Genomic DNA, 66023 nt, shown 5'->3' on the forward strand with positions numbered 1-66023 from the left:
AGATTATGACTATCATGACATAGAGTACAACAAGCACTAAAGGACAAGAGCAAGATAACTGAGAGACAAGACTAGTTAAAGTATGGATCGCAAGTCATTAGCTAAGCAGGATGCCACTGTTTGAGGAATGTTTGTAGACAGAAAGTGAAAAACGGACGCAAAAAAGGGCAGCGTGCAGATCGCAGATAGCTAGATCAAACCAAAAGTGGAAATGTTGATGCAAGATCTCGCGCGAGAAACTTTTATGGGTCGCGCGAAGAAGTTTTACAAGCCACGCGAAGAAGTTTTTGTCTCATGCGAAGTTCAGTGACAGTTTTTAATTTCGCATGAGAAAGATCTCAAGTCACGCGAAGACTCATGACAGAATTTTAATTTCGCGCGAGGACAAAATGATTTCACGCGAGGAAAAAATGATTTTGCGCGAGACTAAAAAAGTTTTCGCACGAGAAAGCAGGTTAGTTTCAGAACAGCGACTGATTTTGGCAAGATTTCTGGACTTTTCAGACATATTGGGCAAATTTTCGAGACAAGTTCAATTTAACAAACAACAAATTTGATCGTTTTAGTAAGCAAGCAGATAAACAGGCATGTGGAACAGCAAGCAGGTGATATCAAGCATGTTTGAAAACAATGAGCAAGGGCAAAAGCAACCTTGCACATGAACAATCAAGTGATTTAGTACGTGCTGATTCTTAAGAGAGCTAATTGTGTATGTTTTCAAAGAGTTTTGCAATCACACATATATCCCTAGAAAATAAAAGTTGGCCTCTCTAAGGTTTTTAGTAATGGTTTGACTCTGCAACTTTTATGACTCACAAGGGTGACCTCCAATCCCAGCGCACCGAGGTTTTGACACAGTCTGAGAACTTAATCTTCAAGAGCTGCTAGGGAGATCTAACAACCCACAATGAACCACACCCATGGAGATTTCTTCCACAAGGACATTTATATAGTGGTTGTCACTACCATGGCGAAAATGGCTATTACCGCTTGAGGTTCTGTCATCATAGTTTTCCCTGTAGAGGGATTGTCTACTACGGTTAACCCTCTCTAAAGGTGACCGACTCACAATAGTATACCACAAGGGGACTTAGCTTCCAGATTCAAGGTTTTGACACCTTTTCACCTTTAGCCCAATCAAAACAAACAGATTAATCCGACACGCTAGACTAAGATTATCTCTTAAAGATCTATGATATCATCTTCCTGTGATCTATCAACCTCTCCGGAGAAAGGATGCCTTAATCAACAAGTCGAAGATTCATCTATCTACGAGATGCTCAAAGTATCCTGCCCACCCATAAGGAATCCGTCTTAGAGAGGAGTTTCACTAGGAACCCACTCCCTCAAGATCCACAAATAGTGTTCATGGGGGCTTAATTACTATGTGTGTACAGATGTTAATTCCTGAAAACAAATCTATCTAAAAGTAATCAAAAAGCACAAGGTGGTACACTTAACGTTTTAACTAATGTGAGGTGAGTCCAAAGATGTGGAACATTTAACCCCTCACACAAGCCAAAACAAGTCCACAACTCAGAATTTAGTGAGTTCTAAAAAGCACAAAAGGGTTGCCTTGTGGAGCCTTTAACGCTTATGTCCTGTAGACCCCTCCCCTATTTAATGTGGTGCTGAGCTTGCAACCACAGGGTGGAACGAGGGGCTGGTGGATTAGCGAGTCCAATAACCCAAGATAGCTAATCAGATCTATCACTAAAGACTAAGCTTGCTAAATGAATACTAACAGAGATCACACCCTAGTATCAATTTATGCATGTGTTGTAAAATGAAAATACAGAAGGAAACACACAAGCTCAACACAAAAGATGTTTGTTTTAGATCCAAATGAAGTGTTATCAGATGAAGAAGATTACCTGGTGATCCTTGCAACGCGCTTAGTAGATTTTTACCTGTTTTTGGTAACTTTAGCACGCTTTTCCCATTGTCCCACAAACCGCTGCTATGTTGTTCAAAAAAAAAATTAGAAAACACAGAAACACTAGAAATCGCGAACAGTCAGCAGAAAAATCAGAAAATACACAAATTAATACAAAAAATTTGCCTATGTCAGCAGAGTTTCGCGCAAAATTTCTGACAGTTCGCGCGAAGAAGTTTTACGGCCTGCATGAAATCAAATTCGGCTCGCGCGAAATCAAATTCGGCTTGCGCAGAATCAAATTCGGCTCGCTCGAAATTAAATTTGGCTTGCGCAAAATTAAATTTGGCTCGCGCGAAGAAACAAGTCTCGCGCGCCAAAGAACTTTCTCGCACGATGCAGAAAGAATCTTTGTGCGAAGATTCTAGATCCTCGCACAAAAAATGAACAGTTTCGCGTGAAGATTCCTGAATCTGTACGGAATAGTACGGACAGAGAACAAAAAAATGATTTAAAAAATATAGAAAGAGGCCAAAAAAATTGATTTTTGAGCTCCACGGTGGGCGCCAGAAATGTATATGTGAAAATGCGGCCTATGCTAACACACACACTTCAACACGGTCATTGCATGCAGAGTCATCTCGAAATGAACATTGGATTGTTCATCCAAAATTTGCCCTGCAAAGCGACCTGTTGCCTTCTATCTAAAGGGATTTTGCTTGTTAATATCCTCAGAATTAAGGTGCAGGCAACCAGACCCTCTAAGAACGAAGGATTTGACAATGAAATTAAGCTAAGAATGAGTATGTAGATTAATCTAAAATGAAAGACGCAATGTAATCTAAGAAAAAATAAAGCAAACTAGATTAAGCATATGCATGATTAAACTAAAATGAGATTAAACTAAGAATGAGAATGTATGTAAGAAATGTAAGTAAATATGAGCATGAATTTCAGCAGCGATTCGATGCGAATTCTCCAAATTCATCCTCCAAAATGAAGAGATGAGGGTTTCTTAAATAGACTCTCCTGGAATCCATCAACGGTTGAGATCGATTCAGATCAACGGTCAGGATTGAAGATGAGGTTCAGTCATAAAGGGAGATTCCTAAATTAAAGGGATTTAATAGACTTAATTTGAGTAAAATAAGGAGTTAACTATTTTAATTTGAGTAGAAAAAGGAGTCAATTGATTTAACTCATTTTTGATCAACAGTGAACTGGAAATTTCCCTTTTTGAACTGAAGAGAGATTTTGTTGAGATATTTAATTCAATAAAATGAGATATGCTCTCATAATTACTTTTTCTATTTAATTAAATAATCTTTAATTAATTAGAGACACTTTTGTTTAATTAAATAACTTCATTTAATTAATTAGGAATGGCTTCCCATTTAATTAAATAACTTTGTTTAATTATTTAGAAGTAAGTACTCCATTTAATTAAATAATTTCTTTTAATTAATTAGAAATACCTTTCTCATTTAATTAAATAATTACATTTAATTAATTAAGATATGCGTATTTATTAAATTAAATAAATTTAATTCCATAGTACATTAGCCTTAGGATATAATTTAATTTAATTAAAGTATAGATACTTAATAATTAAATTAAATATTAATCAAGTAGGTTTAATGCGACTAATATGAGTACGTACTATAGGAATTAAATAAGAAATATGATGAATGCAGATTAGGGTTTTTCTGCATCTGACAATTAAGTCAAGTAGCGAATAGCAGAATGAGAATTGCCTATTAGAATAGGGCTTTGGGATTGATCAGAAATATACCAGAATTGGTATCATGGCAATGAGCCAATTTTGGGGTATTACATTTTGCCCCTCTTTGAATGAATGTGCGAGCAGCATGTTCAATTCAGAGAAAATCGAAAAGCATGATGCAAAGATAAGATTGGTTCCGAAGTTGATGACACGGAGACCAATCGATAAGTTTTTAAGGACCATCTCTAGAATAGAGCTTAATCCTAAGGGATCCAAGTAGAACACTTAGATACCTAATAGTGATAACATTTAAAAGAATACCTCCAGAACGAAGCATAATCTTTAAGGATCCCAACAGAACGTCTAGATACCTGAAACTGATAACATTTAGAAAATTATCTCTAGAATAGAGTGTAATCTTCAAGGATCCAGATAGAACACCTAGATACACGAGAATAATAGCATTTAGAAGACTATCTCCAGAATAGAGCGTAATCTTCAAGGATCTAGATAGAACACCTAGATACCTGAGATTGAAAGCATTTAGAAGACTATCTCCAGAATAGAGCTTAACCTTCAAGGATCCAGATAGAACACTTAGATACCCAAAATTTATAAAAGAAAGATAACAAGGTTCAATCATGAGTCGTAGAATCATCCTTAGAATGAGGCTTGATCCTCAGTAGAAGGGGTTTAGACTGTCCCAATACCTGTCTATCGAACTCTGAGAAGAGTTGTTATAAGATTGATCAGTTGATGAAAAGATAGGATAGATAGCAAAGATGCCAAATAGAAAGGAACAAGATGCCTCGAGTGATTAGATGCCCCAAGTAACTAGGACATAAGATGGGAACTAGATGTCCCGAGCAATAAGTATTTAATGATGTAATCATTCTGCCCCTCGGTGGGCGCTAGAAATGTATATGTGAAAATGCGGCCTATGCTAACACACACACTTCAACACGGTCATTGCATGTGGATTCATCTCGGAATGAACATTAGATTGTTCATCCGAAATTTGCCCTGCAAAGCGACCTGTTGCCTTCTATCTAAAGGGATTTTACCTGTTAATATCCTCAGAATCAAGGTGCAGGCAACCAGACCCTCTAAGAATGAAGGATTTGACAATGAAATTAAGCTAAGAACGAGTATGCAGATTAATCTAAAATGAAAGATGCAATGTAATCTAAGAACAAATAAAGAAAACTAGATTAAGCATATGCATGATTAAACTTAAATGAGATTAAACTAAGAATGAGAATGTATGCAAGAAATGTAAGTAAATATGAGCATGAATTTCAGAAGTGATTCGATGCGAATTCTCCAAATTCATCCTCCAAAGTGAAGAGATGAGGGTCTCTTAAATAGACTTTCCTGGAATCCATCAACGGTTGAGATCGATTTAGATCAACGGTCAGGATTGAAGATGAGGTTCAGTCATAAAGGGAGATTCCTAAATTAAAGGGAGTTAACAGACTTAATTTGAGTAAAATAAGGAGTTAACTGTTTTAATTTGAGTAGAAAAAGGAGTTAACTGATTTAACTCATTTTTGATCAACAGTGAACTGGAAATTTCCCTTTTTGAACTGAAGAGAGATTTTGTTGAGATATTTAATTTAATAAAATGAGATATGCTCTCATAATTACTTTTTCTATTTAATTAAATAATCTTTAATTAATTAGAGACACTTTTGTTTAATTAAATAACTTCATTTAATTAATTAGGAATGGCTTCCCATTTAATTAAATAACTTTGTTTAATTATTTAGAAGTAAGTACTCCATTTAATTAAATAATTTCTTTTAATTAATTAGAAATACCTTTCTCATTTAATTAATTAAGATAGGCGTATTTATTAAATTAAATAAATTTAATTCCATAGTACATTAGCCTTAGGATATAATTTAATTTAATTAAAGTATAGATACTTAATAATTAAATTAAATATTAATCAAGTAGGTTTAATGCGACTAATATCAGTACGTACTATAGGAATTAAATAAGAAATATGATGAATGTAGATTAGGGTTTTTTTGCATCTGACAATTAAGTCAAGTAGCAAATAGCAGAATGAGAATTGCCTATTAGAATAGGGTTTAGGGATTGATCAGAAATATACCAGAATTGGTATCATGGCAATGAGCCAATTTTGGGGTATTACACTTATTAGTTAATGTGGGAAATAGTAGGTGATTTTTCTCGAACAAAGATTATAGAGAATTTGAAACTTACACCATTTGACATTGATATTATAAAATAGGATGCTCAAGTTAGCAAAAAATTTCAAAGAAACATCTAGCTTGCACTAGTGTTTCCTCTAACTTGATCATCTGTCTCAGAGTTGTCATGCAACAGAGCACTCATGCTACAATAAATGTTAATCCTCAATCAGTTGCTACATCCATGTTTCCTCTCATTGGAACATTTGTTGAAGATTCCCTTTTGAGTCGGTACTAGACTATTCTTATGGTGTCTCCTCTTTATGTCTAGTGTGTTTTCTTGGAACCCAGTTCCTATTTTATTGCATTATGTTTTGATTATTGGGGATCCTACATTATTAGCATTCATAGAGTGCATTTTTCTAAACTAAACAATGACCCAATTTAGCTTTGTATAGCAACCATGTGGAGTTTTTCAGGAAGTTTGCGAGCTATAACTAGTGATTGAGAGTTTCCAAGGATATTGAAATTAGTATCTTCAAGATAGCAACGATAATTATTTAAAATATCCTTTATTCCTAAAAGGGGCTACAATGAATAATGGTTTTCCATAATTGCTTCAACAATCAAAGAAAAATCTTAGCTTTAGTACGTACCAATATTGTTATGGAGTTCACTACAACATTGAGAGGTCAACTACTGGCATTGCTTACTATATGTGGCTCAAATAGTCTCCCTAAAATAAAGCCAATTGACAATGCCTAAGCCTATTGTTCAAATTTCCCACAACATAATATAGCCCATCCATAGTGGATAGGCCTGCAAAGACTAAAAATTGTACCTTATATGACCTCAAAAGGCTAAGATTAATAAAAAATTACATTTTCTAAGTCCATGATAGAACATGTGAAGGAAAAACCTTATTTAATGAATCCATATATGACCATAATGTTGTCCCATTATTGCTACGTGCAGATTACACAACATCCTCTAGAGAGACAACTGAGAATGATGGTGTTATCGCTCTTATAATTGAGAACAAATCATAAAGTTCAATGTGTGACAACTCATGTATACTAAATTTTTTTGAAAAAGGCCTTTTAGCATTGCAAACTTTGGAGGACAAGTTAATGGTCACAAACGAGAAGGTTGTGCGAGTATTAACAAGGATAGATGAGTCTCACAAATGCATTGCAAAACATCTTTGGAAATCTCAAATTAGGGAGAAACATATGGGAGCTGCAAGTGGAATCACTATTACTCAATTGCACGTAATCAAAGAAGCATTTGAAGAGATGACATAAGATTCCTCACAACTATTAAGGGATGAGGATCATGGCATCAAATTTGTGGAAGACAAGGAAAATGAGGTTGATGATCTTTATTGTTAGCTAAGTATAGCTCATTTGTTTTTATACAATGAGAAAATCAAATGTATGTTACAACTACAACCAAAGAACAAGAATTTGATACGGGGGAAATGTAAATCAAGAAAATAGCACAATGGATTGATAGATTCCTTAAGGATGAAATGAGACATAATGATTCTAGAAAGTAGCATGCTAAGGAGATCTAAATTGTTTGAAACAATTAAAGATAACTCTGATGGTCATTGCCTTGACCCAATTATAGATCATTCATGTCCCATTAGGAGTTAGTCCTTAGATATTGTTTTTACTAGAATTGTAAAAGAGGCTCTTATTTTTAACTCTCGGGAGAAGATTGTGGTGCTTTGGAAAGTATTGCAAGCTCCATGGATTGGGATAATCTAAATAATTCTAATCTAGTAATAGGCGTATTTCATTCCCAAAGGTACATTGATAAGTAACTTATGTGTTTCGATGTTAAAAATGGTGGCATGAACATGATTTCCCATACATATCACTCAATAGTCACATTGAGGCATGTAATACAAGCCTTTGAAATGTAAGGTCATTAGAACGTAGTGCCAAAGATAGTGTGAGATCTATAAAAAAGACAAGGACACGTCCTTTTAGTACATGGTAATACCTTGACAACTCCAATAGGGAAAGTACAAATAAATCAAGTACTTAAGAAATACAATAATTATTCCAAATTTAGAACTAGACTTCTAGTGTAGGGTTGAGTGACACAACATTAATTTGATTTCAACAATATATCTCTATTTTATACTTCACTTCGGGAAAAATCATTCCTTGAGAATCAATAAACTGTAAACTTTGTGGATGGTTCATTGAAAGCCCAATATAAAGACAAATTTCTTTACAAACCACAGGAATTAGTGCTAATAAGATAATGAATGTGTGAGACTACTTCCAACAAAAAAGTCTTATGAGAAATAAGAACTATGTCTCTTCAAGAAATTATAATGTATAGTCCTCAAGTACAACTTAATTTTCATCTATTTGTACTATAAATTGTTGGAAAACTTAAAATAAAATATAACACAAACAACTGAAAAATGTATCAAATTGGAGTAGATCAATACAAGTGAACTACCCTACTTAAGTTTAATGTGGAAGAAAATTCTAGCAAGAATCCACTAGAAAAATTAGTTGTGCAAGTTTGGTCCCTTCATGAGGGCCTATAGTACACCCTTTTATATGATTACTTTCACCTAGCAAGATGTCTAAAACTTAAGTAGTTATCCAACGAATCCATGGAAAAGAACATTGAGCTAATTTGAGGTATCTCATCCTCTGCGAATCTCAAAATATTCTTTTTGTTTTCTATCTTTTAGAATGGTTGCAAAACACTAATATGAAAGATGGTGCCCTGCACATCGTAATTCAATATGTGGCATTTTCCCAATCCTAGTTACCAGTATTATAGTACTATTATAGTTGTTTTCCTATTGGTATTCTTTTTTTTGATAGTGTTATTGGGAAAAATTGAACCCTGTTTAAAAATAGAAGACCACTTATTGTAAATGTCGGTGCTCTTTTCTGGTATGACATAAGCTAGGCTTTAGAAGCAAAGATGAGATATATCAAATAAAAATTTAAAAGGGGCTAAAACTATAAGTGTATTTAGCCATAGTGGAACATGTCAATGATATATGGTCCTGCAATTTCCAGAAGTCATAATTCTTACCTATGAACTCCAAATGAAATAACTTTCATTGTGATTGTAGTTATTTCAACTACAAACATGGCAGCTGACTCCCCTTGAATGTTTATCATCATGAAGAATTGGAAAGTGCACTTGCATGAAATCTTTGATGCCATTTTTAAAGGAGAATGGAAGATGTAGAAGCAAAAATAAGATGTGTACAACTAAATAAATGCCATATGTTCTACTTGTGAAGCCACATGGTATGACTTGGAAGTCATTCGTTCTAAACCCATAACTTCAATACATTGTAGATTTAGTGAATTGAATCACCTTAACCATACTAGTGCATGAGAGTGTACATAGACAACACGATAGAAAATACTCTATATATTTGACAATATTATTTAAAAAAAAATCCAAACTAGATTTAATGCTTGCAAAAGTTGATGCAATAGAAAGAAAAAATAATACTAAACTTATTTTTAATTTTAAAACATATTCTTTAATTAATTAATTTATTAGTTTTATTTTATTTTTAAGGTTATAAACTTTATATTTTTCATAATCAATGTGACCAAACTTACTAAATATATATAATCTATCAATTATTTTTTAAATAATTCTTATTTATATTTATAATTATTATATTATGGCTTTAAGAAATATATTATATGAAAATTTTAACAATTTATTATATATTGATTATGAATTTTTTTTTTTAAATTAAATAAATAAATAAACAAATAAATAAATAAATAAATAAATAAATAAATATATATATATATATATATATATATATATATATATATATATATATATATATATATATATATATATATATATATATATATATATATATATATATATATATATATATATATATATATATATATACACTAAAAAAATTATCATTCAACACATATACACACATCTATATATTAAAAAAATAATGATAAATTGGGGATCACCTTGTGGTGTAGTGGTGACTTGGTTGCATTGTTACTAGTGCAACAAAGGTTCAAATCCCCGCTTGGCCCAAAACTGTGTTAATGTTGGTGTTAGAATCTTTTAGAATAACTGAGAGGGGGGTGAATCAGTTATTCAAGGTCCCAAATGCCCTAATAAAACTTTTTTTTTTTTTTTTTTTCACCAAATGTAGTGAACTCATAAACCTTTTAACCATCCAAGCTTAAATCAACCATATTAGCAAGTTACAGTAAATCAACATGCAAAGATAAAACATGCAAGATCAACACATGACACAATGATTTACGTGGAAACCCAATTTGGGAAAAACCACCAGTAACATGCTACTTGATTCTCACTCTTCTGAAGTGATGCCCTGTTAAAGGCCTGCCCTATTAAAGGCTTACAACACACTGTTAAATGTGACCTTGTTAGAGGATTTCACCAAATTGTTAGGAATGGGCCTGGTTAAAGGACTTTAGAACATTCACTGGGAATGTCACCTTTGCAAATTTCAGATCACACTTTCAGTTTAGTCCTTATGCTTGGCTTTTATCTCTTCAGCTCTGACTGCTTGTCATCTATTCAAGCTCCGTCTCCTTGAGTCTTCTAACTCACTGTACTAATGCATCCATATCAGGGGTCTTCTTACTGAAACAGAGTAACTATGCTCTCTTTCCTCTTTTCCACCTTCTTCAGCACTTTACACTTTCATGCTTGACCACCCCTCTCTCATTCATTTTTTTCATTAACTAATGACTCCTTATATAGAGATCTGATATGCCTTTGCCGCTCAATTCTCCCTCTTCACTTTTAGGGTTTCAATATGGATTAGGTAAAATACAATGTATCTACCCCATATCTTGTTCTCTTCTAGAAACTTCGCCATCTGTATCCTCAAAAACGTTTTACATGGTGTTCTGTGCCACCAGCTCATCATTCTTATCTTCTATTTAATTTACAAACTTCTAAGTAATAACCTTGTCGGCTTAGTTCTGGCGAATCTTCGATCTTCGTAATAATGCAGCAACTCGGCATTATTTGTTTTATTGATGCTCGACATCTCAGTGTTACTCGACATCTACACAAAACTGTGTTACTCGGCACTTACAGAAAACTGTGTTACTCGGCACTTACAGAAAACTGTGTTACTCGGCACCTACAGAAAAATGTGTTACTCGGCACCTACAGAAAACTGTGTTACTCGGCACCTACTCTTTACTCGGCACCTGAAGATCACTCGGCTTATATGATATACTCGGCACCTTCTCTTAGTTGAGCTTTGTAAAAGACTTAGCTAACACCTAACCTCTTTAATATGTTTCAGTGTGCCCTTTTTTCTGTATCTTATAGTATGTTATCAAATACACTTTTTCATCAATGGCTTAGATGATCCTAGTACTTCATTACAACATCATAACTTCAACCTTTCTCTAGGTGTTCTAGTTACATCTTATTGATTGCCACCACCTTGTCAACCAACTAATTGATAGTATTTGGATCACTAAAGCAATTGTCATTCCTGCAAGTAGCAAGTTTGACATCAATGACAAAACAATGATTGAGAACATTCTTTATCATTCCAACAACTCTTATTATCAATTCAATCATTTCTAACAGTTGGTTGGGCCCATCTCAATTGTCATGTGTGGTGGTGGATACATGTGTTAGAGTAAAGCGTCAGTTTCATTTCATTTATTAAATTACCTTTACTCCCTTCTTAAGATTTCACTTTATGCACTTATGCATTCACATTTAATAATTAATTAGTAATTATTAAATGACATTTACCTTTTAGGTTACCCCTTTTTTCAAGTTTTGATCTCCTTCTATAAGGATTGATCTTTTATAATTATCTCTCATCTTTTTCATTTATGATAATACAATTTGCATATTTTCAGAGTGAACTCTTGCTTCTTCTTGTCTTTTTCTTCTTTGTGATAGGTTTTTACATGCAGGTATTCTTTGGGCTTTGTGGATTTGTATTGCTCAAATCCTTCATGGTATCAGAGCCAGATCTGTTGTAGCTTGTTTGGTATTTGGAGAAAAAGAAGAACGAGGGTTTGTTAGAACAAATATGGTGTTTTTTGGGTATTTTTGTGAAAATAGGGGGTCTCTAATTTTTGGAGCACATTGAGGTCAAACAGACCTCACGGTTGGATTCAGAAGTCATCAAAATCCTCATTTTTATATATAGTTTGTCAATTTTGGACAACGTTGACCTAGGAGGCAAAAACATTTGCCTACCAGGGTCACACGACCTCTTGCACACATATCGAGAGACTTTATATATATATAAAGCGCTTGATTGCACTGTGGTTATAAAAACTACTGCAGTTTATACAAAACTGCACAATATTTTTTCTCAAACCGTAGCATTGGAAAGTCTTCAGTTGTCTTTTTTCATTAGTGACCCCGCCACCGTCTTCCGGCCTTGCCACCATTTTTCAGCATGATGCCACTTTTTATGCACTTATGCATTCACATTTAATAATTAATTAGTAATTATTAAATGACATTTACCTGTTAGGTTACCCCTTTTTTCGAGTTTCGATCTCCTTCTATAAGGATTGATCTTTTATAATTATCTCTCATCTTTTTCATTTCTAATAATACAATTTGCATATTTTTAGAGCGAACCCTTGCCTCTTCTTGTCTTTTTCTTCTTTTATGATAGGTTTTTACATGCAGGTATTCTTCGGGCTTTGTGGATTTTTATTACTCAAATCCTTCATGGTATCAGAGCTAGATTTGTTGTAGCTTGTTTGGTATTTGGAGACAAAGAAGAACAAGGGTTTGTCAGAACAAATATGGTGTTTTCTAGGTATTTTTGTGAAAATAGGGGGTCTCTAATTTTTGGAGTACATTGAGGTCAAACAGTCCTCATGGTTGGATTCAAAAGTCATCAAAATCCTCATTTTCATATATAGTTTGTCGATTTTGGACAACGTTGACCTGGGAGGCAAAAAAAAATTGCCTACCAAGGTCATACGACCTCTTGCACACATATCGAGAGACTTTATTGTTGGAATGTTCAAAATGGGAAGATTACTTCTGAGAGGGGGGGGGGGGGGGTGAATCAGAAGTATCACACTTTTAATCCTTTTTCAATCCTTTAAATCACTTAACTAAAAAATAATTGCATGTATGTAAACATATAAATGAACATGAAGTAAATCACATGCAATAACACATAACTCCAGATTTGGTAACCCAGAAACCCTCCAAGAATAGGAAGGTAAAATTGGGGTTGGGATGATACCCACAAAAATCACTGTAGCAATAAATGTTTGACCACTTCTGATGGTCTGCCCTATGAAAGGCCTGCCTTGTTAAAGGCTTTACACTGTGTCAATAGTGACCTGATTAGAGGATTTACAAACACTTTACATGAAGTTTCACCCTGTTAAAGGATTTACAATAGGCTGTTAAACCCACCTAATACATAGGATTTTCAATCACCTTCTCGAAAGGTTCTTCTAGCTGTTAAGCTAACTTATCAATATAGGATTTACAACTTCTAATACAATGGCAACAAAGTATTAGAACAATAAACCTGACAGTATGCAATCTATAATTGTTGAATTTAGGTACTTGATTTGCTCTCTTTGATCTTTTATCCTCTTAGATATGATATTTGATTGTGTTCCTTGTCCCTTGAGCTATTTTGATCAACTGAATATGAAATTGCTGCTCTGTTCCTCTAAATCTTTCCTTCTTCAAACTGAATTTTGCTATAGTCTCCCCATACACTGTTCTTTCTCCTATATGCAATGGGTTTTTGACCTCCTTTTAAAGATTGTGAAGACTTAGGGTTAGGTATGGATCTATGATCCATATTGAATCTCAAATTCTCGCTCATACCTTGCATTTTTCTCATTGGTTGCATGCCTTCTCCATTTTTCTAATTGGTTGCATGATGATCGCATAGGGAATGTAAAAGATTCATCCATATCATTTTTCTCCTTCAAAATCCTTCTATGTTGTCTCCAAAAATGGTTTACATATAAGTTTGTGAGGGCACAAACTTGTATGCTAATTTTGTGTTACTTGGCACATATTGGACTACTGGTGCTCGGCACATACTATCCTAGATTTCTTGGCACCTATTACATTTTGTCTTGCTTGGCACATACATGATTCTGACTCACTTGGCATCAACTGTGACTCGACACCTCTATATCACTTCGCACCTATATACTGCTCGGCACCTGAAGTCACTCGACACCTGTTGAAATACTAGCTTGGCACACATTGTGGCTTGACATACATAGTGTACTTAGCTTCAATACAAAAAGTGATTAAGTGTGCTAACACTCAAATGTCAAAACTATCTAAGAACCAACAATCTCCCCCTTTGACATGAGTGTCCAAAACACTTAACTAGACATTTAGTCATTTGTCCTTATGAGTATCTTATCCACAAAGTTTCAAAATTGTTCAAAATTATATCAAAATACCTTAACTCCCCTTGAGCTAATTGTGCCTTGTCATTCTTGAAATTAAAATTTTGTGCTGACTGTGCTTGATACTCTTTGTTTTTTGTCATGTACCTATATTCTGTACTTGTGCCTATGTATCTATTTTATTAGAGATTATGGAATTTCTCCATTAGCATCAGAGCTATTTTCCATATGATTGCCAAAATTTCAAAATTTTGTATCTCCCCCTGTTAGCTATCAAAATTTATAGGTATTCTCCCCCTTACTAGTATCTCCCTTAAAACATATAACTCCCCCTTTATTATTTCTCCCCCTTTTTGATAGTAATGTCAAAGGGTTCTAAGAAGTAATACCATACTTAGCCAAAAAAATACTATTTACCTCCATTATTGTTTTCAGAGTTGCATCCCAATTCTCCAAAGCTATGTCAAGTGACTTGTGCTAGGTGGCAGTCTCTGTAGCAAGGTGTACAAGTCCATAAAGTGTATAAAGATTTGGATCTTTCTTTAAAACTATTTCAACATAAACTTTTTCCTTGTGGAGGATTGAATTTGCATCAGTTTTGCCTTAATATTAGCTTCTTCTATTGTTAGTACAACTAACTCCCTTTGTGTGTGAAGAGATTGTGCAAAATGCTTCTCACTCTAAGCTAGATCTCTAGGTAATTGCATGCTAGAGATTTTCAAGTTCCTTTCCAAGCTCATTATTCTTTGATTAGTTTCTTGTGTGAAATTTGAAAAGTCACACAACTTGCTATACAATGAAAAAATGTTTTCAAGGACAATTTTGGTCTTATCTATTGTCTTGGCCAACTCTACCTGTTCAAGTGCAATTCCACTTGATATCTTCTCATTCACCTTTCCTTGAAATTTTCTTTCTGACCATTCCATGAGTTTAACATTGGTGTCCTAGTTTTCATTTGTCACCTGGTCAACTATGTCTGATAGTTGCTCAATTATTGGCTTTCCTTCATCCGATGACTACAAGCTGAAGGCATCCATGAAGATGTCCTTGATGTCATGAGTGCTTGCTTATGATTAAACTCTTTCCTCAATATTTCCTGCCTCATCCTTCTGTCTAATGCATTTTGCATTTTAGTCATTTGTGCTATTGTTATAGTCTTAGAATCATAGGAAGGAATCACAATTTCTTCATCTAATTTAGGGTGTCCATAGTGAAGTACCTTGGCCACTCTTGTTGAACTTGAGCCTAGAGTTGAGAATTGCAAGGGGATAACATTAGTGCTCAGCTTCTGAATGGTCTTAGTAGGAGTGTCAGTCTTTGGTAATTCTACCAATGTCTGAATGGTAGCCTACTCCTTTTCTTTTGTTGTATCTTCTTTTTCATCTGATTTCCTCTCCTCTGCACTCGACATCTGAATAGTTTTACTTATTGCACTTGGTGGAGGTGGTGGTGGAAGCATCAGAACTTTAGTTCTAGTAGCTGTGTATGTGAAAGGTGGTCCCTTTGGTTTCACCTTTTTCTTTTGGAGTGCTGATACTGCTCTTTGTAGTTCATCTACACTCACCAATACAGGGCTTGTACACAACTGTGCCTGTAGAGTAGACTAGTGAAGGATCTTGGAAAGATCCTCTATAGTAAGTGAATTGATGTTCTGAGCTATCTTGTCAGTAACATCCTTTATGATTACTATCTCGCACACTCTGTTCATCTTCTTGCTACTGGTCAGTTGTTGCCATAGTTTCTTCTCCCTTTGTTGATTCCTCCTCTTCTTTCTCCTTATTCTCTTCCTCACCTTTCTTTTCTTCTTCCTTCTTCTCTGTTTCCTTTGCCTCTACCTCTCCTTTCTATTCTTCTACCTTCTTTTCCTCTACCTTTTGTTTCACACTGGTTTCTGCCTTATTGGCTTCCTCTTGTAGACACCAAAATCCTTTAGAAAATAAACTATTTTTATTTTCTGAAAAAGTCTCTGATGATATCATCATTTACTAATTAATTTTTATGCCATTAAATCCCTTTATCTTAATTAAAAATATTTAATTAAGGAATCCCTCCCAAAAATGTTTAAACCTCATTTAAATATTATTTCCTTATTTATTAATTATTTAATTAATAAATTGACCAAAAATTCCAAAATAAATATATATTTTTTTTTTGCCCAAAACTTGGCCAATTTCCTTAAGACCACTAACCTCTTCCAAAATCTTCTAATCCTTCTTTAATTTCGATTAAAGGCTAATCCCATCATTTCCTACCCCTAATCCCAACTCAAAATATTTAATTAAGATTAAATATTAATCCTCATGTTTATTAAAAATATTTTAATAAATATCTCCTCAACCCAAACCCTTGAAATAAATAAAACTTTATTTATTTCCTGAAAACTTTATTTATCCTCATCCCAGGAAGTTCTAGACTCTTCTAGAAAGTCTTCATCCTCATCCAAAGCCTAGACTCTTCTAGAAGATATCAATCCTTATCTTTGACCCTAATCTTAACCCCCCCCCTAACCTTGTCACATTCCCTAAACATGGGTTAAGACTTGCTAACCCAAGCCAAAGCCAACAAATATCTCCTCCTTCACCCACCCTCATTTATTTTCATCCACTTGCCCATCTCTAACAAGCCTAATCTAATCTTAACCCAAGCCTAATCTAAGCCTTAATCATTTGCACATTCCTAAGTCAAGCTTAAGACTTTCTTAATCCAACCCAAGTCAAAATATCTCAACTCTCTCACAAATATCCCAACCATAAAACTTTATGAAGCCCACAAAGCCATAAATGACTCTTACAAGCCCATTCATTGCTCTTACAAGTCATTATGAGCTTTGAGCCTCCTTTGTTGACCCCTCAACCCCTCTTGCTCTAACCAATGACCCTGTGACATGTGTCACTCTCTGATTGGCTGTAAGGAAGCACAATCCATGTGCTCTCCTCTCATTCAATCTAAACTTTCCATAAGCTTTCTCCCATCCTTGCATCCTAGCCCTTGATCCCTCAAGCCCTTTGCCTATTTAAGGAATCCTCTCCCAAGCCATTTTAACACAATCTAGAAAGTAAATCCATAATGCCATTTTGAGAAGCCATTTTTTACATCAAATCCATTTACCAAAATCTATCAAAAATCCTCCATTGAAGCCCATTTGAGAATTTGAGCATACATACATAATCAAGCCATCTTATCTATTAGACACACCTCTACATCAAGTGATCATCCTCATTGAGAGAGCCTATCCATGGCTCATATTCTCATTTGATGACTTCACTTTGTCTCTCATGAAGTTATATTAAATTAGTATGCAAATGCTTTTTGATTGTTTTAATTTAGTGTTTCTAACATACTAAAGTAGCATATACATTTTGGCAAGCCCGGTGGGACCCTGCATGGGTCATCTTCATTAGCTTTTTTAGTCAAGTTTTGTATGTCATTTGCTGATTTTGGCTAATTTTGTTTGTTTTTGTGATTGGTAGAATTGTATAAATTGGTTTTGTAGGTCCACATGAGCATGAAGAAGACAAAGAAATTCATAGTCTATCTCATAGTGTTCGCAATTTTTTCAAGCTTATAGGTGGACGAAGCACTTGGAATTCTTCTTCCTCTTCTTGTCTATATTCTTCTTCTATTCTATCTACTTCTTCTTCTTCTTTTTGAGGGATCTTGGCCTTTTTTTTTTAAAGGAAGCAAAATCATACACACTTTTTTTTTAAGTGCTTAAAATGAACCCCCAAATCATACTTAAATCCATTAAAAACTAAAAATTTGCAAAAATAAATAAATCTTTTAACAAGTGAAACTAAACCAATCCAATCATTTGCATCATTGCAACATCAAGGTTTTAGATGCATTCATGGAAAGTTAGGAACACTTCATTTTTGAGAATTTAAAAAGAACTTCAAGTTTCCATTTCAAAAGGTTCAAAATCAACACTAAGTGCACACTAAAATCTAAATCAAACTCAAAGCATCAATCAAGGATAAAATGAACCTCATTTGCAAATATTTTAAAGTTCTTTTAAAAATCTCATGAAAATTAAGAGTCCTAAATGGTTGCCAAAATTGTCCTAAAAAGCTTTGTTATTTGTTTCAAACAAATGTCTTGTTGCAAAATCTTGAATGTTTCTTATGTTTTTCATGCATCAAAACAATCTAGGAATATCATTTTTGGGCTTAAAACATGCAAACTAGAACACAAAATGTTGAATGAAAACCAAATTCCAAAGAGTCATTTTCACTTTTGAGTCCAAAACAATCTTGAATGATCTAAGGTTAAAAAAAAACACTTCAAAGTTCTTAAAACAACAAGAAAAATCGCAATCTTGAATGCTCAAAGGAAAAAACTTGAATGTTTAATCACTTGTCTTTGAATGCATGTTGCTAAAATCACTCTTGAGTGCCATGGATTAAAATCAAGTTTGTTTTTTATGAATGCATGATTAAAAGAACAAATCCAATCTTGAATGCCATAGATCAAATAATCATCTTTTGGGGCATACAAAAAATCCACATTTTAGAAACTTTCTAAGTTATAAAAACAAATAAAGACACTTTGAGTGAATTTGTTGTTGGACTCACACTCTTTAATCACCCATCATTCTAACCATTGGTTGCAATATCAGTGCCATATATGGGGATGGGTCTACCTAAGAAGGTGTTAAGTGCTCCACAAAAATCAAATTCCACTCACTTAAGTTTTTATTAGTTTTTCTAAGATAGAAAATTTCTTGAATGCACATTAGTCTCGCTAACACTTCATTTGGGCATAAATTGAACAAATCTTGACGTAGAGGGCCTCCGAGCGTGCACTTGAAATTGAGCTTTACACACATCTTTGTTTTGGGCTTAAAACAAACTCACACTCAATCTTGATGCCTTAAAGAAAATCAATTGATACTTGACGTGGAGGGCCTTCGGGCACACGAGTTTACTTTTTGTTGACCCTAAATCTTCTTGGTGTATTCATTCTTCGATCACTTCTCTTTTGTTGGCGCATTTCAAATTGGAATTGAACCTTTGCATCTTAAATCACGTGTGCTTTCAAAAGGTCTAGATCAAAAAACTTAAAGCGTCAGTTGGAAAAGAACTCTGTCTTTTAGCCCAAGATCATCCAAGTCTTCTCTCCCCTTGTCGTCTTTCGAGGCCATCTTGAGTGCATAAGATTAAGATCCAAAATCTTGTCTTAACTTTTAGGAGGCCTGCTTGGGGATTTCATGACCCCTTGGGACAACCTCAACTCCAACATTTCGGCAGAGAATAAAGATCGGGAGGTGAATCCAAAGACACCTCTCTTCGGATCAAAATTTTGTCACTCGGGCTAAGTCTCAAGGAACTTTATACCCTTGAGAAGTGAAAGAGGAGAAGTGGGTTACCGCTCCTCTCAGCTGTGTGACATCTTTTTGGTTTCATCTACGAATTTGGGCCTCACGTACCTTGCATATATCGAGGACTCCCTAGCTAAACCAAATTTCATCCTTGTAGAAAGCTTCCTAGGATGTTGGTGTGTTTGACATGCTTGCTCCAAACTTTTGTCTGCTTGTTTGTTCATAGCTTTTGAATGAATGTTTGCCAACTTTGGTCAAAATCCTAGGAAAGCAAAAATCTCTTAGCTCAAGGCATACTTAGCGTAGTCACTGCCTCATCAGAAAATCATCCAAGCTCCCCCGCCGCAATTGAATCTATCTAGTTCTTTGCTTTAGAAAAATCCCAAATCAAAAGTCCATCCAAATCATCCCCCTAGGCAGCTAGCAAACCAATCCAAAATCACCCAAGCCTTTAAGGAATTGTTGTTACTCTGCCAAAATTTTCTATCCAATCAATCTATCCAAATCGCTCAATCTCCCCAAGGTTATCCCTTTGACAGAGCTTTTTCTAGGGTAATCTAGCATTGTCACTTTCCATCCCTCATCACCTTAAGCTAAAGGTTGGGATCCACAAGTGGTCAATCTCGTGTCATGTCCATAGGATCATTTGTCTATCCTCAAGTTGACACAAAAGGCCACCAATCTTGCACATAGGAAAGCAAAACTCTCACTTTTTGATAGCATACCCTTGAAGTCTTCCATCCACAAGAAAGCCAAAAATATCCAGCCAATCCTCCTTAGGTCTGTCATGCAGCTTTGACTCTCCCTAGGAAATCTTTCATTAGCCAATCCAAAATTTGTGCTTAATCCAAATCCAACCATGAGCTTCCATGTTCATCCATATGCAAGACCCCATCCCCATCCAACTCATCATCAAAACATGAAATTCCAACCCTATCATGATGAGTTTGGTCACATTGTCCTTTCTCCCGCTACATCCTATTACAATGATGATGAAAATCTTCTTGACTATGATAGATATCATGAGAGTCTTAGATGCCTTCTACCAACCATCCCCCAAAATCCAAGCATTCCTCCAAACTATCTAGTCATGCCATCTCATATCCCAACTTCTCCTCCATCACCTAATCAACCAAGCTTCCAATCTTCCACCCCCATCACACCTGCTATTCCTATCAATCCACCACCTCTACCTCCGACACACGAGTCTCCCAGGAATCTCCTAGAGGAAATACAAGAAAAGTCACCTCCAACAGTTGATAAGCCATGTCATCTAATCCAACCATGTGAAGTAGTCAGTGATGAAGCTTCCCCATCTATAATATCACCTCCATCTCCCATAGCTATCATCCCCATACCATCCATCAAATTGTTTAAAATCCTCCACTTCCCGCAAGCATCAAAATCCCACCACCTATCAAATCCCTCCAAATACTATCCACATCACCTCCAAGCATTTCCCAAATCTCCCGTAATGACCCTTATGCATCCATCTTCTACTCACCCATCTCCACTACGGAATCTTCCATCTATCCATCCATTTCCTTTGAAGAATCCATCCCTTCACCTCCTATCACACCATCCACTCCAATCCAATCCTATCAAGATCCTACCCAAAAGCATGTTGACATCCCCCAAAGCATAAACAAAGATATCATCATACCATGTCTTCCATCCATAGTGCAGTCACCATCCCCTCCATCTCCAAAACCTCCAGCCATACCTCCTCTACTGCAGGATATCTTTTCATCCCATCAGCTAAATCAAGATCCTATCCTACCATCTCCTCCACTCCATGCTTCCATCTTACCACCTATCCGAGCTATTCCACCATCTATAATCTACCCTCTTGGTTCACTTACATTCATCCATGGTGGCCCCCTCTCAGCAGAAGAATTAAGAACAATATCTCCCCGTTGCAGTACATCTAATAAAGCACTTCTACCATTTTCTACAAGCAAAAAGTTTCTTCAGCTCGTTCAAATGCTCAATCAATGGCATTATCAAGGTCAAGGTTTAGGACCACAAGAGAAAGGAATCAGAAAGCCTATTATTGCACAAAAGAATCCAGGATTTCATGGTCTTGGATATGTATCCAAAGGCTCACCATCTAAAAGTGTTGGTAAACGCCATCCCCAAACCAAGCCTATCTCCAGGCCCACCATGCCAGCCTCCCATCACTCCTTCAAGAAATTTTATGTCATCCCCCCTCCACCATCTTTGCAACCCAAAACAACCTACCATATTCCCCCTTCATCTGCTAAATCCATTTTGGGTCCCCATGTCCCAAAATCTACCATCCTCCATCCTCCTATCAACCATCATAAAAATCCTATTCCCTCCATTCCTATGCAAGATCAACAAAGGCACATATCAGGGCACATCGTCCATCATCATCCCCCTACATGATCTTCCATATCCTCTCCATCTCACAAAGCTTCTCCTAACCATCTTCCCAAAGCTTACCACATGAATGTGAATACCAACTTCAAAATGCATAAAGCTAAAAATCCACATCCTAGGCAATCATATGTCTATTCTAAAAGACATACTCCAAAAAGGCAAAATCCAATCAAAGAATGCAACACAATGCAAAAGCCTATGAAAAGAAAATCCAAAACCATGTGGATCCCAAAGAAAAAAGTTGAAATGCAATGCATAATGGCATCCACCATTGCTAATCCCCCATCCAGTGATTCGTGTCCCCCATCTCCTAACTCCATCTTGGGTGCCTATATCCCCAAGCGTGCTTCCACAAATCCTCCATCAAGCCCGCATCTACCATCTATCCCCCATATGCTCTTTTCACACCCACACCAACATGTGCCAATGTTGATCCTACAAGCATCCCCATCTCATGCTCCTTTCTAGCCTTTTCATCCCTCCATCTCCTACCATCAATCCCATCTAATCCGATCTATTGCATAAATCACACATCCAGTGTACCAACAGCTAGCAACAAAATTAAACATTCCAACAGCCAGTGAAAAATCCCAAAAAAGCCAAAAATAGTTGAAGAAAGCCAAAATCATTCTAGCTAAGTCCAAAGTCAAAAAGTCAAAAAAATAAAGAAAAATAAAGTGTCCACTGGTGAAAACTTGGCAATTCAAGTGCCTTGGACAAGTACCATGATGAAAACTTGGCAAACAAGCATCATGCGTAATCCAGCCATCCCCAGCTTAGCCTATCATCCTCATGCTTTTGGTCACATCTTGCCATCTAGCTCCATGTTCCAATTTATCCACCTATCTTTCATCCTCCATCTTTTATCTATCACTATCCACTTATCTTCTGCAACCTCACCCCATCATCCTAGCTATCATCCATCTCCCTAGCACCTTCAACTTTTCCATCCTAGCTTCAATCCTATCACATCCATCGTAAGACCTCCTTCTACATGTCATCTTCTGACTTGGGGCACTGTATTCCTTGGAGATCTTGTCTTGTCCATCCTCCCTTGTCATTGGTATCTCGCTCTAGGCTATCCTCATGCAAATCCAATGTCATCCTCTCATTAGCCATTCACTCTATTGCCATCTGTCAGCTCAGCTACCACCAACCTTAGCATTGTCCCCATCCTTGGTCGCACATCTATCATCATCATTGGATGCATTGTGCCAAATCCATATCTTCTGCTCTCACCTCATCCTTAGCTTCTACATCTTGCACCAACTTGAGACATCTTGCTATCTTATCATCTAGAGCTCCTGTACAACTTGTAAATAATCTTGTATCCAACACTTGTATCATACCTTGTATCATAGCTTGTATATCCAATCTTGTCCAGAACAACTTATACATTTGTACCATATCTTGGTCCATCAGCTTGTACATCCTCTTTAGCTTAGTACCATTGTATCTATCTAGCTTTTGTGTCAGTTCATCCTTGATCAGCATCTTGCACACATCGCACAAATCTTGGTTAGTTATTTCACTGCATCCTTCAACTAGATCTCCTGTCATCAAAGTGTTATCCTTCTCAGTTCAGCTTGCCAAGTGCATCACTCATCCAAATCCACTAGCTTAGGTGCTCTCTGATAGATCCTTGCAGGATATAGCTTTCCTCATGTCTGCTCTTGGTCCGTTAGTACCTCGTCCTACCCATCTCATTGGAAAACGATTCTCTTTTAGATTTTCAATTTCTTTTGAATCTTCCCTTTTGGGTCTTGAAGTATCTTTTCCATGCAATCTTTTTGTTCCCTCCTCAAGGTTGCCATGATCTTCCATATCATGGTATTCTACGAATGGGGCACTCTAAGCATACGATTTTGATCAAGTCTTTCATTTGTTTCTTTTTTGCTTATGGGTTACCTAATGTCAATTCCACGCTGTTTCCTCCAGGTTTCATGTGTGATGCTGGGGCAATCCTTGTGTGTTTTTTTTGAGTCAGTCCGTTAGTCCTCTGGATGGTTGGTGACATGGCCTTGATGTTCTTGGTAACCTTGGAAATTAACCAATAGTCCTATAGCAAATCTAGTGCTCAACTACATGGTGGTACTTCTCTTTGAAGTATCCCTCTGCTCAAAAAGCTTCAATGGATTCCCTTCATCTCCATTTATCCCCCATCCATATCCAGCATCTGTCTCTCCTACCCTAGCTTATGCATCAGTATCTCTTTGAATCAATCTTCACTTTTAGCTTTAGGGATCCACAATCCTAGTCTTAGGGATCCACCAATCCAATCAATCCATTAAGCCTCATCTTTCGAGATCCACAATCCTAGTCCTAGGGATCTTCGAAATCCATCTTTCGCCAATCTAACTCTTTGAAATCCTGTTGCATCAGCTTTATAATCCCCTCATCCTTCTCCCTATCCTTGATTCCTTTTTATAGCACTTCGCTCCTTCATCCTCCACCTTCCCTAAAGTCTTAAGCTTGCTTCCTCTTATGCATTTGATTCTCCTTTATCATTCTCCCATAGGGAGAGCTTGAGCTAATTCAACCCCTTCTCTTTGCCAATCTGAGTCTCCTTGCTTATCTCGGATTTTTGTATTTTTCAAGAAGCTGTCGAGCCTCATTTTCTCTCCCCGCCGCCTTCTTGAGGGGGCATCTCATAGTCTAGTCTCTCCTTCTTATCCAAGACTGGGGCAACTTTGTTGCTAAAACATCTTCCTCATGTCATTTATATTCAAACTTCTTTGAAATAGTGTTATCTCAACACTATGTCAAAGAGGGGCAAAATGTAGACACCAAAATTCTTTAGAAAATAAAGTATTTTTATTTTTTGAAAAAGTCCCTGATGACATCATCATTAATTAATTAATTAATTTTTATGCCATTAAATCCCTTTATCTTAATTAAAAATATTTAATTAAAGAATCCCTCCCAAAAATGTTTAAATCTTATTTAAACATTATTTCCTTATTTATTAATTATTTAATTAATAAATTGACCAAAAATCCCAAAATAAATAATTTTTTTATTTTTTGCCCAAAACTTGGCCAATTTCCTTAAGACTACTAACCTCTTCCAAAATCTTCTAATCCTTCTTTAATTTCGATTAAAGGCTAATCCCATCATTTCCTACCCCTAATCCCAACTCAAAATATTTAATTAAGATTAAATATTAATCGTCATGTTTATTAAAAACATTTTAATAAATATCTCCTCAACCCAAACCCTTGAAATAAATAAAACTTTATTTATTTCCTAAAAACTTTATTTATCCTCATCCTAGGAAGTTCTAGACTCTTTTAGAAAGTCTTCATCCTCATCCAAAGCCTAGACTCTTCTAGAAGATGTTAATCCTTATCTTTGACCCTAATCCTAATCCCCCCCCCCCCCCAACCTTGTCACATTCCCTAAACATGGGTTAAGACTTGCTAACCCAAGCCAAAGCCAACAAATATCTCATCCTTCACCCACCCTCATTTATTGTCATGCACTTGCCCATCTCTAACAAACCTAATCTAATCTTAACCCAAGCCTAATCCAAGCCTTAATCATTTGCACATTCCTAAGTCAAGCTTAAGACTTTCTTAATCCAACCCAAGTCAAAATATCTCAACTCTCTCACAAATATCCCAACCATAAAACTTTATGAAGCCCACAAAGCCATAAATGACTCTTTTAAGCCCATTCATTGCTCTTACAAGCCATTATGAGGGTCTTTATGAGCTTTGAGCCTCCTTTGTTGACCCCTCAACCCCTCTTGCTCTAACCAATGACCCAGTGACATGTGTCACTTCCTGATTGGCTGTAAGGAAGCACAATCCATGTGCTCTCCTCTCATTCAATCTAAACCTTCCATAAGCTTTCTCCCATCCTTGCATCCTAGCCCTTGATCCCTCAAGCCCTTTGCCTATTTAAGGAATCCTCTCCCAAGCCATTTTAACACAATCTAGAAAGTAAAGCCATAATGCCATTTTGAGAAGCCATTTTTTACATCAAATCCATTTACCAAAATCTATCAAAAATCCTCCATTGAAGCCCATTTAAGCATTTGAGCATACATACATAATCAAGCCATCTTAGCTATTAGACACACCTCTACATCAAGTGATCATCCTCATGGCTCATATTCTCATTTGAGGACTTCACTTTGTCTCTCATGAAGTTATGTTAAATTAGTATGCAAATGCTTTTTGATTGTTTTAATTTAGTGTTTCTAACATACTAAAGTAGCATATACACCTCTACTTTATCATTAGTTATTTTATAAATTGTTTTCCATATCTGTGTGGATTTATTTACAACATCCTAAATTTTGTTCTAAAGGATGCAAAAGGCTTTGTATTTGGGTGCAAATTTCCCACTATGTTTCTTGTTTGCCTTGGTTATTTAAGCCTTTTTCATATCAGGCTTCACTTGAGCTAGGGCAGATTCTCTGATCTCCCTTTCCATCTTTAAACAATAATGCCATTTATTCTCAACTATCTCATATAGTTCCTTTGGCATAGTATTATCAAGCTCTAGAGGTGTGTTTTTAAATTCTACCATCATGGCATACATAGATTCCTCTATTTTATTCTTCTCTTCCCTACTGAGCTTATTGAAATTTAGAGACTTTAAATCATTCAAATCTATATTTTTAATTTTATTACACAGTTTATCAATTGTAGATTTGGGAGGATGGCTTACCACTTTAAACTAGTTGATGTCCTCAGATTCTGTCCTCTCTTCATCATCTATATCTAGTTGAGCCACATAGCTTCTTCTTTTCTTGGGCTCTTCAGCAGCTTGTACAATTTCTTTCTTCTTTTCCTTTGATGCCTCTTTAGCCTTTTGGGTAGATGCCCTTGTAGTGGCCCTTGTTGCTGCTGGCATAGCTGGAGCTAGTTTGGTTGGAGCTGGCTTTGTGACCTTTTTAGGGTTGGGCTGAGCTGTAGGCTGTGTTTTTGCCTTTCTCTTCTTTTTCTTGACAAGTGTGGGTGCTTCCTTGACTTCTTCTCCCTTGACACCTTCCTCTTTGTCTTCCCCTTGGCCTTGTGTCAGCTCAACTGGGCCTTGCCCTTGCTCACCTTCTTCCTCACTATATCCTTCTACTTCTTCTACTTCTTCTACTTCTTCTTCTTCACCTGCTTCTCCCTCAATGTTTGCTCCAAAAGTCTTCTTTATCTTTCTTACCATTTTATCTTTCTTCTTGATGACAGAAGCAATTTTCAATTCAATCTCAACTTTGGACTTAACAACATCATATGTCCTAAAGTGAGGAACTGCCTTATCAATTTCTTCTACAAGCAATGTTGTGATTGCTGCTAAGGCTTCATCTATATCAAGCTCATATCCCAATGGCCTTAGCCATCTTACTCTTGGTATTGCTACTTGAATATAGATATAATCAATGTCAACCAAGAAACATATGTCATTGACATGTTTCTCTACCAATGAAATTGGTATTCTCATTCTTTGCTTCATAGACTTCTTAAAGTCTTCAAAGTAGCTAGTCATTGGTGCCTCAAAGTTATCTCCTATCTGATCAATGAACTCATCGATCTGTATTACTGTAGACTTGTTAGAATTCTAGTTTACCTGCCCAATTGAAGGGAATTCTTCCATCACATAAAATAATATGCACATAAGAACTGAGACAAATTTACATTGAGCACTTTTTGATCTCCTTATAGCTCCTAGGTTCTCATTAATTTGCTACAACATAAGTTCTGCCAGATCATAGGTGTGATCTTCCTTTATCAATTTATAAGCCACATCAATAGCTATGTAGGGTACGTTGTTTAGTCTACTCGATTGATAGAAATTATGTGAAATTATCCTCACAACAAAGTTAAGTAGGGGTTTAGTCATACTGTCAATAGTCATTCCCCTATTATTCCATTTTGTACCTGTAATCTTCTCAATAACCTCCTTTTTTTCACTTCTCAAGGTCTTTGGCTGATCTAGGGTTGGGAGTCCAGTAAGCCTATGAACTATCCTCTTAGTAATCTTGGTAGGTCATGTCTCCAGCCATAGACATCCATCATGAATTTGACTCAAAACAATGCAAATCCATTCAGTTTTGAACACTGCAGGAAAAACTAGGGTTTTGGTCAGACCCTTCTTCTCAACAATTTGGAACTCGTCCTTCAATATCCCATTGTCACACAACTTATCATGGGCATTGAATATTTCTACGTCACCTATGGCAGCAATTTTGCAGTTGTAGCACTTTCTTACATCTTGGACCATGATAACCTTAGGTGGGATAATGGATAATGCACCAATCAGGTCATTTTTATAGGAAACTTTAGGGATTGGCCTAAATTTGGGCTATTTGACTTTATTGCTAACTAGTTGGATTTCATGATCTTCCTTAGCTTTGGGGTTTCTAGAGCTAGAGGCCATTTTATCGAACTAGGGCTTCAAACATATTAAAAATTTAACTTCTGTATAGCTAGGCACTTGGTAAATACCTTCGAATTGATGAGTTTGTGCTAAATTGCTGTTGAGATCCGTGCAAATGACTGTAAGGTTGCTGCTTGATCGCTTCTTCACTCTTCTCAACTTTGCTCTGTGTTCGAATGGCATGAGAATGAACAAAATTTGACCTTATACCTATCAAAGACCTAGCATTAAATGCTTCGTGCATACAGTTGTAAACTCAACACTTGAAGATTTTAGTATGACTTGGCTCCCATTGTATTTCATTTACTCGACCTCCACTAGATGTTTTCCAGTCATTCTCTACAGCATTCTAATGTCGCTCCTTCCCGTGTTTCCCACTTCACCGCCAATGGTGCATTTATTTATTTATTTATATATAAATAAATATATTTCAAGATATCTTGAGCATATGGGCATCTTTTTTCGATCCAAAATAAGTGCTGGAAAGCTTGTTCAGAGATAGAGATGTTGAAGTAGGTGTTTTTTGGATTTTTTTCTAGTTTGATACCTATTTTTGTGCTTTAAGTCCGTTGATGACATCTATCTTCTAGGGGGCATAACTTCTTCATTATAGCTTCATTTTTTAATCCATAAAAACCACTGCAAAGCCCTTCTTGAGCCCTATTCAGATTCTCTACTATTCAGTATTCCTCAAAGGTACATGTGCTTCTAAACTAAAGTCTTTTTGCTCTCTTCTTGTTCACACATTCCTTCTAGCAGTTGGGGTTTAATTTTTTGTATAGTGGGGGTGTTTTGTATTATTGTTTATGTTATTTACATTAGTAAACTAGAACTTTTTTCAAAAATAATTCAACACCTTCTAAAATAATGGTCGAGACCTCTTCTTGTCTAGAACTTCTCACCCCTCATAACAATCATATGTATAGAAGACCTTGATGACATGACTTCTCTAGTCAAAAGGGTTGTGGTCTTGTTTAGATGCAGTGTAGGCAATTTTATAGAGGCCTTTTGAGGTCATGTAGCATGAGAACAAGATAGATGAGGCAATAAGATTGATTGCTTTATAGGTATCAAACAGTCTATAGTTATATCTTGATGGGTGCAATACCCCTCTAGCTATGTGGACCAAGCTTGAAGGATTGTTTCATATAGTGAATGAGTTCAAGGTACTTTAGATTGAGGCAAAGCTTACCTCTCTTGTACCAGATTCTTTTCCTTCCATTGAGGACTTCTTGATGAAGTTCAATCAACATAGATCTTTATTACAAGGTTGTGGGAAGACCAAGACTGACACTTGTTAGAGTAAAGCGTTAATTTTATTTAGTTTATTAAATTACCTTTACTCTCTTCTTAAGATTTCACCTTATGCATTTCTACATTCAAATTTAATGATTTAGTAATTATTAAATGGTATTTACCTTTTAGGTTACCCTTTTTTGGGTTTTGATCTCCTTCTATAAGGATTGATCTTTTGTAATTCTCTCTCATCTTTTTCACTTGTGAGAATACAATTTACATATTTTCAGAGCAAAACCCTCACCTCTTCTTGTCTTTTTCTTCTCTATGATAGGTTTTTGCATGCAAGCATTCTTCGAGCTTTGTGGATTTATATTGTTCAAATCCTAATGGTTTTAGAGCCAGATCTGTTGTAGCTTGTTCAATATTTAGAGAAAAAAAGAGAGAGGGTTTGACAGAATAGATCTGACATTTTAAAAGCATTTTCTTTGATTTTTGGAGGTGCGATGGTGGCAATTCAGAAAAAATAATTACAAAGGTGATTTTCAAACAATGATATCTCACTCATATAGACTCGTTTCTTCGAGCAATTTTTGTTATTGTTTGTTTTGGGGTAGAATTTTGTGATCTACACATTGCTACATGTTGTTTGTAATCTGTTGTCATGAATTTTTCTAAAAATTGCAAATCTTGATTTTTGCAACTTCAAAGGCTTTGTTCGGACTCATATGGACACATATTCAGGTGCTATTTTTTTAAAAGTGTATAATTTTTTGTCTACTTTATAGATATGGTATCAGTTTGGAGTAATATTGAGTGGAAATAGTACTTGAAGCATTTGGTCATTTTATTTGCTTACAAAAAATAATCCAACACCTTCTAAAACAATGGCTGAGACCTCTTCTTATCTAGAACTTTTGACCCCTCATTACTATTACACTTGGAAGACCTTGATGACTCGAATTCTCTAGATAAAAGGTTGTGGTCTTGTTTAGATGTCATGCAACTAGTTTTTTAGAGGCCTTATGAGGTCATGCAACATAGGAATAAGATGGATGAGGTAATATGATTGATTACTTTACAGGTATCAGACAATCTACAGTTTCATCTGGATGGGTGCAATACTCCTCTAGCTATATGGACCAAGCTTCATGGCTTGTTTGGTACTATGAATGAGTTTAAGGCACTTTAGATAGAGGAAAATCTTACCTCTCTTCTACCAGCTTTTTTTTCTTCCATTGAGAACTTCTTGATGAAGTTCAATCAACATAGATATTTATTGCAGGTTTGTGGGATGACCAAGACAAATGCTAAGTGCATTTATCTTATTCTTTCTAATCTTCATGGAAACTTTTAGATTTTTGCTTCTACCTTCTATTCCACCCAAGATGCTTTGGGTAATAGAGTTTTCATGCCATCCTTTGAGGGTTTTTGTGATTGGTTGACTTGAAAGAAAGTTAAGTTCTCTCAGTTGGATTCTCTCACAGGCTCACTGACTTATGCATTGGTAGCTCAACCATCTTTAAGGATGAAGGAGAAGACACAAAAATATCATTCTACAGAGTTTCAGGTTGATTCTAGCACTCACAGTTTGTCAAGGCCACCTCCTCCTAAGGGGGATAAACCAAAGCTAAAAAGATCGAAGTGTACTTATTGTGATAAGCCTAATCATGATGAATCACATTGCTATGAGAAGAAGTTAGATGGCTATGCCAAACTGTTGGTGTAAATAAGTATTCACTTTTTACACTTACTTAAGTTTACTTAGGTTAATGCATTATTTTATTATTTTATTTTGTGAGACACTTAGGAGTTTGCACACCTTATTGAGTTGTCATGTTGACAACACAGAAGTGCGCAACTCTATTTCAGCTCATGGTGTCTACAACACTAAAGTTTGCATCATTTACTGAGTTGTCATGTTGACAACACAGTTATTCACAATCCCTTTTTAGCACATGTTGTCTGCAATACTGATTTGCATGTTACACCCTTGTAGGCTTATCCTCTCATCATCACACTTACTTTCGTGCTTAATGGAGGATAACCCATATCTGGTGGACATGTGTCTAGTTGTATGACTTATCATGATGTTGATTTTGAGGCATTCTAGATGGATCTACGAGACCTCTATATATAGGCACTCCTAGTGTACTTTTACAAGGCATATTGAATGAATATATCGTCATTCTAATCATACTCTCTTTTTAGTCTATAGTTGTGCTTGTGTTTGAGTTCTTAGTTCTTGGGTGAATTTTTCCCTTAGGAAAATTCTTACATCGTATCAAAGCCTGGAGATTTTCTCATCACATAGCCATTTGAGACCATTGTTGCTTCAGTACCTCAGCTCAAATTTGGAGTACTGCAGAAATGGGGAGCATCTAGAGCCAAATCTGATCTCACCATTACATCTGGAATGCTGATTTGGTGAAGATCTACTATAAATTTGGCTACCTTAGCCCAAAGTTGACAGTGAGGCAATTTTTTTTTGCAAATCAGCCCCTGGAGGCCTCGATTTGTAGTTCGGGTATGGTCATTTGCAGATCTATCTAATTATTTTTTAGGTCTATAATTTTTTCTTTATATTTTTTGACAGTTTTTTACCCTTCAGGCAACTAGCAGAGATTTTTTTTTTGCAAAAATGGGCTGTCAGATCTCGGCCTTGCACAAAGTATATTTTGTTTGTGTGTAGAGGAATTTTTTTATTTCGGCAGATAGTATTGCAGCAGGCCATACCATCAAATTTTTTGGCATCTTCAAATTTCCAGTGGCTAGCACAAGCCTATCGATGAGTACCTTCACCAGCGACAACATACATTTTTTTTGGCACAATAGGCCAATCAGTGGCAGGCCTCCTCAACATTCTCCACTCACAGGCTTGTTTACCTTTGGTGAGTGTTGAATTTATTTTAGACAACACAACACACACCCACCACACTAATGTGGGATTTTGTTTAACAAAATTTGGCAACAATTTTTAAACTCCAATGTGGTGAGAGTTTTTCGAAAGTTTATTCTACTTCTTCTGACCTATTGGTTTAATAACACACAGAATAATATTCTTTGACCCTTGTTTTGCATTTTTCGGCTACGTTGAAGGAATCCTGAGAGGGAAAACAAAGATCCAACCACATTTCCAACTAGTGGCAACTCTATGTCACTTCTCAATGCCAAACGAAGATTTTGGCTCATTGTTTATATATTTTGACCATGTAGACCACATAGCCCACACAAGACATGCATTACGAGCCGCTCTGCACCACATAGTGCCTTTATATTTGTTCACTCTCGGACACATGTCTCAATTTCCTCTAGCCACCTACGTAGCCACGTCAGCTTCTTTATACATCACCTGCCTACTCAGCTAGACATGTACGCAAATCATAATGACATGTAGACAATCATGTGTGCTTCTTGTATGACACCACATGTCATGTCCGTACTATACGAACTGCACAGTCACCTACCACATCAGCCCAGGCGCTAATTTTTTTGCTGACGGCAACCAGTGCCTAGGTTAAATTTGATGGTCATCTAACTGTCAAAACCAAGCCATTTATAATTGCTGTAACAACCATTTGATTGTGAAATTTAAGATAGCAATTTTCCTGCAGACTCCTCTCCAGATTACTTTTTGATTTGGTAGGCTAACTTTGCGAGCCCATAACTCGGACATCCAGACTCCGATTCAGGTGAGATTTTTTTTGAAATTGGGTAGAATTTCCTAAAATTTCTAGTGGTGGTGTTATTTTCTAGTTTTGGTGCAAGGATTTTGTAGAAATTGCCTTTTTTGGTGACTATACCTACATAATCCTACATTTTGTAACTTCAAACGCTCCATATGGGCACATTTGGTCACCTTTTTAAGTTCCATTTTTTTTTGAAAGTGCATTATTTTTCATCTACTTTGCAAATCTATAGTCAGATTCTAGGGTTGTGTGGACAAATTTCTCACTTTCAGAACTAGAACTTTTTTTGCATTTTAAAGCTTTGATTACTTTTCAAAATTGTTGTACATCTGAGCTACAGTGCTTAGTGACAAATTTTGGCCTCAAAAGGTAGTTGTAGAAGAAAATTTAGAAAGTCCACTTTGGTCATTTTGACAAGTGGCCCATTGTACATGCACTACTTATAAAGTGCGAAAAGCATCTTTTTTGGGGGGTCTTTTGATTGAGTGAAAATGGGGGTGTGTACTGTGTTCTTGTGTCTCTCTTTTGTGCATTTTAATTTTCTACATCATGGGTTCATTTAAATGTCCACCTCTAACTTCATGCAATTATTCTACATGCAAAGATATTGCATGGAGTAGATTAATGGAAAAAGGTTATAGTCTTTATGTTGATGGTACAATTACCAAACTTACTAATGCTAAAGAACTCATTGAATAGAAAAAAAACAAGACCAACAGGCTTTAGGAATTATCATGATTTGTGTACATAGAGATCTCTTCTTTCACATTTCTAGTTGTAAAGAATCTAAACTAGCTCAGGATAAACTTGAACAATTGTATGGTAAGGTGGATGAAGAATAGGGATTTCAGATTGAGGACGATCTACTTCTCTTGGATCCAAAGAACTTTGAAACAATTCATAATTACATCAACAAAGCCAATGAGTATAGGGCACTGCTTAAAGATTGTGGAAATCCCATGAATGATGACAAGTTGATTCATCACATCCTGAAGAGGCTACTTTCAAAGTATGCTTCATTTGTTTTGAGTTTTAATACTCATAGGTTGACTATGGAAACTACTTACCAGAAGCCTACATTTGATACATTTGCAGAAATGTTGATTGTTGAACAATCTCACTTGATGGATTTAGGACTTCTCAAGTCATCAAAGATCAAAGCCTTGGTTGCTAGTGATGAGCATCAATCAAGTCAAGGAGGGAAAAGCTCTAGCAACAACAAGAAGAAGTAGTGGAAGCAGAAATCACAGTCTGAGACACAACAATCCTCCTCACAGCAAGGAAATTCTTCTTCCAATAAGAAGGAAGTAATGAAAAGAAGGACAAAATTTTTTGTGCATATTGCAAAAAGCCAAATCATGATGAGCATCATTGTAAGACTAAAAGAATCAATGAGTTTGGAAATCTACTCAAGAAGAACAAGATTCAAGTGCTAAGTACTTCCAAGGATTCAACTCCAACCTCTTCAAAGGGTAAAGGAAAAACACTTATGGCAAATTCAATTTTTTCTTAAGAATGGATACTTGACTCAGGTGCCTCCTACCATATGGGTTCTTCAAAGGGAGACTTTTCTTCATTAAAGCAGTCATAGTTACCGCACATCTTCATGGGAGATGATACTAAAATAGAACTTGAAGGAAAAGGACATGTGGAAATGGACAATGGGGAATTCAAAGATGCTCTCTACATTCCAAACCTTAGCTCCAATCTCCTCTCAATTTACCAAATCACTCACCTTGGAGATGGTCAAAAAGTTGAGTTCCTTCTAGATTTAGTGATGGTGCGAAGTCTAAGAGATGATTCATTAGTTGTAGTGGGGAAAGTCAATCAGGACAAGAGGCTTTATTTCTTCTCCCACTTTGTGCCCGAGTCTCCTTCTCAAGCCTTGTTAGCTCACTCACATTCACAAACCAAACTATGACATGAGTGGTTTGGTCATCTTTCCTTCCCCTTTCTTCAACAACTTTGCTTCAAACACATGGTCAAAGGTCTACCTAACATCAACTTTTCTAAGGGTGAGTTCATCATGTTCAGTGGATATGCATCTCAAGGAGAAGTATGATCAAGGGAAGTCTTCTAGAGCTCCAGTTGTTCTTCAGTTAGTTCACATGGTTTTAGTAGGACCTTTTGCAATGACTTTAGTCAGCCAAGGCCGCTACATCCTCACATTTGTTGATGACTTTTCATGATTCACATGGGTCTACTTCCTTCATCACAAGAATGAAGTGGTTCCTAAGATTCAAGTCTTTAAGACTCATGTTGAACACAAATCAAGGAAAGCCATCAAGGGTCTACAGGTAGAAAATGAGAATACATATGTAGACAAAAGACTTAGCAACTTTTGCAAGCTTTAGGGAATTGATCTTCAGAATCCACCAGCATTTAGTCCTCACAAGACATATGTTGCAACTATGAGGATTAGAACTCTCAAATCCATGGTAAGTTGCATGATTCAAGCCAAGTCTCTTGATCCTACATTAGAAGTTGAAGCCATTAGCAGTGCTACTCACATGCTTAATAGGTCTCCTCATAATGCCTTAGCTGGTAAGACTCCTTTTGAGGCATGATGCAGTAGAAAACTAGTTAGGAGTCACTTCAAAATCTTCAATTATCCTGGATGGGCTAACCTATCTTCTAGGGGATGCAAGGCACAAGCACCTAGGCCTTGTACTTTCATCGGGTATGAAGACAATACTAAAGCTTATAGACTTATGGATCTAGAGACACATGAGATTTTTGTGGAGAAGGATGTTCACTTTGAGGAAAGTTCACCCAGTTTATCCTCTACTCCTCTCTGCACTTCATACACAGTAGAAACTGATAGTGACACCAACGATAGTACTTCAATAGATTCTGACACATGGGGTTCTATTGACAGTTGTAGTGAGAGGTCACCTCATCAGTTTCATCCACATGTATACACTACCATAGTGAAAGGTCCAACACAACATGGTACATCTCATGACATGGTACTTCAATAGATTCTGACACATGGGGTTCTATTGACAGTTGTAGTGAGAGGTCACCTCATTAGTTTCATCCACATGTATACACTACCACAGTGAAAGGTCCAACACAAAATGGTACATCTCGTCTTCTAGCTGCAACTTCAGTTGATGACTACATGGTAGACATTACAGGTTTGTTCATGGAGTCACACATCGCAAACTTGGGAGACAACCTTGAGGACTTACATCTTCTCATTGATGATGATGATCCTTCTATAGTTGTTGTGAGGGCTCACTCTAACCCTCATGTCCATTCTCTACATGATCAATCTACACAGGTTGGCATGATTGCAAATCCTTATGAATAGTAGTTGTTGGAGGTCTCTTTGTCAGTTGAGGAGATAGATGGTTCATTGGAATAGGTTCAATAGACATCCTTGCTAGATCTACATTCATTCTTTTTAACACTATTGGAAAGGGCAAACATCAATATCGACACAGGGATACTTGAGCAGGTTTCGGGACTAGCATACATCTTTAGGATTGCATCTTTGCCTTTGTTTCTTCCAAAGGGGAGGAACATCATTCTGCACTCTTGGATCAACTTCTTTCTTGGAGTAGCTTTGACTGACGGGCATTCTTCATTTGGGTGGGGGGGACTACCTTGTCTCTCTTCCTTTTCTTTCTTATGGGGGGGACTTTTTCCTCTTACGAGGTCTTGTTCTTCTCCTTCTTCACTTATGTATATACTGGATGTATGTCATAATGCAGGGGTCTTGATTACTCCAACCATCCATGCATCCCTATTCATCTCTCTTTTTTGGGGAGGGTTTTTCCCATAAAGTTTTCCCTCTTTCTCCACTTTATGAGAGATTGCATTTCATTATGTACTTGGGTACCTAACATGGCCTAGTAGTCGAGACCCATCTTGCATTTCGTCCTAGTTTTCGTAAGCTTAAGGGCATTCCCCTAAGTTTCACTTAAGGGGGGTGTTGGTGTAAATAAGTATTCACTATTTACATTGACTTAAGTTTTCTTAAATTAATGCATTATTTTATTATATTGCATTTTTATTATTTTATTTGGTGAGACACTTAGGAGTTTGAACACCTTTTTGAGTTGTCATGTTGACAACACAGAAGTATAAAAGTCTATTTTAGCACATGTATGGTTCATTCACTGAGTTGTCATATTGACAACATAGTTATTCACACTCCCTTTTTAGCACATGTTGTCTACAACACTGATTTGCATGTTACACCCTTGTAGGCTTATCCTCTCATCATCGTACTTGTCTACAACACTTATTTGCATGTTACACCCTTGTAGGCTTATCCTCTCATCATTGCACTTACTTTTGTGCTTAATAGAGGATAACCCATATCTGGTGGACATGTGCTTGGTTGTATGACTTATCATGATGTTGATTTCGAGGCATTCTAGATGCATCTCAGAGGCCTTTATATACATGCACTCCTAGTGTACTTTTACAAGGCATATTGAATGAATATATCATCATTTTGATCATACTCTCTCTTTCTGGTCTATAGTTGTACTTTTGTTTGAGTTCTTAGTTCTTGGGCGAATTTTTCCCTTAGGAAAATTCTTACATGCTATATGAGCTTGGAGATTTTCTCATCCCATAGCCATTTGAGACCATTGTTGCTTCAGCACCTCAGCTCAAATTTGGAGTACTATAGAAATGGGGAGCGTCTAAAGTTAGATCTAAACTCGCCATTGCATCCAGAATGTTGATTTGGTGAAGATCGACTATAAATTTGGCTACCTCAGCCTAAAGTCAACTGTGAGGCAATTTTTTTTGCAATCATCACCCAAAGGCCTCGATTTGTAGTTTGGGTATGGTCATTTGTAGATCTATTTAATTATTTTTTGGGTTTGAATTTTTTTCTCTATATTTTTCGATAGTTTTTTGCCATTTGGGTAGCTAGCAGAGAAATTTTTTTTTGCAGATCTGGGTTGTTAGATCTTGGCCCTACATAGAGTATATTTTTTTTGTGTATAGAGGAATTTTTTATTTCGGTGGATAGTATTGCAGCAGGCCATACCATCAAAATTTTGGGCATCTTCAAATTTCCAGTAGCTAGCACAAGCCCACCGACTGAGTACCTTCATAAGTGGCAACATACATTTTTTCTGGCACAACAGGCCAACCGGCAGTAGGCCTCCTCAACATTCCCCACCCACAGGCTTGTTTACCTTTGGCGAGTGATGAATTTGTTTTAAACAACACAAAACACACCCACAACGCCGATGTGGGATTTTGTTTAACAAAATCTAGCGATGATTTTTAAACTCCAGCGCTTGAGAGTTTTTTGATGGTTTTTTCTACTTCTTCTAGCTTCCTAGTTTAATCACACATGGAATAATATTCTTCGGCCCCCATTTTTGCATTTTTCAGTGACGTTGAAGGAATCCTGGCAGTGCAAACGAAGATCCAACCGCATTTCCAACAGGTAGTGACTTTGCATCACTTCCCAACATCGAACAAAGATTTTGGCCCACTGTTTTATATTTTTCAACCGTGCAGACCACATAGCCCACACATGACATGCATCACAAGCTGCTCTGCACCACAAGATGCCTTTATATTTGCTCACTGTCAGACACGTGTCTCCATTTCCTCCAGCCACCTACGCAACCATGTTAGCTTCTTTCTATGTCACCCACCTACTCAGTTGGACATGTTCTTAGACTGTAAAGACATGTAGACAACCACATGTGCTTCCCATGTGATGCTACATGTCACATTCATACCATACAAACTGCATAGTCACCTGCTACATCAATTCAGATGCTAATTTTTTGCTGACGGCAACCAGTTGCTAGGTTAAATTTGATGGCCATCTGACCATCAAAACCAAGCCATTTATAAATGTTGTAATGACTATTTGACCATCAAATTTAAGATAGTAGTTTTCCTGCCAGACCCCTCTTTAGATTGCTTTTCGATTTGGCAGCCTGATTTGTGAGCCCATAACTCAGACATCCAAACTCCAATTTACGTGAGATTTTTTTTGAGATTGGGTAGAATTTCTTGAACTTTCTAGTGGAGTTGTTATTTTTTGGTTTTTGTGCAAGGATTTTGTAGAAGTTGCATTTTTTGGCGACTATACCTACATAATCCTAGTTTTGGAAACTTCAAACACTCCATATGGGCACATTTGGTCACCTTTTTAGGTTCTATTTTTTTTTGAAAGTGTGTTATTTTTCATCTACTTTCTAGATCTGTAGTCAGATTCTAGGTTGTGTGGAGTAATTTCTCAGTTTCAGAACAAGGGTTTTTTCTGCATTATAAAGCTTTGATTACTTTTCAAAATTGTTGTACATTTGAGGTACAATGCTTAGTGATAGTTTTTGGCCTCAAAAGGCAGTTGTAAAAGCAAAATTAGAAAGTCCACTTTTTTCATTTTGACAAGTGGCTGATTGTACATGCACTACTTATAAAGTGCCAAAAGCATCTTTTTTGGAGGGGTCTTTTGATTGAGTGAAAAGAGGGGGTGTGTACTATGTTCTTGTGTCTCTCTTTTGTTCTATTTTCATTTTATGCATCATGGGTTCATTTAAATGTCCACCTCTAACTTCACACAATTATTCTACATGGAAAGATATTACATGGAGTAGATTAATGGAAAAAGGTTATAGTCTTTATGTTGATGGTATAATCACCAAACCTAATGATGCTAAAGAACTCATTAAATGGAAATAATAAGACCAACAAGCTTTAGGAATTATCAAGAGTTGTGTACATAGAGATCTTCTCTTTCACATTGCTAGTTGTAAAGAATCCAAACTAGCTTGGGATAAACTTGGACAATTGTATGGTAAGGTGGATGAAGAATAGGGATTTTAGATTGAGGATGATCTACTTCTCTTAGATCCAAAGAACTTTGACACAATTCAAGATTACATCAACAAAGCCAATGAGTATAGGGCACTACTTAAAGATTGTGAAAATCCCATGAAGGATGGCAATTTGATTCATCACATCCTATAGAGGCTACCTTCAGAGTATGCTTCGTTTGTTTCGAGTTTTAATACTCACAGTTTGACCATGGGAACTACTTACTAGAAGCCTACATTTGATGCATTTGCAGAAATGTTGATTGTTGAACAATCTCACCTGATAGATTTAGGACTTCTCAAGTCATCAAAGACCAAAGCCTTGGTGGCTAGTGATGAGCACCAATCAAGTCAAGGAGGGAAAAGTTCTAGCAACAAGAAGAAGAAGTAGTGGACGCAAAAATCACAGTGTGAGACACAACAATCCTTCTCATAGCAAGGCAATTCTTCTTCCAATAAGAAAGGAAGTAATGAAAAGAAGGACAAACTTTTTTGTGCATACTACAAAAAGCCAAATCATGATGAGCATCATTGCAAGACTAAAAGAATCGATGAGTTAGAAAATCTATTCAGGAAGAACAAGATTCGAGTGCTAGCTCCTTTGAAGGATTCAACTCCAACCTCTTCAAAGGGTAAAGGGAAAGCATTTATGGAAAATTCAAGTTCTTCTTCAGAATGGATGCTTGACTCAGGTGCCTCCTACCATATGGGTTCTTTAAAGGGAGACTTTTCTTCATTAAAGTAGTCATAGGTACCGCACATCTTCATGGGAGATGATACTAAAATGAAAGTTGAAGGAAAAGGACATGTGGAAATGGACAATGGGGAATTCAAAGATGTTCTCTATGTTCCAAATCTTAGCTCAAATCTCCTCTCAGTTTACCAAATCACTCACCTTGGAGATGGTCACAAACTTGAGTTCCTTCTGAATTAAGTGATGGTGCGAAGTCTAAGAGATGATTCATTGGTTGTAGTGGGGAAAGTCAATCATGACAAGATGCTTTATTCCTTCTCCCACTTTGTGCCTAAGTCTCCTTCTCAAGCCTTATTAGCTCAACCACATTCACAAACCAAACTATGGCATGAGTGGTTGGTCATCTTGCCTTCTGCTCTCTTCAACAACTTTGCTTCAAACACACGGTCAAAGATCTACCTAACATCAACTTTTCTAAGGGTGAGTGTTCATCATGTTCAGTGGATATGCATCTCAAGGAGAAGTATGATCAAGGGAAGTCTTCTAGAGCTCCAGTTGTTCTTTAGTTAGTTCACATGGTTTTAGCAGGACCTTTTGTAGTGACTTTAGTCAGCCAAGGCCGCTACATCCTCACATTTGTTAATGACTTTTCACGATTCACATGGGTCTACTTCCTTCATCACAAGAATGAAGTGGTTCATAAGGTTCAAGTCTTTAAGACTCATGTTGAACACAAATCAAGGAAAGCCATCAAGGTTCTACAAGTTGACAATGAGAACATATATGTAGACATAAGACTTAGGGACTTTTGCAAGCTTGAGGGAATTGATCTTCAAAATCTACTAGCATTCAGTTAGCACAAGACATATGTTGCAACTATGAGGATTAGGACTCTCAAATCCATGACAAGTTGCATGATTCAAGCCAAGTCTCTTGATCTTGTATTAGAAGTTGAAGCCATTAGCAGTGCTACTCACATACTTAATAGGTCTCCTCATAATGCCTTAGCTGGTAAGACTCCTTTTGAGGCATGGTGTGGCAAAAAGCCAGTTATGAGTCACTTCAAAATCTTCAGTTGTCCTACATGGGCTAACTTATTTTCTAGGGGATGCAAGACACAAGAACCTAGGCCTTGTACTTTCAGTTGGTATGAAGACAATGCTAAAGCTTATAGACTTATGGATCCAGAGACACATGAGATTTTTGTGGAGAAGGATGTTCACTTTGAGGAAAGTTCACCTAGCTTATCCTCTACTCCTCTTCACAATTCATACATAGTAGAAACTGATAGTGACACCAATGATAGTGCTTCACTAGATTCTAACATGTGGGGTTCTATCGATAGTTGCAGTGAGAGGTCACCTCATTAGTCTCGTCCACATGCATACATTATCACTATGAAAGGTCTAGCACAACATGGTACATCTCATCTTCTAGCTCCAGCTTCATTTATGACTACATGGCATACATTGTAGGTTTTTTCATGGAGTCACACACCGCAGACTTGGGAGACAGCCTTGAGGACTTACATCTTCTCATTGATGACGATGATCCTTCTACAGTTGTTGCGAAGGCTCACTTTGATCCTCATGTCCATTCTCTACATGATTAATCTACACAGGTTGGCATGATTATGGATCCTTATGAATAACAATTGTCGGAGGTCTCTTTGTTAGTTGAGGAGATAGATGGTTCATTGGAACAGGTTCAACAGACATCCTTACCAAATCTGCATTCATTCTTTTTAGTACTGTTGGAAGGGGAAAACATCATCATCAACACAACGATACTTGAGCAAGTTTTAGGACCAACATACATCTTCAGGATTGGACCTTTACCTTTGTTTCTTCCAAATGGGAGGAATATCATTATGCACTCTTGGACCAACTTTTTGCTTGGAACGGATTTCACTGACATGCATTCTTCATTTGGCAGGGGGGGACTACCTTGTCTCTCTTCCTTTTCTTTCTTATGGGGGGTAAATTTTTCCTCTTATGAGGTCTTGTTCTAATCCTTCTTCACTTATTTATATACTGGATGTATTTCATAATGGGGGGGTCTTGATTACTCCATCCATCCATGCATCCCTATTCATCTCTCTTTTTGGGGGAGGGTTTTTCCCATGAGGATTTCCCTCTTTCTCCATTTTATGACATGGCCTAGTAGTTGGGACCCATCTTTCATTTCATCCTAGTTTTCATAAGCTTAAGGGAATTCCCCTAAGTTGTAGTTAAGGGGGGGTGTTGGTGTAAATAAGTATTCACTATTTATAGTTACTTAAGTTTACTTAGGTTAATGCATTATTTTATTATTTTATTTTGTGAGACACTTAGGAGTTTGGACGCCTTTTTGAGTTCTCATGTTGAAAACATAGTTATTCACACTCCCTATTTAGCACACGATGTCTACAACATTGATTTGCATGTTACACCCTTGTAGGCTTATCCTCTCATAATCGCACTTACTTCTATGCTTAATGGAGGATAACCCATATCTAGTGGACATGTGCCAAGTTGTATGACTTATCATGAAGCTAATTTTGAGACATTCTAGATTCATCTCAAAGGCCTTTATATATAGGCACTCCTAGTGTACTTTTACAAGGCATATTGAATGAATATATCGTCATTTGATCATACTCTCTCTTTCTGGTCTTTGGTTGTGCTTGTGTTTGAGTTCTTAGTTCCTAGGTGAATTTTTCCCTTAGGCAAATTCTTACACAAACAAGTTTTAGATTTGATAGCTCTCCTTCATAAAAGGAAAATTGATATTCCTTCTACTTCTCATATATCTTCTTCATCGTCATCATTTCAGTCAGATGGTAAAAGGGTCATGCACTATCTGCAACTGCTATTCCTCATTCTTCTAGATTGTTACTAGATTTAGGTGCTTCACACCATATGGAATCTGCTTATGATTTGCTCTCTTCTTTTGAGGCTTCTCTTACTTTGCATATTTTAACGGGGAGCAACATCTTTATGACTATATGTGGGAAAGGTTATATTGACATTGATGATGGTACATTTAATGATGTACTTTGTGTTCCATCGTTGTCCTCTAATCTTCTATGTATTTATCAGATTACACAGAGTGGGACAGGAAAGATAGTTCAGTTTGCACAAGATTTAGTGGACATCAGAGATAGTGAGATAGGCAATATTATTTCTATAGGGATTGTTGATTATGCTTTCCACCTATATTCCTTCTCACATTTTGGTCCAGTATCTCCACTATCAGAGACTCACTCTTTTTTTTCATGAGAGTCTACTAAGGTGAAGTTAGGTTGCTTGAACTTATGTATTGTTCTTGAGATTAGTGTTGTGACTTCTACACCTCCATCTCTTGTTCAGATTCCATCTTTCACACATGATTACTCTTTAGCATTGCCTACTATTGCAACTCTAGTCATTGAACCACCTAATACAATTTTTGAGGATATATTAGAGGACACACATCTCCTCTCAAATGGTAGATTCAACACACCTATTATTCCACCTCCATTGGAGATTTCATTTTAGGATTCTCATGCTTTCTCCGTTGAGTATCAACTAAGACTTCTAGTTGCACCTTACATACATGGGTTTTATCTTCCTTGTTCACTGCCTTTATTTCCTTTAGATTGGATCCACATTGGTATGTTCATGAACATAGGAATTTTGCCATTCTGGGGGGGGGGGCTACGGAGTCTTAATCTTCTATCATGGAGGCTTTCATTGTACTTATGGTCTTGAGATATTCTCTTGAGATGTTTCATTTGTGCATCCTTTTTTTATCTCTCTTTGGAGTAGCACTTTTCCCACTGGGTTTTCTCTATTTCATAGAGATTTGATTGTGATTGGGTACCTCATCAGGCCTTATTGCTGGGACCCAAGTTTTATTTCAACATTGTATTGTAGTTTCTTTGCTCTTTCTACATTATTTATAGCTGCATTGTTGCTCATCTTAAGGGGGGGGTGTTAGAGTAAAGAATTAATGCAATTTAATTTATTAAATTACCTTTAATCCCTTTTTAAGATTTCACTTTATGCACTTATGCATTCACATTTAATAATTAATTAGTAATTATTAAATGCTATTTACCTTTTAGGTTACCATTTTTTGGGTTTCAATCTCCTTCTATAAGGATTGACTTTTTATAATTATCTCTCATCTTTTTCATTTCTAAGAATACAATGTGCATATTCTCAAAGTAAAACCCTTGCCTCTTCTTGTCTTTTTCTTCTCTGTGATAGCTTTTTACATGCAAGTATTTTGTGGGCTTTGTGGATTTGTATTGCTCAAATCCTTCAACATTGAGTGCATTTATCTTATTCTTTCTAAGCTTCATGGAAACTTTTAGATTTTTGCTTGTACCTTCTATTCCACCAAAGATGCTTTGGGTAATAGATTTACCATGCCATCCACTGAGTTTTTTTTGTTTGATTCGAGAGCAAGCTAAGCTCTCTTAGTTGGATTCTCTCACAGGCTCACTATAGAACTATGCAAAGAGCTAAAATAATTTACAAAAGTGTTAAAGAACACTTCAACATGCACTACACAAATAGTTTCCTCAAATGCATTACAAAATGATGTAGATGCACTAAATGATAGATTAAATGTGTTGAATATTTGTACAAGTGTGCTTAAAAAATGCATATGTTCTATAGGAATTTGTAAATGCACCATAATATGTTTAGGTCATTTGGTGCAGAAAGAAAGTAAAAATTGGTAGTGATTTAAATGCACTACAGAAGTTAACAAATTTTCTATAGAATAATACAAATGCACTATAGAATAACACAAATGCACTACAAAATTAAATAGATACTCTAAAAGATAGAGTGAAAGAGTTGAAAGTTTGTGACAAATCATCTAAAGCAACAAAATTGATCCTCAAACCTGAAACAACCAAGTTATCCACCAAAATGCAAAAATGCAGAAGACCAAATAGAATGTTCTTGGAGCAGAATCAGGAAAACAACTAGCATCACTAAAAAGAGCTTGGAAAGACCTTTCCAATGATATAAATAATTCCAAAATAGGAGATTGGATGCTCAAGATATGTCCCCTAGAGTGAAAAACTATACCCTTGACTTTGATAGAAGAAAAAGCCATTAGAAAAGCATCAAACCTGAAAACTAACTATACCATTGTGATGAGCTCAGAACCAACTTTCTAATGATATCTTGTTTTTGGAAAATAAAGTTTGTATGCCCAAGATATGTGCAAAAATGAAAGGATAGGTCCAAACAGAGCCCAAAGAGGTGAAATAAAGTGATGATGCAATGTTGACGTGAACAAGTGACAAGCCCAAATTTGATGGTCGAACGATTGTCAAGGCAGAAAATTTACCTGAAAATTGACCCGTAATGTTGTTTGGTGGCCAATTTGGGCATGCGACGTGTCAATTTTCACCATGTGAAAAAAAATACTTGTTGGAAAAGCATAAGGGATTTGTAAGGAGCCATTAAGTCTCTATAAGATCATTTAATGCATGTAGGTGGGAATGTAAGATAGGTGTAAACGATGTGATGAGAGGTTTGACTTTGGTGTGGGTTAGGAATTCTTAATTCATGATTAAAGTTGTACATATAATTATGATGAGGATTAGTTTTGGATTAGAGGGGGGATTAGGAGGCAAGTGAAATGTTAGAGGAATACAAGTGGGTTGGGTAATTAAATGGGTTTAATTAGTTAATTAAAAATGGTTGAATGGGTTGGGTTGAGTTAGAACTAAGGGTTTAGGATTGGGTTAAGGGTTAGTTACGGGTTGAGAATTTGATTAAAAGTAATTATTTAATCAAAGGGAAATTTAAGATTAATTTAAATAGGTATCATGCATTTATTTAATTTAATAGAAGAATAAGGATTTAATTGATAATTAGACTTTTGGCTATCATTTAAATTTATCAATTGGACTATAGTGAATTAAATGAATTAATTAAATAGATGATGCCATTGAATTAATAAAATATTAAATACTTAATCAATAATGTCTTAGGAAATGAATAAATAAGATTACTTAAATGATGTAATCATATTTAGGTATCTACATATAGTAGCAAAGTGTCATCAACCAGACTTAAAGATGGAGGAAAAAATCAAAAGAAGAAAAGAAAGTAGTAATAGGAGCAGGGGTAGGAAACCCTGTAGAGGAAGAGGTTCATTTAGAGGAAGGAGACCTAATTTTTAGTCACAACTAGAGGCAAGTCAAGAAGGGAATAGATTTGATTCCTTAGAGGTAATTTCAAAGGTAGATGACCAAGTTTTAGAGGTAGATCACCAAGGAGATCAAATGGGTCAATAAGATATTATAATTGCAAACAAGAAGGTCACATAGCTCACAAGTGTCCAGGAAGGGCAAGCTCTAGTTATAAGGAAAAAAAACACATTTAACACAAAAAGTTGATTCACAACATGAGGCTAATTGTGTTGGTTATCCAAAGAAAGGGGAATCTCTAATGATGAAAATAGTTCTTCTAAAGATGCGTACAACATCAGAGCCACCACAAAGGAAATTAATCTTCAGGACAAATTATAAATTTAGCGGAAAGGTTTGTAAGGTACTAATCGATTTAGGTTCTACAAAGAATTTTGTGTCTCTTTAGATGGTGGAGAAGTTAAAATTACCAAGAATTACTCACCCATTCTCATACAAAGTGCCATGGCTCAACAAGGGGTAGCAGATAGTAGTAGAAGAACCGACATGTATTGAATTTCAAATTGTATAATACAAATATAAGTTTTTGTTTGATGATTTTAACATGGATTCTTACCATCTACATTTTGGTAGGTCATGGAAATATGACTTCAAAGCACACCATGATAGGGTCAAGGACACTTATATAATCACTACCATTTAATTTTTTCCATTGATTGAATCCAGTCAAGAAGAAATTAGACCTAAAGAATGTTAGAAATAGGAAATACTGTTGGGGGAGGGGGGGTGATTCAAAATTTACAAACTTTTTCCTAACTATGGATATCATTAAGAATCTTATAAATTGCCTAAGTAAACTAATTAATCTAAACAATAAACACAACCATAATGCAATGCAACACATAAAATCATTATTTGTTAAATAGGAAAACCCTAGTCAAGGGAAAACTGTAAGAATTTTCCTAAGGCAATAATTCCACTAGTACATTTGAGGTCATTTTTTGACCTAGTTTTTGACCAAATTTCGACCAAATTCGACCAACCCATTGGTCAAAATTTTTTTCGTCAAAATTTTGACCAATATGTTGGTTGAAAACTTTCAAAATTGTTGGAACAAGTTCTACCAAGCATTGGTCAAAATTTTGAGCAATGCTGGTAGAAAACTAGACAACATTGGTCAAAATTTTGACCAATGCTTGGTGGAAAACTACCAAGAATTGGTCAAAATTTTGACTAATGCTTGGTAGAAAACTACCAAGCATTGGTAAAAATTTCAACCAATGCTTGGTCAAATTTTTTTTGAGGCTCACACTTGTTGAGGTCCACTTCAGTAATGGCACTTCCTATGAAATTGCTATCTAAAGCCTTTCTAATGAGATAATGTGTTATGAGCTCTTCATCAGTGGGATGGAATGTGAATCCAGAAGGCAGTTGTGCATTACCCATATCATGACTGTAACTAAAGTTAAGAGCCTATATTATTGAATTCTCTTCCCTATCACCCATATTCATTTCCTTTGCTATGGGAAATAGGGAAGAGAATTCAATAATAGAGGCTCTTAACTTTAGTTATAGACATGATATGGGTGATGCACAACTGCCATCTGGATTCACATTCCATCCCATTAATGAAGAGCTCATAACACATTATCTCTTTAGAAAGGTTTTAGACAACAATTTCACAGGAAGGTCCATTGCTACAGTGGACCTCAACAAGTGTGAGCCTCAGGGAGGGTTCAATTCCCTCTATTATTCACTATGCGTATAATCCCACACACCCATTTGATCTCAAATGATGATATGTACTGAATGCTAAGTGTCTATGTTGAGTGCTCCAAAACCATCCATTTCATGCCTTCATCTGTATACAATATCTTTCTAGTTTCTTTCTACTCGCACACCCATTTCATTTCATATGATCATTTGAACATTTTGTCACTCTAAGCTCTCAATTGTTTCCTCTTGATTGATCATCTCACAAAAATTGAATGAGAGCTTTGGCATAAGCTATAGGCATCCATCAAAGCATAAAAGATTTTGTCAGACGATGTAGATGAAGTAGTAGCATTTGCCTTGGAAGACATGCTTGCAAAATGGAAGCATAGATAAGTCATGTGAAATATTTGACAGGATGCCTGAACGTAATGTGGTCATCAAAATCCATGGTTGTTGGATATGCACAAAATAGATATCTTGAGAGAATGTATTTGTTTAAGTTGGAACTACCCTGGTAGACATGCATGCAAAATGTGGAATAATAGGTAAGGCGTTTGAACTGTTTTATTGATTGCCTCCATGAAATGTCATCTAATGGCAAGCTAATATTGCAAGATATGTATATTGTCCCAGTAAGAATTGTTATACAAGGAATAACCTAAGGCCTAATCAAATAGCTGCAAATATCAAAGTACATAAAGGAACTGACAATGGAACCATCAATAATTGTGATATATATCAAGCAGCTTCATAAGCCTGAAAAAAATAGACATGCTACAAGAACCTTCAGGTACCCAAGGCATAAATTAATTATAAGTAAACCATTGAATTCTTTCTTGAAATTGTAAAAGCCAGGGCAGGTACAAAGCTATACCATGTTACTTAGATCAAAATTCATAAAACATAGGTACCAGGTTAAAAAAATTAAAGGTTCAAAACCAATAGGTTTGATCAATTCAATGTTCAAAACCCATAATTATTTGGTCCAAAAAATTGATTTGTTCAAGAAATCCATAAAAATTGGAAATCTAGAACTAAAGAAAGAATTCACTAAAATTTATATAGGAATTGAAAAGCCAAGGATGAATTGGACAAATTTTCCTAGTACAAAAAATCTAGATCAAGTTGAATTTGATTTAAAACTAACCAAATCTGGTAACTACGTAAGAAAGTCCACCATCTGACACTTTAGCATGAAAATTCAATCAAAATCAAAGACAAAATGAATACAACACACTTTGCATCAGGACATATACCATAATTCAATTACCTATTAAATAGACATTTCAACCTGAAGAAAATGGGGATAACAAAATAGAGCAATCATGCAAAAGATTGGAAGCCTATCATGCAACTATCTATACAATTTCCAATTTCATTGCCATAAACATTAGATGCCTACAACCAAAGAATATCTTCCTTGCTACTAACATCCACACCCCATAATATGATTTAATTTCCCATCAAGTAGGATTTGACTCAATCCTTGATTAGGCAACTACCATTACACATTAATACAAACTTCAGTCAAATGTTCAAAAATCATTTCCCACAGCTTTCTACAACTATTAGTATTTCCTACCTATCAAAAAAAAGCCAACAAATATACATGATTACCTGAGTCAATAAGCCAGTTTGAGACAACGAACCTCCAACTAAAGCCTAGCTTGCTGGATTTTCAAGACCAGCAAAGTTGAAACTGGATCCCATACCTCCAATTGGTTGACGTGAACCTTGATGTGGTAAATGCCCCCCAATGGGACCACCAACACTTCCACATCCTGCACCAAATCATCTATTACACTTCACTCTTGCATTCTTGTCTCCTGATGATGGATCTTGTAGTGTGATCCAAACCATTGATCCTAAAAATACCATACACAATCAAATTGAAAAACAAAAAATTTACTTTTCAAATAGATTAATGTTGATGTAGCTACAAGATTATGCTTACCAAAAATTCATTTGATCCAAAAAATTGATGTTAAACCACACATTCATTTGAACCAAAACATTGATGCTAAACCACAAATTCAATTGATCCAAAATGATGATGCTAAAAATATTTACACAATTGAATTTAAAAATAAAATTACAGTGTCATTTGAACTTACCATATCTAAAGGGATAAGAAACAACATCCACTACAATGTCATAGATTTATAAGTAAACAATAGTTGATCCTAGCAGTGAGCTCTCCAAGTTGGAGAGAGCAGGTGGCTAGTTTCTGTTGAAGTAGGGTGATGCATAATTTATTCTTACATTGCATGGCCTCCCTACCACAATAAGAAATGTTCTTTCTGAAGGTGAACATCCCAAGGTGGACAACCCTGCTACTATGAACTTTCTGGCTCCAACATTGTATAGATCCTAGCATTGTTACTATTAACATTTCCTATATTGAAGAAATAACTAACACCTCAATCAACATTCCCTGCAGCCAAGTAGTAAAGTGTATTGCTTACAATACTCGAAGCATGCTCTACCCCAACAATGGCTATTATTCAAGATATATATTCCCTGAAATATTGCACTTGCTTCCACAATGCTATCACATTCTGCACAACCCCCACAAAATATAAAAGCTCTCAGCCCAAACAACAAATTACCCACATTACATGCACTGATAATGTAACCATTTTAATGCTTAAATGGAAATGCTTTAAAAAGACTTATTTATGCCTACCTCACTCTCTATAGTAAAATTATCATAGCCAGAGCTAGCTAAAGTGAAGCTTACTCCTGTAAGCAAATCATCTGAGGTGAGACTATCATCCAGATATGCTTGAACTGCTTCTTTGATGCCTAGTGTAGATGCTGTAGAAAAAAATCCACATGATCTATACTACAAGGGAAGCAAATATATCATTTCAAGTAGGAATACAAACTTGTTTGATGACATGAAAAAGGAAAATATTTCAGCCATTACAGCTAGTTTTTGAATTTAAATACAAGGATTAGATTTTTAAAACAGGCCATCTAAAAAAAACTAAAGGTGGTGGTTTTGCTATGGATCTGAACATTGGATATTGACATCTGTACTAGTGACAAGTTAAATCATTTCAAGCAAACTATTTTCTCTTACATGATATCATTTTCTTTCCATTAGTTCTCTTTTCTACCATCCACGAAAAAATCTAATAACAAAAACTCAAATGTGACTATTCAAACCAATTAACAACAAAGTAATTATAGTAATAACAAGCCAAGCTTTAACTGATACTTGGTTTATGATAAACCACTGAAACTAAAAACAATAACCATATGCAATTATTGCTTCATATCTGAACAAAATCACAAGTTGCAAAATAGAGAAGTGGGAAGTGGTTTTATAATAAATAATTGGAAATATAAAAACCTTATTATTTTCAATAATTGTCTCATATCAGGTCAAAACCACAAAATGTTCAAAAGAAAAATTGTCTAAACTTTGAACTTTGAACGTGTATTTATTATTGAATTAATATGTTAAAACTTAAGACACATAAATCATTGATAAGTAGGAGATATTTTCCACATCAAGTCAAATTCTGATATTGCTATCAAGATTCAACAGTTTAGTTTTTGAGTCAAACTCATTGAACCATGATTCATGCATAGTAGTTCACAAAAACTCATTTCTCATGAGAATGAATGGAACACTTAGCACTCATTGCATCTAGCTAGTGCTCAAAAAGGTGAAGCACCATGAATTCCTCAAAGGCTCACCCATCCTAGTACTACTCCAGCTCAAGCAGACTTAACTATGGAGTTTCCTCCATGGTTTAAACCACTCTACTTGCAATCCCATTTGCAAAACCTACAACAAGTGTTGTGCCTCATGAACCATTCATTAGAAAGCCCTTTGAGCTCATCAATAGATAAGTCCTAGATATTTTCCATAGCAAGTCAAATTGTGGTATTGCTATCGGGATTCAACTGTACATTTTTTGAGTCCAACTCATTGACCCATGAATATATAATATATGACCCAAGAAAGAGGGAAAATTTTTAAATGTAATGGATTGTACATCCTTTCCTCCTACTACCGGCCCTATCTGACACTTTCTCTAGAGTATGAAGCTAGGGAACTTGCATATAACTTGGAAGAGATTAAGGTTTTAGAAATCAAATATGGCTATGCATGTTCAATTATTAAAAGTTCATTTCCTAAAGTTCATTTCATAACTCTGATTAATAGGCTTATTTATAGCCAACACTGTACTAACATTTTGGGGACCAAAGACCTTGTGAATATTTTTGGTCTCTAAAAAAGGGTGTCTTGATCAAAGTTTAGCTTCCCTCCTTGTTAAGGAATTTTTCAAGTTATTTGGGTTTTTCACCAAAAGTAGGCCTAATTGCTTGTAGCCCTATTTGGGATGCAAGTGTATTGTTTCCTAGAACTTGATTAGGGTTCCAATGCTAAAAATGATTGCAAGTTTTGTAATGGACCCTAATGACCTCCTAGAAGTCCACATCTCTTGGTGAGGTGACTACTGATCATGTTGGGGAGTGGGTGAAGAGGAAGCTAGAAGGGATAATATAAGCCTAGGAAGTGGTATGTGGAGCTATTGTTCTTTCTAATTGGTGTTCACCAGTTGAAGGAAGTAAGATCCCATAAATAGGATCCTAGGGAGAGTAGGGTCAATAAGAAACCCTATTAGGTCAAGAGATTGTCCCAAGAGGCCCTAGATAAGATAGGGTTGGAGCAAGACTAATGTTACATCACCTAGTCCTCTAACAAGGACATGTTTACTATACAAATGTAATAGACTCCTAATAGGGTCAATCTCTTTCATGAAATACTTATGATTAATAGATCATTTTGTATAAACCATCCCTACTAGGGTTTTTTTTGGTGTAATTAAGTATTAACTAATTACACTACACTTAAGTTTACTTAGGTTAATGCATTAGAATATTAGTTGTCATGTAGACACCTAGGAGTTTGCTTATTCATATGAATTGTCATGTAGAAAACACAATAGTTTGAACTCCAATTGAGCACATGTTGTCTACTACATCTCTTTATGAGGTATGTCTTTGTATTCTTATCCTCTCATTGTCGCACACACATTCATGCACAATGGAAGATAATCCACTCTTGGTGGATATGTGCTTAGTTGTGATGATTATCTCTTTCCTAACTCCTAGTCATTCTAGTTGCCTTTATATATAACCACTTCTAGTGTGTATTTATCTAATATCCATTATCATTTTGATCATTAATGAGATTCTCATTTCATCATTTGTCTCTCTTGTGCTATCTATTGAGCTTCTTGATCTTGACATTGAATTATTGCATTAGGAAAATTCTTACATGGTATTAGAGCTATGAGAACTTCATTGTATAGCCATTGGAGAGCTTCATTTTGCTTAATTTTGGAGGGCCATGATTCATATTTAGATATCCATAGTTATTGGGAGCATTTTGAGCAAGATCTAACCTCACCATTGTGTTTGGGTCACTGTTTCCATAAATTTTTACTATAAATTTGCCTATGTGGAGCAAAAGTCAAATCTGAGGCAATTTTTTTTTGCAAATCGGACTTATAAGCCTGATTTGCCAATTTGGAGGATTACAAGCTCATCCTGGTACAGTAACCTAGATCTGCAAATTGGGTAACATTTTAGATTTTTTTTAGGATCTGGTTAATTTTGTTGTATATTATTATTCTCACAAATATTTTGGGCCAAAGTCCAGTGGTGTTTGTCACATACCCAATCTAAGCACATCCAAGAACAAGTAAAGACTTTGAGAGTGAGCTGCAAAGTCCTCTTATCATGGGAGTCTTATTGTCTGCAAGCCCACATTCATCCAAATAGATTGGCAAGCCAACACACAAAACACTTAGGGCGTGGGACTTTAAAGAGTTGGGATGACTATTCATGTACCACCCAAGGTAATAGATTAATTACAACTCATACATAACATGAGCACAAGATTTTCATTTTGCTACTGATTTCATATAGTTTAGCTCCCTTTTAGTCAAATTTTGCACATGTGGAGGTTCCGTCATGCTCAACTTGTTTTGTTCTACATTGGGATTTATTTGTCCTATGGAAGTGTGAGGATTGGTGTTGAATTATTTTGCTCATGCATTGTTCAATGTAAAGGCATGAGAGAAAAAACCTGTAAGATAGGCTCACTACGCTAAATCTAATGAGCTTCCCTAACTTGCCAATACCCTTCTCACCGGTGCAGAGAACCCTAGAGTTCTCTATCATCTTTAGTGTCATGTTAGCATATAGCTCCATCGCAATTCAACCTACTGGTGCATCACTGATGGACATGTGAAAAAAAAACCTTAGGATTTGCCATCATAAAAAGCCCGATTTTCTTGTTATGATAGAGATCATTCTCTACTAAAACTATACCATGCTGCTTTGGTGAGTGAATGTCCAAAGGGATAATCAGATCAAGCAATATTGAAACTATTAACTTGGCTCCTCTCTCCATTTGTGCTTAATGAAATTGTATGTAGGTCTAGTTCAAGCACCCGATTTGTCAAAGTCTCCAAACACGACAAGCCCAAGCTCACACCACCCATGTAGATCTAGATCATTTCATCTAACCTAGACAACTAGATTTGTGGCTTCCTACCAAGACATAATTGATATACAATTTCTTGACATCGTCAGCTACTTGTAAATAGGACCCCTCTTCATATGTATTTTTGATTTGATAGTCTAACTTCAAAGAGCCATATCTTTGTCATTCTAACTCCAAATCAGGCACAATTTTTTTGATTTTGGGCTACATTTCCTAAAATTTGCATTGGTGTAGCTATTTTTTGGTTTTGATACATGAACTGAGCAAAATTCATAGATTTTGGTGACTATTGCTAAGCAATCCTCCTTTTTGCAACTTCAAAGGTTTTGTTCAAGCTCATACAAAGACAAAGTGCCATTTTAAAAAAAGTGTGGAATCTTTTGTCTACTTTCCAGATCTGATATTAGTTTAGAGAAATTGTAAGTAGATATTGTACTTTCAGCATTGGTTTTTTTTGACCTATTTTAGCACTTGTACTTGTTTAGATCCTTGAGAGATATGGTGTATTATGTACTTGAGTCTGCTATAGCTTCATCTTTTCTGTTGTAACCATCAAAATCATAAGTCAACTTTGGTCTATTTTAGCAAATGAAAATTGTAAACACACTACATATAAAGTGCCACAAGCATCAGTTTTGGGGGGGTTCTTTGATTGAGTAATTTGGGGGAGTGACTTGTGTTCTTGTTCTCTTTCTCTCTTGTGCCCTATTTTAATTTTTGCATCATGGGTTCACCTAAAACTCCACTTTTAACTTCACACAATTATACTACATGGAAAGATATTTTATGGAGTAGACTAATGGAAAAATGTTTAAATCTATATGTTGATGGTACAATTGTAAAACCCACTGATGCTAATGCACAAGTTTATTGGAAAATTAAAGACGACCATACTTTAGGAATTATTAGGAGTTGTGTTCATAGAGATCTCTTCTTCCACGTTTCTAGCTTTAAGGATGCCAAGGGTGCGTGGGACAACTTGAAGGGTTGTATGATAAGGTGGATGAGGAAAAGGGATTCCAAATTGAGGATGATCAACTTCTCTTGGATCCTAAGAATTTTAACACAATTCAAGACTGTGTCAACAAAGCCAATGAATTGAGAGCACAACTTAAGGATTGTGGTAATCCCATGAAGGATGATAGATTGATTCATCACATCTAGAAGAGGCTACCTTTAGAGTATGCATCTTTTGTTTTGAGTTACAACACTCACAAGTTGACCATGGGAAGTGCCTTCACTAAGCCTTCATTTGATGCATTTGTAGAAATGCTGATGTTTGAACAATCCAAGTTGATAGATATGATAATTCTCGAGTCCTCAAAGTCCAAGGCATTGGTGTCTAGTAATGAGAACCAAACAAATCAAGGTGGCAAAAGTTTCACCAACAATAAGAAAAAGCAGTGGAAGCCAAAATCACAATCAGAGACACAACAATCTTCCTCCTCACAACAAGGAAATTCTTCTTCCAACAAGAAGGGAAACAACAACAAGAAGGATAAACTATTTTGTGCATATTGCAAGAAACCAAATCATGATGAGCATCATTGCAAGACTAAGAGAATAGATGAGTTGAAAAACTTACTTAGGAAGAACAAAATCAGTGTGCCAAATGCTTCCTCAAAGTCCAAGGCATTGGTGGCTAGTAATGAGAACCAAACAAATCAAGGTGGAAAAAGTTTCACCAACAATAAGAAAAAGCAGTGGAAGCCAAAATCACAATCAGAGACACAACAATCTTCCTCCTCACAACAAGGAAACTCTTCTTCCAAAAAGAAGGGAAACAACAAAGAGAAGGATAAACTATTTTGTGCATATTGCAAGAAACCAAATCATGATGAGCATCATTGCAAGACTAAGAGAATAGATGAGCTGAAAAACTTACTTAGGAAGAAAAAAATCAGTGTGCCAAATGCTTCCAAATTCAAATCCATCCACTTCAAAGGAAACACGGCAAACACTTATGGCAAGTTCAAGTTCTTCAGGGGAATGGATTCTTGAGTTGAGTGCCTCACATCATATAGGTTCTTCAAAAGGACACTTTTCTTCATTGGAGCAATCTAAGGTACCTCACATCTTTGTAGGGAATGATACACAAGTGGAAGTTGAAGGGAAAGGACAAGTTGAAATGGAAAATGAAGAGTTCAAAGATGTTCTCTATGTTCCTCACCTTAGCACTAATCTCCTTTCAATTTACCAAATCACTCACTATGGAGGTGGAAATAAAGTTGAGTTCCTTCTTGATTTAATAATGGTGTGAAATCTTAAGGATGATTCATTGGTTACAGTGGGTAAAGTTAATCATGACACAAGGCTTTATTCTTTCTCCCACTTTGTGCCTAAGTCTCCTTCACATGCATTGTTGACACATTCACAATCACAAAGTAAATTATGGCATGCGAGGTATGGACATCTTGCCTTCTGCTATCTTCATCAACTTACCTCAAAAAATATGGTCAAAGGTCTACCTACAATCAACTTTTCTAAGGGTGAATGTTCAAATTGTTCAATAGATATGCATCTAGAAGAGAGGTTTGACAAAGGGAAGTCTTGGAGAGCATTAATAGTTCTTGAGTTGGTTCACACTATTCTAGCAGGTCCTTTTTCAATGACATTAGTTAGCAAGGGTTGCTATGTCCTCACTTTCATTGATGACTTTTCATGCTACACATGGGTCTACTTTCTTAATCACAAGAATGAAACTTAGAGTCATGTTGAGAAGTAATCAAGTAAAGCCATCAAGGTTCTTTGTATGGACAATGAAAGCAGATATGTGAACTCAAGACTTAGAGATTTTTGTGAACTTGAGGGTATTGATCTTCAAAATCCTATAGCATTTAGTCCACAAAAGACAAGTGTTGAAATAATGAGGATTAGAACTCTTAAGTCAATAGCAAGTTGTATGATTCAAGCTAAGTCTCTTGATCCATCACTTGAGGTAGAAGCTATAAGTAGTGCCAATCACATCCTTAATAGGTCTCCTCATAATGTCTTAGATGGAATGACTCCTGTTGAGGCATGGTGCAGAAGAAAACCAGTTGTGAAACACTTCAGAGTTTTTGGTTGTCCAACATGGGGACACATATCTTCAAGGGAATGCAAGCCACCACCATCAAGGCCTTGTACTTTTATTGGATATGAAGAAAGTGTTAAGGCATATAGACTTATGGATCTTGAGACTGATGAGATATTCATAGAGAGGAATGTTCACTTTGAGGAAAGTTCACCTAGCTTATCCTCCAATCCTCTCCATACTTCATACATTGTGGAAATTGATAATGACAATAGTGATAGTGATTCAATAGGTTCACTTGTGGGGAATCCTTTTGATAGATGCCGGATGAGGTCACAACATCAAAAAATTCCACATGCATACATTTCTATAGTGATAGGTCCATGTAATTCGGTATAGTTGGGTACACCTTGTCTTCCAGTTCTAGCATCAAGGGATGACTACTTGACATATATTTTAGGTTTGTTTGTGGAGTCCTACATAGTAGATCTAGGAGACATTATTGATGATATACATCTTCTCTTTGATGAAGAAGATCCTTCTTTAGTTGTTGTAAGGGAATACTCTAACCCTCTTGTCCATTCTCTACATGATCAATCTTACAAGGTTGATATGATTGTGGATCCTTATGTACAGAAATTGCAAGAGGTCTCTTTATCATTTGAGGAGACAGTTGGCTCTTTGGGATATGTTCTACATCCATCCTTGCTAGATCCAAAATTGTTCTTTTCAATAGTGTTGGAAGGGGTGACCATCAATATCGACATAGGGATAGTTGAGCAATTTTTAGAGACATCGTTCATCTTCAGGATTCTTTCTACACATTGGGGAAGCATCTCATATGTACATATGACATTGTTTCTTCCTAAAGGGGGGAATATTATTTTGCAGTCATGGATCAACTTCTACATTCATCTTGGAGCAGCTATCACTGATGGGCATTCTATATTGAGGGGGGACTACCTTGCCTCCTTTCTTATTCTTCTACTTCTTCTCTCTTATGGGGGTGACCTTTTCCTCTTATGGGGTTTTGTCCTTCTCATACTTCTCTATTGTATATACACGATGTATGTTTTGATGGGGGGGGTCTTGATTACTCCATCCATCCATGCATCTTGTTTTTTCATCTCTCTTTTTGGGGGAGGGTTTTTCCCATGAGGCTTTCCCTCTTTCTCTACTTTATGAGAGCTTAAATTTTGTACATGGGTACCTAACATGGCCTAGTAGCCGAGACCCACATTGCATTATCATCTAGCTTTTGTGAGCTTAAGTGCATTCCCTTAAGTAGCACTTAAGGGGGGGTGTTGGTATAATTAAGTATTTACTAATTACACTTTACCTAAGTTTACTTAGGTTAATGCATTAGAATGTTAGTTGTCATGTAGACACCTAGGAGTTTGCATATTTATATGAGTTGTCATGTAGACAACACACCATGTTGTCTACTCATCTCTTTGAGATACACCTTTGTATTCTTATCCTCTCATTATTGCATGTACATTCATGCACAATGAAGGATAATCCACTCTTGGTGGACATGTGCTTAGTTGTGATGATTATCTTTTTTCTGACTCCTAGCCATTCTAGTTGTCTTTATATATAGGCACTTCTAGTGTGTATATATCTAATATCCAATCATCTGATATCCATTATCATTTTGATCATTATTGAGATTCTCATTTGATCATCATTTGTCTCTCTCATGCTATGTACTAAGCTTCTTGATCTTGGCATTGAACACTACTACATTTAACCTCATTTTACTACCCAAAATTTTGACCATTAACTAAATAAGTTTCAGTTGGTCAGAATTTTAAGGCAAAAAATTTCTTTTTTTTTACATGTAAGCCCCGTGTTGGTCAAAATTTTGACCAACATGAGGCTTATACATTAAAAAAAAAGAAACATTCCTCACTTTCACTTTGTGTTTCACGTGTGCAAGTTTTCAGTGTTTTCACAAGGGTTTTGAAGAGAATGAGATTGGATACTAGAGTTATTAAATTTGTGACTGCTAGATGATTTCCAGATGGTGTTTCATGTGATGATCAAATCTACTGCTTCCTCTGATGTTACCTTTGCTTTCACAGAAGATGTTGATTGTGGGTTGGATCTTAACGCGCACATACTTTTACCACCTTAGTTGATACCTTAGCTGCTGGGTCATGGAAGAATTGGGACCGATGATCAATAGTTGATTTAGTAATATTATTAAACACCATGATTTGTTTTTATAGTATCCTCTATGCTAACTTGAATTTTCTTCAAGCATTTATGATTTTCTTATTACAAAGGGATAGTGAATCTAGTTGACCTCACCCCCTTCCTCTACCTGCTGTTGGCATATCAAAAGGATTTGAAGCCTAGGCAACATTGATAGCCTTAAAAGATTATTGATGTATCATGTCTTTGACATTTAATTATTTTTCCATATTATATATTAATCAATTCACCAATAATCTGGGCTGGAAGCTTTTCCTAGTCAATTTCTTTATGGGTAGAGCTTGCACTCTACTTCAATATGTTTTAAGAATTGGGTTAAAAATTAGATTCACTATGAATACTCCTAAGCCTACATTCATTTGAAATTTGCAGGAACCAAGTAAATATATCCATACAATCAAAATTTCCTTGAATGTTTCTAAAGTCTTTTCAATAAATCCATTTTGTTCATGATCTACAAACATTGTAGTCGACAAGAATGCATCTATCATTCTATCAAATAGCTCATGTGCCTTGTCTATGCTTCTAGATTTTACATATATGTCTACAGGAGTAGTTATAATTACAATATTTGACAACATCTTTGTATTCTTCATGCTTTGATGGATTTCCATACCTAGTTTCAAATCTTTGAATTTGCTTAGGCATGAAGGATTTTGGCAAAGGTTGCCAAGCCTATCTTTACACTTATTGCATTTCATTATTCAAAGTTTTCTCATGAAACCCATTCTATGCATACCTTAAAATCATAAAATTTCATAGAACCACATTTTGGGTAGGCATTCTATCAAATAGTTCAAATGCCTTATCTACCCTTCCCCATACGAGGGCAGTTGCAAGTACAACATCTCACAAGATGTCTTTGCTTTCATGGATATCCATAGCCTATTGTAGAGCTCCAAATTTGTGTACAGGCTATAAGTACACTGACAGATGTAAATCGATCAAGGTGGAGGCCTTGTTTTTGCATATGCTGAAATAGAGTGAATTCCTTTTGAGGACACCTCTTCCTTCTCTATGCTACTATAATCTAGTAAAAATTATTTATTTGGACTTATTTTCAACAATTTGTTGGTTAGATATCAGCACCAAGATGTTATGTATGAATTAGAGATTGTTAAAGTTGAAATACATGCAAATAAGCTTATTACTAATATTCTTGTAGAAAATATAAATCTGAACTATTGATTTTAATGTTTGATTTTCTCAACATGCCACTTGAGGAAATATCTCACTGCAATTTATTTAAGTTACCAATTTCATTATGTGTGCTTTTTTTAATCACACCTTTTGAGGATATATTGCCCCTTATTCCTGTTGTAAATAACCTGTGCAATTTTTTTTCTTTTAAATGGGAGATTTTTTTTGTCTTTAATTAGGATTTTTTTTTGGAGATTGCAGTGTGGAAGAGTGTGCTTATTACTTGGAGACAACCAAAACATCTGAGAACAAGCCAGCTAATAGTATTATGGAGTGTACTGAAAATGACTATCTATCACGAGTATTCTTCATACCTCTGTTGAATAAAAGTTGTGCACTATTCATGTAGATTCAAAACTTAGAAATATTCATTTCTTTTAGCAAGGAATAATAAAGATAAAATGATTGAAAGAAGAAATGGATTTAGAAGAACCTCTTTAAATGAATATAAGACATTCGTGTTAAATTGTTTTGTGTTCTGTCTAATTTGTATTGTATTTCTGAATGATCAATGGAAAAGCTTTCTTATATCTGCATCCTTGAGTGAGGTGTGCCATTGTATGAGACATGTCTTGTGTCCCTTCATTTCCTTTGCTAATTGCACCTTTTCGTTACAAGTCTTCTAACAATAAGATCAGTTAGTATAACATTTTTTAATAATGAAGATTGTATCCCTTCATTATCATTTCTAGACACACCTTTTCCTTATTAGATTTTCATCCTTTCATTCAATAATTAATAAACCTTTAGTTATTGATTATAATATTCTCCTTATTGGATGCCAATAGTAATAATCTCACTAGTCAGTGTGCATGAGCTAGTATAATAATATGGTTAATTGGTTCAATAGATCTCAAAGTTTGTCATTTTTTCACTTAATCATTATCCTAGCATAATTACTATTCCTCCATATTGGTATCAGTTATGAGTGTTGTATGCTTATTATTGCTCAGTCATATGTTGATTGATGTCCTCTTGATTATTTATATTTATTGATACATCTTCTCCTGATTTGTGTATCATCCTGTTACATAGTAATCATGGACCATCATTCGATATACATATGATCATTGATCAATTATCACTTGGTTTTTGGTCTTCATAGTAGCTATCATACTTATCAGCACTTGGGAACCAAAATACCCATTACAAATTCCTCATTTGCTATTCTGTATCACTCCATATTGATTTAGTAATTATTTCATTAACCAAATCACTTCTTCTCAAGATGTTGATGTGTATTGACTACTCTTCAACTTCTTCCATGTATGATGCAGATTGATATCTTAGCTACTAGTGAAAATAGTTCTAAATGATGATTTATCCATAGTTGTGATTCTCTAATATGAGTACTTTCATTCATCTAGGAATGATTGCTCAATACTAGATGTCATGCTGAGGATCCTTCACCATTTGATCATGGATAATCTTGTGATGGCTATTGCTTTACAGTTTACATGATGACTAGTTTGAAGATGTCATGTTGACTGTCTTTTTCAATGGTTTACCCATACAACATAGAGTGTCTAATGCTGATGAAAATGAAGATGTATAGAATGTTCACCATCCTTCTTGAAGGGGATCATCAAATGGAACTAACCCTTATTCTTCCTAATGCAATTAGGGAAACCATCTTATTTTTAAGACTTCATGACTTTCCACATCTTATTCTTCTACTAACATATATGTGTAGATGCTTTTAATTATTCTAACTTCTACTGCTATTTTTGTTCAAGGATTTCCACCCCTTGATCACAAAGTGCACAATTAATTTAGCATTATTGGTTTAAGTATGGAGACATCATAGACTCTGCAAGCCCAAGGTAGGTAACCCATTGTGATACATTGGTCAAAGTGCATCTACAGTTAAATCAGAGAATAAAGCAGATAGAAATATTCATATGTTATGATGAGGCTTGTGAAATTACAAGCATGACTAGTTCCCCTTGTGACTTTTATATGTGTGGTGAAAAGATACAATAATTAAGGATAAATTAAAACAGTAAGATTTTCCATAGAAGCTATGTATGGGTTGAGGGGAATGTTTCAGAGATGGACTAGTGAGTATTCATATAATAAATAAATATTTCAAGTGGTCTTAAGCCTTTGGTTTTGTTTTGTTGACTTACAATGACATAGCCAGTAAATGGCTTACACAAATTGCATCCTACTAAACAATCCACTTGCAACACCTATATTTCCCATTTCTATCCACAAATGATTAGTATTGTTCATTAGAAAATAATATAGATTAATAATATAAACATAAAAAAATGTGTGCAAAGAAACTTGCAACTCTTAGCTACTCATTTCAAAGAAATAACAAATTACAAAAATGAAGATGTGGCAATTTTTCCTAGCTTGTATTCATATAATTTCAACAAGAAACAAAGTATTACAACAGAAGATCATATAGAGCAATGAGTGTAACTAGAAAGTGAACTAGTTTAGAATAAGGAGGATCAATCTAATTGCCTCTGGAGAACTAAAATGTGAGGTTTTTAGAATAGAGAGGAAAAGAAACATAATCATCTTGTGAAAGCCAAAATGAACTAGCTAGAAATGTACTTATGTTTTGATCATGTGACACAATCAACCTTTATTCATGAAGGATGCTACCATATTAACTTTGGGATTTGAACCCAAAAATCATGCTCGGGGGATTGATATTTTGAAGATGTGTTTTTGTTTTTAAAATTTTAATTGATCTTCTTTTGACCACAAAAGTAGCACACCCTTGGTTTCATTGCCATAATTAAGGGTTGTCTTTTGCACTAAATTCATTTCGTGTCTAGGATTAGATCTTGGTTTCAGAGTTGGATTCTTGCTTAAAAAGCTCAATCATTTACCATTTGTTTTCAATTAATATTTCTCTCTAAGGAACTAATGTTGAACTTTTGCTATGAAAGACTATATATGAACTACTTGAGCTCCTCATTTCCTCTTGTTGGTAGTTGTAATGATTTTTATGCATCCATAAACAAAATCCACATCAACCTCTGATTGAAGACAACATAATTTACAGTTTAGAAACTATCATGTGTATGCCTATTACTTGATGAAGATAAATACTAACTTAATTCCTTTATTTTGTCATCTCCTATGCCACATCTTCTCAGCGTGAAAATAGAGGTTGTGATGTGTTTGACCATGGTCAAACATGTAGATGGCAGGGTGGGAGGGAAAATGAAGTATACTGGGAGGTATCAAGTGGTATGTGTGAAAGGGAAAGCTTGTGGAGGTCTGCTGAAGGGGAGCTAAGAGATCTTGGAGCCTAGTTATGCTAATGCCTTTTTTGCATTGTCACACCAAGAAATGTAGTGTAAGAGATGACACATCTAGGGAAGCATCTACCATCATAAAGTAGGATATATGCCTTATGGATGCCTGGAAATAGTACTTCGTGGAACAGTGCACATGACCACATTGAAAATCAATGTCGATAACGAAATTAGGTGCAAATATTCTAGAAACATAAGGAAAAGAACTAATGCTCATCTGGATGGAGCTTCTCATTGAGCTATTGGACATTGCCTATAATTTTAAAGATATTCTATTTTTTTTGATAGTTCCAAGAAAATGAAACATCATCCCATTGTTTGATACTTTTTGAGGCACTTCTCAATATCTTCTAGTTTATATCCTGCACAGTGATGGAATAGATGAGAAATTGATGCTTCAAGGAATAAATTATTGAGTTTGCAATATGATATTATAACCTTTCCACTAATCTACCAAGTTTCTTAAATGGAGTGTGTAGGATACCATTGACCTTGAGTTCCTAGTGGACACTTTACTACAAAATATAGCTCACTGTCGGCTTATCATTTAAAATCTCTTTATTGTCACCAAAACTATTGCACAAGTAAGGTTTGTTTGGTTTACTAGCTAAAAAATACACTAAATTTATGAGTAGCTTTATATAATCCTTCAAATGTTGCAATAGAGGTAGTAATATGGGGAGACTCTGTATTTCCATCCTTGTATATGATTTTTACAAAGTTGGCTTGATGTTGCCAACTTTGCACCATTTCAAATAATTTGAATGCATACAATTATAGGCATAAGAGTCTCACAAAGCAAATGTATTTGGAATATTGACTTCATAATGCCAAGAATAGGAAAAATATGAAAACATGAAGATCAAATTATTAGGTAAGGAAAGAGTTTGGCTCTAGAATAAGCTTTTTAAGAAAATGGTACTCATGTATTTATTTGATAACATTGTACTCATGTGTGATAATCATGTATTCAGTTGAAAACATTGTACTCAAACTTCTTCTATTTAATAAAAGAGATATTTTTTGGTGTGGTTGGGTTTTATCCCTTAAGCTCGAGGGGTTTCTGGCAATGACTATTTATCATCTAGCGGTGCTGATGTATCTAACTTGATATCTTTCGATTTTGATTTGTTTAATTTTGTAACAATATTAACTAGTTCCTATTGTATTCAGATTGGTGAAGGTTCTTACTAGTCTTTGTATTCGAGTCATGGCATGGGTGGTGGATAC

General features: G+C 35.8%; 1 pseudogene; it reads right to left on the minus strand.

The window, feature by feature from the left end:
- Positions 1-50209: 50209 nt before the first annotated feature.
- On the minus strand, positions 50210-54784 carry LOC149564679 (GDSL esterase/lipase EXL3-like; annotated as a pseudogene).
- Positions 54785-66023: the final 11239 nt, after the last annotated feature.

This window comes from Cupressus sempervirens, chromosome 3, assembly GCF_028749045.1.
Source record: "Cupressus sempervirens isolate cs-2001-9-10 chromosome 3, ASM2874904v1, whole genome shotgun sequence".
Lineage (NCBI taxonomy): Eukaryota > Viridiplantae > Streptophyta > Pinopsida > Cupressales > Cupressaceae > Cupressus > Cupressus sempervirens.